Source organism: Nicotiana tomentosiformis, chromosome 5 (genome assembly GCF_000390325.3).
Source record: "Nicotiana tomentosiformis chromosome 5, ASM39032v3, whole genome shotgun sequence".
In the NCBI taxonomy this organism is placed as follows: Eukaryota; Viridiplantae; Streptophyta; class Magnoliopsida; order Solanales; family Solanaceae; genus Nicotiana; species Nicotiana tomentosiformis.
In genome coordinates, this window is record NC_090816.1 from 45,477,184 (window position 1) to 45,549,272 (window position 72,089).

The 72,089-nt window shown below is 40.3% G+C and overlaps 2 protein-coding genes across 13 annotated transcripts; both read left to right on the plus strand.

The window, feature by feature from the left end:
• The first annotated feature begins 19,219 nt into the window (after positions 1-19,219).
• LOC104093844 (uncharacterized) lies at positions 19,220-33,115 on the plus strand. Of its 7 annotated transcripts, none has more exons than XM_033655532.2 (17): positions 19,220-19,371; positions 19,585-19,660; positions 20,285-20,375; positions 20,441-20,985; positions 21,083-21,362; positions 22,085-22,377; positions 23,867-24,043; positions 24,230-24,964; positions 25,066-25,160; positions 25,234-25,293; positions 25,435-25,523; positions 28,351-28,947; positions 29,052-29,126; positions 30,666-30,736; positions 30,829-30,886; positions 31,737-32,007; positions 32,126-33,115. In XM_033655532.2, exons 4-17 carry the CDS (start codon positions 20,570-20,572, stop codon positions 32,761-32,763), a joined length of 3,855 nt encoding a protein of 1,284 aa, XP_033511423.1. In that variant the 5' UTR covers positions 19,220-19,371; positions 19,585-19,660; positions 20,285-20,375; positions 20,441-20,569; the 3' UTR covers positions 32,764-33,115. The 7 variants fall into 7 exon arrangements, with proteins under 7 accessions (XP_033511423.1, XP_018625512.1, XP_033511416.1 ...); XM_018769996.3 differs by having other exon boundaries at positions 20,285-20,371; XM_018769998.3 differs by lacking the exon at positions 19,220-19,371 and adding an exon at positions 19,388-19,455.
• Positions 33,116-33,252: 137 nt separating this feature from the next.
• On the plus strand, positions 33,253-38,184 carry LOC138891510 (uncharacterized). Of its 6 annotated transcripts, XM_070174850.1 has the most exons (6): positions 33,253-33,532; positions 33,601-33,680; positions 33,823-33,934; positions 34,130-34,196; positions 34,265-34,344; positions 36,541-38,184. In XM_070174850.1, exons 2-6 carry the CDS (start codon positions 33,675-33,677, stop codon positions 36,666-36,668), a joined length of 393 nt encoding a protein of 130 aa, XP_070030951.1. In that variant the 5' UTR covers positions 33,253-33,532; positions 33,601-33,674; the 3' UTR covers positions 36,669-38,184. The 6 variants fall into 6 exon arrangements, with proteins under 6 accessions (XP_070030951.1, XP_070030952.1, XP_070030953.1 ...); XM_070174851.1 differs by having other exon boundaries at positions 33,253-33,680; positions 34,072-34,196; XM_070174852.1 differs by having other exon boundaries at positions 33,253-33,934; positions 34,072-34,196; positions 34,271-34,344.
• The last annotated feature ends 33,905 nt before the right edge of the window (positions 38,185-72,089 follow it).

The window sequence follows — 72,089 nt, forward strand, 5'->3', positions numbered from 1 at the left end:
TCAACTAAGGCCTTCCCTGTATCAAGGAAAGGTCTCCCTACAATGATTGACACCTCGTAGTCAACCTCACAGTCAAGTACCACAAAATATGTGGGAAGGATGAACTTGTCGACCCTAACTAACACATCATCAATTTTCCCCAATGGCCTTTTCATTGTCCGATCCGCCATTTGCAACCTCATGGATGTGGGTCTTGGTTTCCCAATCCCCAACGTTTTGAACACAAAATAGGGCATCAAGTTAATGTTTGCCCCCAAATCACATAAAGCTTTGGCGAAATCAGCACTCCCAAGAGTGCACGGGATTGTGAAAGCACTGAGGTCTTCCAACTTTAGAGCCATGAAGTGCACCATATCACTCACTTGATGTGTCATTTTGATCGTTTCACAATTCATTGATCTCTTCTTTGTTACCAAATCCTTCATGAACTTGGCATATCCCGGCATTTGTTCTAAGGCTTCAACCAACGGCACATTTATGGACAAACTTTTCATCATATCAATGAATTTCTTGAATTGATTCTCATTGTTTTGCTTTGCAAGTCTTTGAGGGTATGGAGGAGGAGGCCCTGGCATTGGTACCTTAGTTGGCACTACCGGTTCCGGCATGTCAGTCATGTGCTCCCTAGACGGGTTCACTTCTTCTTGCATCTTCTCCACATTTTCATCAATATCAATCCTTGCTTCTTCATTAGCCTGAACAACATTGCTTGGCTCATCATCATCTTGCACCAACACATCATCACCCACATGTCTTCTTTGGTTTGAGGTACTAGCAACTCCACCTCTCCCACTTCTTGTTGTCACGGCCATTGCATTCCCCGTATTCTCACCTTTCGGGTTCACCACCGTATCACTAGGTAGTGCCCTCTTTGGGCGAGTATTTAAAGCTTGAGAAATTTGGCCAAGTTGAACCTCCAAGTTGCGGATAGAAGTGTTGTGGGAGGCTAACTGGGCATCAAAGTCGACGTTTTTCTCCATCATTTGCTTAAACATGTTTTCAATCCGTCCCATTTCACTATTGGAAGAACTAGGACCTTGCGACGGATATGGAGGCGAGTTGTTTGGTTGTTGATACATCGGGGGCCTCTGAAAGCCCGACCCCCGATTTCCTTGATTGCTATTGTTCCAACCCCCTTGATTATTGTTGTTCCCCTAATTGCTTTGATTGTTGCCACCCCAATTAGCTTGATTATTTCCTCCCCAATTGACTTGATTACCTTGATTACCCCCAATTGCTTTGATTATTGTTGTTGCTACCACTCCAATTTCCTTAGTGGTCTTGGTTGTTCCAGTTTCCTTGTAATCTCCATTGTTATTGATTTGGAGCATTGCTTCTTTGACCTTGATAATTGTTGACATATTGAACCTCTTCATCTTGCTCATCATATGAATCATCTTGATTATACCCACTATTACTTTGCTCAAATTGTTCCGGATGGTTTTGTACTTGTTGACCTCGTTGATGTCTCTTGTTTACCATCATGTTTACCCCTTCCATAACATTCACCTGTTTCGACCCTTGAACCTGTTGAAGCTGAGCCTTGGCCAATTGGTTCGTGGTGGTTGTCAATGCCGCAATAGCTTGCCCATGATCATGTAGCTCCTTGTGTAGGTGAATAACATTTGGGCCACCCTGAGGAACATTGGCTCTACTTTGCCACGCCGAAGAGGTGTTCGCCATCTCTTCCAAGATTTCACAAGCTTCAGAATAAGGTGTGTTCATGAAGTTACCCCCAGCGAGTTGATTTACCACACACTGATTTCTTGTGTTGATCCCCCTGTAGAAGGTTTGTTGGATCATGGCCTCGGTCATATCATTGTTCAGGCATTCTTTGACCATGGTGCGATATCTTTCCCAAATCTCGTGCAATGGCTCATTGGCTCTTGTTTGAAAGATAAAATTTCATCCCTTAGTGTAGCCATGTGCCCCGGAGAGAAGAATTTGGCAATGAACTTCTCGGCCAACTCATCCCAAGTGTGGATGGAATGATTGGGCAATCTCTATAACCAGTCCAAAGCCTTTCCCCATAAAGAAAAGGGAAACAACCTTAACCGCAGTGCATCCTTGGTGATATTTGTTTGCTTGCTCCCCCAATAATCATCGACAAAACCCTTGAGATGCTTGTAGGCATTTTGGTATAGAGCTCCGGTGAAGAAACCTCGCTACTCAAGCAGTGTAAGCATCACGTTAGTAATTTGGAAGTTGCCCACCTTAATCCGGGGGGGGGGCTATTGCACTTGCATAGCCCTTATTCGGCAACACTCGGTGCGCTGCTCTAAGTGGAGGCGGTCGACCTCGCTTGTTTACTTGAGGCTCAGGATGAACCTCATCCACTTGATCGTCATCTACCTCCTACCCCAATGGTAAATTTCTGAGGGGCTCGTTGTTAAGGGCAATTTTGCACCTAAAAGCAATTCACAAACAAAATTAATGACTCGGAAGGAAAGAAAGACAAAATATACAAATACATAGATATATAGATAAATCCATTTCACTCCCCGGCAACGGCTCCAAAAATTGATTGGGTACAAGCCTACACTACTATTGAGTAGCGAGGGTGGTCGATGCAGTTTTAACCTAACTAGGTCGGGATCGAATCCACAGGGAGTTAATGTTTGGGATTAGGTTTATATCTAAGCTAGATGCGGGTTTTGAATCTAATTACGCTTTCACACGTTTGGGTTTGATTTCTACTTCTAACTTTACTCTAAAGATTGCAATAATTAAAACTAAGGACAATATTTTTGTTGTTGTTTTTCAAATGTTTAACGAGACTAGGGTAGTGACTTCTACCTAGGTGGATATCTAACGGGTAGCAAAATCTAGGGCAAGCTTGATTAGTTGGGATTATAATATAGCTATCACACCCGGGTACTTACTCTATACCTCTCGGTAGTTTGAATGATTTTGCCCAATTTGGCTTTCTCAAGTCCAAATAGGTATTCATGCAAATCAAGTGATATTAGCTCAAATTGGGTATTACTATCTCTAGGTTTAACCCTTTAATTGGGGCTATCAATTTCTTGAGTTCGTCCCAATTCCTTGTTAACCTAGATTTTCTAGACTTAGTCCATCTTTCTCAAGTAGAGACTAAGTCATAAAGCATGAATCAATGTTTGCAACCATTAACTCTTGAGTTCTAGCAAGAGCTAGGCTAAATATCACTAACCCATTCACATTCAAGCCCTAAAATCAAATACCCATTAAATACCTACACTAGGGTTAGGTCACAACCCTAGCTATAGGTTTAGCTACTCATGAAAATAACAGAAATTAAAGATGAAATAAAGATAAAATCCATAATATTAATTTATGGAATGAAAATCTAATGTTAAGAAGTGAATCTAGTACAAAATTTTTGAAAACAGAAAAGTCAGCCGTCTCAGGTGCTCATACCAAAAATAACATCCCCTAAAAATGACAAAAAGTTCTATTTATACTAAGCTAAAAATATATGATAAAAATATCCCTGCGGAGGTTGTGCGGCCGCGTAATTCTGAGTACGGCCGCACTATTGCTTTCGCGGCCGCATAATTCTGATGCGGTCTGTGTTCTTCTCTTTTGGATTTGGGTTGAGCTAAACTTTCACGGACCGCATAATTCTAAGTGCGGCCGCGCTCCAAATTATGCAGCCGCATAAAAGTGATGTTGTCCGCACTTGCTTGAGTTTGGCTTGAAATCAACTCTCTGATTCTTCATCTTGCAGACCACATAATTTTGATCGTGACCGCACAAGGAACTTCCACGACCGCACAATTATGGTGCGGTCTGCACTTCTCTCTTTTGCTCAAGTTGTCAGCTCTCTGAATCTGAGTCATCGCGGTCCATGTAATTTCTATTGCGGGCGCACAACGACTTTTGCGACCTCACATTTTTGGTGCGGTCCGCGCTCATTATTTAGCCCAAAATCACACTCTCTGAATCTCCCTCTTGCGGACCGCATCATGGCTTTTGCGACTGCATAATATTTATGCAGTCCGCACTTCAAACCCCATTGCTCAGTCTTGGTTTTTATTCAACGTTTGACTCCTTTGTGAATTGATTTTGATTCCTTTGGCTCATTTTGAACAATTACTGCAAGCAAGCATATTTCATTAGTTTTTGGGAATACCTTCAAGCATTTTTGGCCTAAAACACAAGTAAAAGAAAGCAAATAATAGGTTAAAATCCCTACTTATCATCCACCCACAGAATTGAAGTTCTACGCGTCTAGTATCCAATGAATTGAACCGTTTGTCAATACGACAATAGAATAGATAGATATTTACATCTTCACTCTCTCCATACCTTGGACACCTACAAACCTTCTCCCAAAGTTCTCTCATGATTCAAGACCCAAATAAAGGACAAATAACACAAATCAATTGTCGGGAATTCGTGGTGCTAATGAGTTTCTTGTTCTTCTTGTGGTTGCTAATTTTGTGGTGGTACCACCTCGTATGGGGGAGGTTTTTTTTAAGTGGTTTAAGTTCTGTAAAATACTCTCCTAGGGGTTTCATATCAACCCTAATTGATTTAAAGTACTTTAAAGTGATTCTAGTGCCAAGAAACCAGAAGTGCTTGCTAGTTTCTCTTTCTTGTTCTTGTGGTTGCATTAGAAGGATACTTCGTGGTGAAGTAATCACAAATTGAAATTGTTATATCTATTTTGTCATGCCCGGAACCTGGGCTTGGATGTAACATGGCACTCGGTTCCTGACTTCAAGTGACCGAGCGAACCAACTGGCTGACTGAATCAACATGTGATATCATAACATACTAAATACGGAAGATAAACTAACACATATTGGTATACTGAAAGTCTGAATGATATAAATCAAAGTGCAAAAATACTAACATAAGTATGAAACTATAATGACCCGACCAAGTGTTTTATGTATTTGTGCCTTGTTTTCCCTTTTTATACTTCACACATGTGTAATTTTGGTTTTATAACTTACGGGGTTGATTGGTTTCGTTCCGGGGAAGTTTTGGGTTGATATGGCCCCTTTGGTTCTTGTATTAGAAGCCTAAGTTAGAAATATTGATCAAGCTTTGACTTTTGTAAAAATGACCCCAGAATGGTATTTTGATGGCCATGATAGCTTCGTATTGTGATTTTGGATTAGGGCATATGCACAGAATCAAATTTGGAGGTCCGTGGTTGATTTGTTTTGTTTTGCTAGAAATTGGCAATTTGAAGTTTAGAAGTTTGACCGCAGGTTGACCTTTGGCTATCGGGTTAGGAATTTAGTTTTGGGACTTGGAATAGGTCAGTTATGCTATTTAGAACTTGTCTACAAATATTTAGTGTCATTTGGAGTTGATTTTAAAGGATTTGGACGCTTGGTTGCAATTCTAGAAGTTCTTGAACTTTTCTTTGAAATTCATGCGTTTTGATGTTCGATTTGTAGTTTTAGATGTTTTTTTGTGTTTTGATTGTGCAAGCGAGTTCATATGATATTTTTAGACTTGTATGAATGTTTGGTTTGGAGTCCTGAGGTTTTAGATGAGTTTCAGACGTGATTCAGAATAGTTTGAACTGGAAATAGGTTCCTGGTGCTGCAGTTATCGCAATTGCAAGCACCAGCATCGCAATTGCGAACATGACAGGGTAGGCTCAGGTATCGCAATTGCGATACCTAGTTCGCATTTGCGAAGTTAGGCAAAGTGGGGTAGTTTCGCAATTGCGATAATTATTGTCACATTTGCGAATGGGACATGGTTCTCAATTGCGAACCCATTGTCGCATTTGCAAAGTCACCTTAGGCTGTCAGTGGCCACAATTGCGAGCCTTACTTTGCAATTGGGAGAGTTAGAAATTGCAGACCCATAGTCGCAAATGCGACATCTGCAGCTAAACAAAAGGGCTAGGAGTCGGTATTTTTTATTATATTCTCTCATTTTAGAATCCTAGACTCGGTAGGAGGCGATTTGGAGAGAGAATTTTCACGTACAAACATTGGATAAGTGGTTCTAATCAATTTTCAACTATATTTCATGATTATATCTTAGATTTAACATCAGATTTATGAGAATCAAAGAGCAAAATTGAAAACAATTGTCAATGTTTTGAAAAATGAAGATTTGAGTTTTGGGAGTAGATTTGGACTCGGATTTGAAAATAAAATACATATATGGACTCGTGGGGTTATGGGTAGTCAGAATCTACCCTTGGACACGGATTGCGATCGGGCGAGCCCAAGGTTAATTTTTGTTGACTTTTTGATAAATACATAAAGATCATAGTTTTATCTATTGTAATTAGTTTCTACTGCATTGTTTGATATTATTAAGTCATTTTTTATTAGATTTGAGCCGTGTGGAGGCAAATTTTAGGGAGAAAACTATATTCGAGAGTTAATTTGGCCCAGTTGAGGTAAGTATCTTACCTAACTTTGTGGGGGGGGGGGGGAGGCTACCCCTTAGGATTTGGGTTGATTGTGCTATTTGCGTTATGTGGAAGACGTGTACGCGAGGTGATGAGTACGTACACGAGCTATATGTGGTATTTAACCAGTTTAGGTTATTTAGACTCTTTCCATACCTTTAATTAAATTGTCATAACATGTTATATCTTTCATTTTTAATCTACTCTTGCATGCTTTATTGACATTGTTAGCACTTGCTCTACCTTTTACTTGTTATATTTGCTCTCATATGCTCTAGTTGAAGTTGTTAGCTTCCTTATTGTCTTATTACCTCTTTATTGTTGCATTACTCTTACTTGAAGTTGTTATCTCGTGGGAATTACTTTCTTGCTGGGTTATTGATGCTGAAATGGTAAAAACTATTATCACATTGAGGTTGAAATTGTTGATTTTTGAGATATCTTTCCTTGTTGAGTATTTCTCATTCATTATGTCATTGTTGGGATTCGTGTATACATTGTGGTTGCGCCATGTGCTATTTGTTATGGAAATATTGGTATTGTTGATTTTGGCAAGTTGTGGCATGTGGGCACTTTTGGTGCGAGTTGTTATTGTTTTGTGATATTAATACACATACGGTGGTATAACGATAAGGGTTGATACGCATGCGGTGAGACAAGGTGGGCTTAATACACGTGTTGCTAGTAAGGGAATTACTTGACGCCACTTGGTAAGATAAGGTGGGCTAAAACACGTGTAGCTATTTCGGAAAAATAATTTTTAAACTAAATGTAAGGCTCACGCGGTGATATATGGAAAGATTGTGATTGAAATCGTGAAATATGAATACGAGGCGGTACCTAGGATATGATTCTTGTTGTACATTCCATGTTGAAAAGGGCATATTGGTTGAACAGTTCTTATTGTTTCTTCAATGTTTTACTTGTAATTATCCGTATTTGCCTCCTTGTTGTTTCATCGTGCGTTTACTCCTAGTTGCCTTTATTTCTTAAATCTCCGTTGTTAACTTACATTATTGAAGTGTGTACTTGTCATTCACTTCCTCGATTCCCATATTTAGATTATGATATACTCTGTTTAGTTTCTTTTCTCTTAGTAGGTGTCTTGATCTGGCCTCGCCACTACCCTACCGAGGTTAGGCTTGATAGTTATTGGGTACCATTGTGGTGTACTCATACTACGCTTCTGCATATTTTTTTTGTGCAGATCTAGGTACATTTGTCCGTGCTGGATGCCAGTGATTGATTAGCTACTTTCGGAGACTTCAAGGTATACCTGCCTGACGTTCGTAGGCCTCGAAGTCACCTTCTGCTTTTTAGATATCCTACTGTTTATTTCTTGTTTCAAAACAATATTATATTCCGATACTATTAGAACATTCTTGTAGAGCTTATGACTTTGTTCCACCAGGTTTTGGGAAGTTGTTGACGGCTGTACAGTTGAGTTTTATTGTGATAGTTTAATGGTTAAATTGAGGTTTTATTATTATTTATGTTATTTCTCAATGTATGTTAGGCTTACCTAGTCTTAAAGACTAGGTGTCATCACAACATCCTAAGGTGGGAGATTGGGGTTGTGACAGAAACACATCTGTAGCCAACATTGCTTAACACAAAAAGCCTACGACTCTGTCTAACTATTACTCTAGTCTATAAAGCCTATAATGAAGTACTGAAAACACTGATTGTTTTTAAATACTGAAAGACTATAAAGTAATGATAATGCCCGAAAGAACTAGGGTTCACCAAATAGCAGGTACGAGAATCCTAGCGCTTTGAATCGTCAACCTATAAATCATTACATGCATCGTGAGATGTAGGCCCCGGGCAAAATGGACATCAGTATATTTGAATTGCACTGGTATGTAAAGAAACTGAAAGAAAGAACTGTAAATACTGAAACTGAAACTAAATTGATAACTTATAACTAATAACTGAATTGACAACTGATGACTGATAACCGAACTGATAACTAATAACTAATAACTAAACTGAATAAAGGAAGTAACGATATGAATACTTGCTCTTCTGAATGATGAACCACCTATTTATCCGAATAAATAAATTGCAGCCTATGGCCCAATATATATGTTCACAAGTTGCGGCCTTGGACCCAAGTATACTTATACATAATTGCGGCCTCAGACCCAAAGATGCATAAAGCATAAATTGCAGCCTCAGGCCCAAAGATGCATAAAGCATAAACTACAACATCAGGTCCAAAGATGCATAAAGCATAAATTGCGACCTCGGGCCCAAATACATGTGTTCAACATGTAGGGATTTGAAATCAGGAGCTGAGAATCATACGGTAATACATGATATTGAAATATTGAACCATACTGAGTTACATGATGCTCGAATGTTGAATAGAACTAGACTGAGACATGTATTCATAATAAACTGATTTGTCATAACTCATACTCATAGGATATTGAACGAAGTATGAAACTATGTCATCTAGAGAATAGAAGTTCTATAACTATTCATGGAATTGAGGCATAACTACTTTCTGAGGCAATTCGTAATAGTCATAAAGAATGAGACGTAGGGAGAATCATAAACATTCCCAAACGTAAAGAGAGTTAGCCTCACATACCTTGACTCTGGCCTTTTTAAGCGTATCACAATATTCGTCTCCTCTTTCAACGATAATCTATGTCAATATATATCAAGAGGAACCAATATTTTAACACCAATGCTCATGTTTTAGTCACTGGGGAATTGTATCAAACACCTTATGGCGTAAAGCCTCAACACCCTTATTAATGGTATTTTCTTCACCTAATTCTCATTCTACTACTTCTAGTTGATTCTACAATCCCAAATATATGTAACTACTACCATCTCTCATCACCCGAATGTTTACAACAATCTTAAGTCAACAACGCAAAACCCTAGCATAGTTCATATTATTCTCGTTATCAAACCCATTAACTATTCTCCCAAGAATTCATCAATTCACAACTATAAATGATTGGGGGGGGGGGGGTTAGAAACATTGCCTTTTTCAAGTTCAATCCGCTTGAATTCGAGTTCTAAGATTTTTTTCTCAACAATAATGTCTCGATTGAATATCTAATGATTTGAAGGGTTTACCCATGTTAATAAGGAGTTGGAGAACTAAAATTAATTTATAATCATCATTAGAACTTACCTTGGATGATGGAGGGACCTTGGAGGAAGTTGGGTTCTTGAGAGCTCCCCTTTCTAGAATAAATCTACATGTTTGGGGTTGTAGGGAACGGGGTAGGGTTTAAATAAGTGTACACGTACCAAAATTGAGGAGGAAATAAAAGTGGCTCGAATAAACATCGTCATCGTGGGACATTATCAGAGGCGCCAAAAATAACAGTGCAAGGCGCCACCAGAGGCGCCACAACTACATGGCCTTGTATCGTCAGGGGCGCTAAAGTTAATGCTCTGGATAGTGTCTTGCACTATCTAAGGCTTTGAGTTTTCATGGCCTTGCACTGTCTAAGGCTGTGAGTTTTCATGGCCTTGCACTGTCTAAGGTTGTGAGTTTTTATGGCCTTGTACTATTTAAGACTAGAAGACAAACCTTTCATAAACTTAGTCGATTCTATCGAATCTTATGCACCTCACTCTCCGTCTTGACTCTAAAACAACTATTTCCACCCATATTCATCCCGATAGGACTTCAGATGCCTAAAATGTCACATTAATACTCATTTAACACATCCACACCTAATCTAAATTTCCGGAGTGTTACATTATCTCCCCCTTGAGATCATTCATCCTCGATTGATTATCCTGATTGTAACTATGACAAACTCTAGACCTTAAACAAGACTGATGGAAACATGTGAACAATGAAATGTGATGAACACATGCATACTAAATTGAATGAATACATGATTTTTGAACTGCTGAGATATTGAACTGAATAGGTGCTGAACTGAATAAATACTGAACTGGTTGAATACTGAAAGACATGGAGATTATAATATAAGATCTGAATGAAAAGATTAGTTACCTTCAACATTTCTCCAAAACACCTGCCAGCTAACAAAGCATAACTCAAGCCTCACAGGGAATCATAATACGCATGACATGAAACATATACGTGAATATTTGTTATCATGGATACGTGAATACTGAACTAACATGGATATATGAATACTGAATTGGCACGAATATTTGAGTACTGAACTGACATGATATCTAAGCATTGAACTGACATCAATATTTGAGTACTAAGCTGGCAAGAATATCTGAGTAATGGACTAATATGAGTATCTGAGTACTAAATTGAAATGAATGTTATAACATGAGATCTGAATACTGAAAACATAAATATCGTGACATGAGATCTGAATACTAGAAATGTGAATATTATAACATGACACGTGAAATATTGGGTGTACAGCCGCCAATTCTTGTGGCAACTCTAACTCATAAGCTATTTGCTCAATCCTTCATATGAACCTATACGACCCGATGTATCTAGGACTGAGCTTTCCTTTCTTCCCAAATCTTATAACACCTTTCATAGGCGAAACTTCTAGAAATACCCAATCATCACGTTGAAAATATAGGCCTCAATACCGCCGTCTGAATAGGACTTTTGGCTACTCTGAGCCATCTTCAAACGCTCTTAAATCAACTTGACTTTCTCCATATCCTAATAGACCAAATTGGGTCCCAAAAACTCTGCTTCGCCAACTTCGAACCAACCAATTGCCGATCTACACCTTCACCCATACAGAGCTTCGTAGTAGATGTTATTATAAACAAACTCAATGAGAGGTATGTGATCATCTCGATTACCTTTAAAATCAAGGACATATCCTCAAATGTTTGAATAGTGTGCTCTGCCTGGCCATCTTTCTGAGGATAAAAAACGGTGCTGATGTTTACTCTTGTCTTAATCCTTTCTGAAAGGACTTCTAAATGTTCGTTGGAAACTGAGCACCACGATCTGAAATGATGGACAACAGAGTCCCATGCAATCAGACTATCTCCTGAATGTATAACTTAGCATAATCTTCTGCTGAATCTGTGGTCTTTACTGGCAAGAAGTGCGCTGACTTGGTAAGTCGATCTACAATCACCCAATCAAATCAGGATTTCAAAATAAGCAAGATAATCATGTTATAAAGTCCATATTTACCATCTCCACTAAAGAATATGTGTATTCTATGGTAAAACACTGGGCTTTCTGCTGCTCGATTTTCACTTGCTGACAATTTGGACACTTGGCCACAAAGTTTGCGACGTTCTTTTTCATGTCGTTCCACCAATAAATCTCCTTGAACATGATACATCTTTGGGTAACATAGGTGGATAGAATACCTAGAATTATGGGCTTCTAACATGATCCTTCCTCTCTAAGTCCATCTATGTCTGGAACACACAATCCGTCTTGGTACCTCAAAGTACCATCATATCCCCCTTATTCAAAAGCCATCGTTCTATGCTTGTGAATCCCCTCTTTTAGCTGCAACAAGTAGGGATCATCAAACTATTTCTCCTTCACTTCGGCTACTAATGAGGAACAAGTATTGTTCTGGACAACAACTCCACCATCTAGAAGTCAAACTCCTAGCTTGGCTAAGCAGTAAACTTCTTTCACCGTAGTTCTCTTGCCTGCCTCATTCATGAGCTATACTTCCCATACTTGTTTATCTTTTTAAGGTACTTCTTGAAAATACTTATAGCATTGATGAGAGCTAAGTCTTTAACTAGTACACCGAATATTAGAGTCTCGTGCAATGACACTACCCTCGTGATACATAACTAGGCATGATTTTGCAGGTTTTTTGTGATCGTTATATCAACAATAACTAAGCTCGACGATCATTCTACTCACTTCGTGTTTCTTACACACACTATGCACATTCTTTGTGGTAATTATATCATTTTTCCCTCATTACTAAATTGAGTTTTTTTTTAATCTCATGCTAACTTTTCGGATTTCAAATCTCCAGCTGGACGTACTGACGACTTTCATATCTCCCCCTTAGACCAAAGGTTAATGTTTTATACTTGCAGATCCTTCTATTTTGTTGGGATCCGAATAACTTTCCTTATTTTCTGTAATTATTTGCACTTTATGTCAATAATGACTCATCTTGCGACTTACTTCCAAGCAATCTTTCTTACTAGAAAAAACTAAATTACTTACATAAACAGAAAGCTAATGTATTGACAACTATCATACACAATCTTAATGATTTAACTCTGCTTACACTGTCAATCTTGGAGAAATCCCTATTCGATAACTCTTAAATGTTGTTCTTCTATAGTTTGCTCTATTACTGTCTAGTTGATCTTTTTTCCTTCCACCGTCACTGTACTTCGGGTTTAACTTAAACTTTGTGGGTTCTAATACGCATTCGATATTTCCAACTGTTACCCACTCACTAGTATTAACATGGCTATGTAAATCAAATTGTACCTCTACTAGCTATGCTGAAATTGCTAATTCATTGTAAACTACTCGAAACTTACTTACTATTCTTTTACTAATCACCTGCTAGCATCATGTTTTCTTGTTCTTCTTTGAATAACTAAAGGGAAGCATAAGATTATTCCTAACTTCCCTCACCATCCGACCCTATTATACGGCCACATACTATTTTTTTAAATTATGTACATGGATCACACTTAGGGAAATCTCATCTGTCTTAAACGAAATTGGAATATCTAACCCCAGACTTTCTATACACTTCAAAATTATATCAGCCTATAAATATCCAGGGTAAACACTAAATCACATACCTAAGGGGGAACTGTCATATCTTTTATCTCACAATAATAGCTGCTTCTTATAGTAACTTACTAACGTAGTACTTTTTAGTACTGATTTGGAAAAGTTTAAACTTAAAATCATTCCCTGAAATTCAATATTGGTTGCTATTGGTTCTCATTTCGTACATCATATCTTCTTAGTCATATGCATGAGTTGTACGAAAAATACATCTTTGGTAATATCAAATGTTTCTGACTCCTAGGTATTTTGCCCTTAGGCTCTTTTATGTCCAAAACTACAGTGATAAATTCTATACCTATTGCGATTAACTTCTTAACCAGTTACACTGTGGGGTCTGACATCTAAACTATCATCATTCAACCTGTGGCTCTATTTCCAGGAAGTAAATGAAATTGTTCTTAAACCTTCTACCTTGTTAGTTATTGAAATCTATGTTCTCCTACCTTATTTGCCATTGTTACTTTTGTGCCTCTAACCTTGTCTGTTACATTATCCATATGATTCTGCCTTCTTTATTACTGTTATCTGTGTACATTCTATTTCATTATTAGTGTTATTGGTATTCTGTCTACCTGGTTGGTATTGTTATACATATGCTTGGTGAGGATGAGATAAATGTATGAAGGGTATTGCCGTGCAATTTGATTTGACATACATGCATACAGTTTGTGAGGACGAGATAAATGCACGAAGTGTGTTACCGTGCCATTTGATTTGATGTCCTGAACATATTCCTCTTATTGTGAATTTTTGGATTAACTATGTTGTTATTGGTTATTGCCTTAACCCCCTCGACTTGAATTGTTAAGAAAATGGTTGGTTGTGATATTGAGGAACCTGATCATTATTCTTGCTATCTATATTGTTATTTTCAATTGTTCTCTCTACTTAAATTTAACTGCACGTGTTATATTAATGAGTATCTTTTGACTTAAAAACCTCATCACTACTTCACCGAGGTTAGTCAAGATACTTACTGAGTACATGGGTTCAGTTGTACTCATACTACACTTCTGCACCCTGTGTGCAGATATTCAGCGATGAGCGACTGAGGAGTACGTGACCCTTAAGATGTACCAGTTCTCCAGATACAAGCTACCATTTGTTCGTAGTAGTTTAGAATTTATATTTCTGTTTATGTAGATTTCAAATGGATGATGTATCTTTCCTTAATCTTTAGTTGTACTCTTGTTCTTAGTAGCCTGTGACTTGTACTATCAGTCTGTGAGATGGTTGAATTAAACTTTTTTAGCTATTTCGTTCATCATTTCTGTTGGTTTCTATTTATAGAAGTGACGTATACTGTTGGGCTTACCTAACATGTTGAGTTTGGTGTCATTATGACTGAGTGTGATATTGGGTCGTAACATAAAAGTTCGTTCGAAAATAAAAAAGCTTAAATTAATCAAAATGCAACGTTCTTCTTTTGCAATAGAGATTTATTTTAGTTTAATCTATTTGAAACATTCCCATACTATTTATCATTGATCCAGAAAATAGAATAATGTCACGACCTAAAATCCCACCTTAAGGATCGTGATGGCACCTAGTCCCTAGGACTAGGTAAGCCTAACCCATGCTGAGAATTAATAGAATTAACCAACTTAACTGCAAATTATTAAATGATAATTTAAATGACATAGCTGAACCAAACATCAGTCATACAACCCCAAAACCAGTAGTACAGAGTCATAAGCTCTACCGAGTATACTAAAATCTCTAAATACAATACTTTTCTGGAATGCAAATAAACAATAGTAATTAAAGACAACAGAAGGTAACTCTGAAGCCTGCGAACGCAATGGCAAGTATACCTTGAAGTCTCCGCAAGAAATCACAAGCAGCTAACTAACATCCGGCATGCTCCGAGGTACCTGAATCTGCACAAAAATATGCAGAAGCGTTGTATGACTATACCAAAATGGTACCCAGTAAGTATCAAGACTAACCTCGGTGGAGTAGTGATGAGATTCAAGTCAAGACACATACTAGACAAATAAACCTGTGCAGAATATCAATATAAAGCTAACAAGCGGAAAAACAAAGTAATAAATGGCAAAGAAGGGTAATCATGTGACAAAATAATCAAAACACATATAATACACAAGTGAAAGCAATTAAGAAAAAATAATGACAGTTCTAATCATCAAACTGTTCCGCCAGAGGAATCACAACAAGAATCACCCCGAGGTACCACACCTCAACTATCACAAATCACGAGTTCCAAATCACAAATCATATACATATGGCATCTTGTGTCCATATTATCGATCACAATAGCACGGATAACTCACGTGCCAATAACATTAGTATCGCATATCCGCACGGATAATTTACGTGCCTTTAGTAACAATATCTCATATCCGCACGAACAACTCATGTGTTACCAGTCTAATCCACACACAGAAGGCAGATATACAAGAATACATGCACATGATCAATGAACATCAAGATTTATACTCCTGGACTATTATAGATGACATGTTACAGTGTATGCATGTGCAAGTGTATGATCACAATTACGAATTTATGCATAAGAATAACTCAACAATGGAAGAGATAACATGTAATAATAACTACAATTAAAGGCATAAGAGTAAACTCAACAATGAAAGATATTCCATGTGATAACAATTTCAATTGAATGCATATAAGAATAAACTCTATAATGGAGGATATAACATATAATAATAACTTCAATTAAATTCATATAAGAATAAACTCGACAATGAAAGATATAACATGCAATAACAACTTCAATTAAATGCATATAAGTAATCTAAGAGTCATAATCGGTCAATTTTCATATATAAACCTGTGTACACACTCATCACATTATGTACACGTCTTCCATATAATCCAAATAATGCAACTAAACCAAATCCTACGGGGTAATTTCCTCCATACAAAGCTAGGCAATACTTACCTCAACTAGGCCAAATCAACACATAAAAATAGATTTTCCTTTAAAATTCACCTCCATGCGACTCAAATCTAACCCCAAAGTGTCTTAATATCATCAAGTAATGCGAGAGAAACTAATTTTGATTAACAAAGTTAAGATCATTACACAATTCCCCAATAGCCAACCCCAAGCCCGCCCAGTCAAAACCCGAGTTCAAAGGTAGATCTCGACTACCCATAACCCCACGAATTCATATATGTATTTTATTTTTTAATCCGAATCCAAATCGACGCTCAAATCTTAAATTTTTATTTTTTAAACAAAGTAAAAAATCCCCAAAAATCCCCTTCAAATCTCATAATTTGGATGTTAAATCTCATAAACAATCATGTATTACAATTGAAATTGGATATAAATCATTTATCCAATGGTTTGGTATGAAAATCTCAAAATCGTCTCCCACCGAATCTAGGGTTCTAAATTATGATAAATGAAGTTAAGTCCCGAAATTCAACCCTTATGTTCAACTATAGGAGTGGCAAATGCGATATGGGGTTCGCAAATGCGAAGAATGCATCGCAAAAGCGATGCCTGCTGAACTCAGGGGATGTCGCAAATGCGACACAAACTTCGCATTTGCGAAGTCCTCCCCTTCTGCAAAAACGATAAGTTGATCGCAAATGCGACCTTCCCTGCCCAGGAGTCCTAATCGCAAACGCGATCCCAAGTTCGCAAAAGTGAACTCTGCAATCCCTCAGCCCACCTCGCAAAAGCGAGGTTCGCAAATGCAGACAAGATCTCGCATTTGTGAGACCTGAAGCATTAGACCAAAAACCAACAAAATTGAAACTCATTCAAACATTCTAACACGCACCCGGAACTCATCCGAGCCCCCGGGGCTCCAAACCAAATATTCACACCAGTCCATAAATATCATATGAACTCGTTCACGCGATGAAAATACTAAAATAACATCCGAAATTACGAATCGAAGAAAATTACAATGAAACTCTACAAGTTCTAAAAAATAACCAAAAATCGAAATCCGAACTTGATAGCCATAAAGTCAAACCATGGTCACAAGCTTAAGAAATTTCTAAGCCTTCAAATTGCCAACTTTCGACAAAACAAGCCAAACCATCTTAGGGACCTCCGAATTCAATTCCGGGCATACGTCTAAGTCCAAGATCACCATCCGAACTTAACAGATCCATCAAAACTCCGATCCGAGACCAATTACATAAAAGTCAAACTTGATCAATTCTTCCAACTTAAAACTTCTAAAATGAGAATCATTCTTTCAAATCAACCCTGAATCCCTCGACAACCGAAAACGACCATACATGCAAGCCATAATACATGATATAAATCTACTCAAGACCTTAAACCACATAACGGAATGCTAAAGCTCAAAAACGACCGATCGAGTCGTTACAAATAATTTATATTTTGCTTGACAGGAAAAAAATAGATGTCTTAGGCCAGTTAGCGGATCATGTTTGTGTTTTCCGCAATTAACCTAAAACATTAGTTTTCTTATTCTTTTTAAAAAGAACTCTTACACATTCTTGTGAAAACTAAAAAGGAAGTAAGATATTTTGTGAAATTGAAGTAATGGGGTTATAAAAATGAAATAAATTTTGAGTCGAACATATTAATTGAGATGATTAAAGACTTCTATAGGCAGAGTTTCTTTATATGGTTAGTTAAATAAGATCAATAATCATCATTTTCAATAACTTATACTTTTACTTCAAACTTTATTTTATACTAACTCAAATACAAATTTTTGATATATTACTTATGCGTTCTTTTAAAAAATATTATCCTCATTGAGACGAGTTGCATATGTAGCGTGCCTATGGTGAGACTAGTTAAATATATACGACAACATAAAGTGTTTTTAATAATATCATATTTGAAAACAAGTTTTTAACTTCTTTTTTTTGTTTTTTTGTTTTTGAAGACATTCATATCCAACATAATTACAATAATCACTAATATTAGTGACAGAGTTAACGAATCAAATAATACAAGCAATAAAAACAGCTAAAGACAATTATTTCATGCAATTTTCTCTTTAGAAATAAAATGGAGCAATTTATGCAAAATACCCATTGAGCTTAAACTAATTACCCTTCTCTATTCATTTGAAAACTAGTTACAATATATACCTACCCAATTAAAACTAATTACCCAACCTAACATAACCTGATTTGACTTGGTTGGATTGAATTGATTTGGCTTGGCTTGACTTGATTTGGCGTGGCTTGGCTTAGCTTGGAGTGAATTGGCTTGGCTTGGCTTGATTTTAGTAGCTTACCTTGACTTTATTTGGTTGGAAGGGTTAGGTATTAAAAAAAAAAGGAATTTTCAGAAACCACTATTGTTTAGTGACTATTAACTTCATATATCTACCATATACATAATTACTTCATATAACTACTATTCAGTTGTTACGGTATTGTATTCACATGTATTCGCGCTGCTGTATTCATGAATACAACAGCAAAAAACGCCTAAAATTAGGGCAGTCCAGCTGTACGCGCATGTATTCACATGTATTCGCGTCATATATTCATGAATACAACGGCAAAAAATGCCTAAAATCAGGACAGTCCAGCTGTACGCGCATGTATTCAAATATATTCACGCTGTTGTATTCATGAATACAACAATAAAAAGTGCCTAAAATCAGGGCAGTCCAGCTGTACGCGCATGTATTCACATGTATTCGCGCCATGTATTCATGAATACAACAGCAAAAAGTGCCTAAAATCAGGGCAGTCCAGCTGTACGCGCATGTATTCACATGTATTCGCGTCGCTGTATTCATGAATACAATTGTACGCGCATGTATTCACATGTATTCGCGCCTTGTATTCATGAATACAGTAACGACAATCCCTTAAAAATAGGTATGTGCAGCTGTCTAAGAGAGAGGAAAAACATAAATAACGTATTTCATGCCTCAATGGCAGTATATACCATAAAATACTTATTTTGCTATAAAATATAAAAGTTAGCTATAGAAAATAATATTTTAAAATAATTTTGATTTATAATAAATAGGGTGTATACATTTGTTATAGGAGGTAAAATTATTTTTTAAAAAATGGGTAGGGAGAAAGATAGGGATAGCTAAATAGTTTGCTGATCCCCAATAAAATGGGCTAGTGGATTAAAATTCGAGGCCCAAAATGTAGGTGCAAAAGCCATTTGGTCCATTTGTCAGTTTCGGGCTTAAGAAAATCAAATTTCGGGCTAAAATCCGGCGAATGAACGAAAAAAAGATCCACGTTGTTGCTTGACCGACCTCCTTCCACCGATCAACGACTCTTTCGACCTTCCGCCAATGTAATAATTTTTTTTCTATATTTATTTCATGCGAATATATGATACACAAATTTATATCTGAATATTCATTTCGTTTTTGAATGTGTACGATATTCCTTTTCTATTTTTACTTTCCTTTTGAGCTAATTATTATGTTTTTTTACAAAATCGAACTTGTCAAAACCCTAATTGAACCCCGAGCTACTTTAATTTTTTTAAAATTATTTGTTTCAGAATTTTCGTATCCAAGGCTGTACAGATCACGTCGTTGTTTGAGATTTTAGTGTATTTATACAGTTTAAGCTGCCAGGTAAAGTATATTATATTTACTTTTGTTGCTTTTTTGTTAAATTTGTCGAATTTTGTTTATATTTTTATCTTTTTGGCATTTTGTCCAGAATTGTGGCTGTCAAATCTGAGTCTTTGATCACAGTAGAATTATTATTTGCTGAGCTGTTTTTGTTTTATTTATTTTGATATTAATAGCATATTTTCAAAATAGAAAGTAGATTTAAGGTTGAATTTGATAAGATTCTTAAAATTGTCTGCCACTTGATGAATGTTATGGTTGAACTTGGGAAGTGCAACAAAAGAAAAACTGCAGGCTATTAAAAAAATTATAGTAAATGTAGCAGAAGAAGTATCAGTGGACCTTGTTCAGCAACATTGCCCTGAATTCAAAATTTATTAGTATTATTTAATAATCGGATATGAGTCTCACCGCTTGTTTTGTCCACTGCTGAGTGCTGGCAGTATTCAGCTTTTTGTTGGTTGAGTACTTTAAAAAGTGAATAGTAGTTTGTGTATAGCAGCTCTTGGAATGCAAGAATATTTCACGTCGACAACAAGTTTGTCGAGTTATTCATTTATTGAGTTTCTAATTAGTGGTTTCGACATTTATGTGCATCCTTATGGCGTTTGTTATTGTCGGCAGATTTTGGTTTTCTTGCTGAGCTTATATATATACACGTGTAAACACACACAACAGACATACTTTATTGCTCCGGACTTAGAGCCGTTAGTAGGTTAGTCAGCTTTTCGTTAGTCTTGGACTTGTGGGTTTCATGTTCTCATGATGGTATCCTTGCAGGAGTACTGCATTCAGAACACATTTATTAGGACATTGAGCTGGTTTTCATGCATTGTTGTTGAAGAGCAGTGCCATGCACAGCTGTGTTCACTGGGTGGGTTACACAAAGAGTGTCAGAAAATTGATGCAATGTCAGCATCTAGTAAATTTGATCTATCTTCCAGTAGTCCAGATAGGCCACTGTATGCCTCTGGGCAGCGTGGATCCTATGCACCTGCTTCACTGGATAGGTCGGGTAGCTTCCGTGAGAACATGGAGAATCCAATCTTATTTTCTCTTCCAAACATGACGAGAAGTACTTCAACAGTAACACGTACAGATGCCGTTAACTTTTTCCAGTGCTTACGTTTTGATCCAAAAGCTATGGTTACTGACCACAAACTTAATCGGAATATTGATTTCAAGCGGCTCACCAGTTTAGCTTTAGGTGTGCCAGTGGAGGATTCTCCATTGGTGTCTTCTAAAGGCAAACTGTTCCCTTCTCCCTCTGCGGAGGAGGCCAGACGGCTGAAGGCTGGTCTTCGTGAAAGCTGCACTAAAGCTAGGTAGTTGCTTGGATACTGTGTTCTTTTTGTATATGCTTTCCCTAGTCAACTAGTTTTTCTAGAGATATTGTACTCATATAAATCCATGACATACCAGGGAACGTGTGAAGATATTCACCGAATGTTTATCTGTGCTCAACAAATGCTTTCCAAGCATCCCATCAAGGAAGAGATCTCGGTCTGATTCCCTATCAAATGACCGACACGTTACATTATTCCCAAGTGATCGGTCAGTTTCAGGGACAAGCATTGGTAAAACGGGTACGCAGAGTCATTGTACTGCCAGTAGTTATGAGTTGGAGCAACAAAAGTCTGAAGAAAGAGTTAAAACTGCTGCTCCAAATAAACGCACTCGAACTTCTATGGCGGATGTTAGGGTTTGTATCATTATTTTGTAATTTATTTGTATCTTTTTTACCTTGATTTAACTTCACTCTTCTGAGGTATTTTGTCTATATTGCTGGCCTTTTGATTGATTCCGCTTTGCAATCTTCTATGTATCTCCTGTTCCTGCAATAATATTGCTGAATAAGCTAGAGGAGTGTCTCATTTAGGAGAGAGTCTTCCTTTACTTTGCTCTTTATTACTAGGTAAGATCAGCTAAATGTGGGTAAACACAGTAACTACCTAATGAAGCTCAATAATTTTGGGTGTTGAAGTTGGATCTACCATTTCTTGCTAAAATGCTGGTTAATATTAATAAATGAACTAATGGAGTTGGATACTTGTCTCAAAAAAATAAAAATTTAAAAAGTTGGATATTATTAGCATTCAGATAGGGTCTTTCTTCCTATGCTAAAACTTCATTTGTTTGTTTGTGGAGTGAGATGCCAAGGTAGAGTTTATCGGGAGGTGTTTTTAATACTTGCCTTTTTGTTCAAACTTATAAGCAACTGGACAGATACTTGCTTTTGAAGTATCCTCTAAAGATATCTTTTTCCTGTAATAGACACGGTATATTTCGCTTTCCTTCTACTTGATGCTAATCTTTGGCTAGGCTGCGTGCTTCCTCACCTCAATTCATATCTTTCATCCGACTGTATGCTTGGAACCAGCTCGACATCCTCAACATTAAAAGATTTTTTGTTTTTGATTGTAGCCTGATGTACGGGCAAACACTCCCACAAGGCCGGCTGGGAACATGGATAGAGATAGGGAGATACTGAGGCTTCCAAATGGTAGCACAATTCAGGGAGAAGATCGTACGTCATCCATTGCTGCAGAGGGTTGGGAGAAGTCGAGGATGAAAAAGAAGCGTTCTGGAATAAAATCAGATGCTACTGGCTCCATAACGACAAAACCTATTGATGGCCACAGGGAACCGAAGCAAGGAGTGCAGCCGCGGCTTCCTAGTGATAGCCGATCAAGATTTACTGATACCCATGGCTTCAGGTAGTGCTTCAACTGTCAATGTTTAATTTAAAATCAGAGTGACACATGTGTTCAGGTTTTTTCTGTCATATCGTCTAAATGTTTTTCTGCAGGATCATATACACGTCCTTAAAGTAGTATTTGTTATTTTTTCGTAGACTACCTTTCTGAGATTAGTTGAGAAGTGCTTTCTCTCTCAGCAACAATGTCACTGTAACTAAATTGTCCCAATTGCTTAAGTCCAGAAAAGTAGTGGTCCTTTGCCACTTTTGGTAAAGTAAAAATTTGAAGTCTTTTTGTCATATGTAAACTGAAGCTTCTTACCCTTCTTATCTTTTGTGTTTGGAGAAAAGGTAGGGGTTGATTTGATATAATATCTTATGGTTATTTCAGTTGCTTTATTGAGTCGTTTTTTGTTCCTCTTTTATAATTAGGCACTTAAGAAGTCTTAAGGTGTGCTTGTGGGGCCATATGAAGTAGAGAGAAGTGAGGACGGCTATAGGAGTAGGAGAGAATTTTTTAATACCCTAATGTTGTTACTTACTTGTTAGTGAACTTCTTTTTGTGTCCAGTAAGCTGGCATGAGGACTCTCATGAAAAGCTGGGTGTTACTCAATGTCTGTTACGGATTTATGCATCTGTTGTCATGACATCTTGAATTGTTACCTTATGTTAAAATTTCAGTTTATCCTTTTTTTGATCAAGTAAGAAATATATTCAGTAATAATCGCAAAAGCTTATGTATACAAGAGGTATACCAAAAGATAGAGAACTTACATTTTTTTGGGGTGCTAATTATCGACATTTCAGGCATAATTGCTGACATTTTAGGTAGTTATTGGAAGTTTGTGCTCTAAAGAAATGGCACAGTACTTATTAACCCATACATGGAACTGCTAAATTTTATGGTAGTGGCATAACTATATTTGACCCTCAAAATTTCCTTTGACAAGCCATGACAAGTAACTTCCTATTTCTGGCATGATTGTGTTTCATCTTGCATCGTATTCTATATGGGATTGATGTGAAGTTGAAGAAATTGGTGAGCTTTAGCCTTCAGTTAATCGTTCGTGCTAGAAATAAGATGGTGAATTTTGAATACTGGACATGCTGTTTAGTTTCCATCATAGTATTAGCCCTCAAGGTCAAGAGATATATACTTCTTTTGAAAGTCAATTTGGTTATCTTACATTCTTACTGGGAGGTAGTCAATTCGGTCAAACAGGGTTTTGGTGAGTTTATAGAAGAAAGTATCTTCTTCCATGTGTCATTGGAGATGTAATAGGAAAAGTTATTACTAACTTTTCAAAAAAGGAAGAGTTATAATTTGATGAGAGCAAATACCATGCTTCATGGATACGCATTATTCAATTGCTGCGCATTTAAATCTTTTTTCTCATGAAGGTTCAAGATCATTCTTGTGAAGGCATAAGTGGTAAAACTGTAATTTTTTGTTATATTCAGAAGCACTTCTTGTTATTTTGAACTGATCTTCTTTTGGTTCAATTAGACATGGGCTTGCTCCTGGTGCTGCTGGAAAAGCTGATGGTGCAACACAGCATGTTACCTTAGGCGTACGTTCTTCCCTGTCTAAGATTGACCAAGATAACCATCTTCATCTCCTAGATGGGAGAGATCGTCCTCTTGGCTCAGAGAAAGAAAGGGTGAATCTCAAAGCAGTCAGCAAGTATGAGAGACCCTTTTTCTGCACTTCCTTTTTCATTCATTTTGGTTGAATTTGTAGACTGGTCTTTGCAATTTCTTTTGCGAGCTTATGCTTTAAAAAACTGTTACGAGAGATTTCTTTCTCTAGGTATTCTTTTCCTCCTATTTTTACATTCCTTACACAGTTTTATCTGTTCTATTCATCCAGTACAATGAAAGCAGCTGCTCGTCAAGAATTCACATCCCCTAGCCCTACATCGAGCACGAAATTGAATTCTGCTACTAGGGCTCCACGATCAGGTTCAGGCGTTGCACCAAAGTTATCTCCTCCGGTTCAGCGCGCAGCTGCTGCAAATGATTGGGAAATCTCTCAATGCACAAACAAACTTCCATCTGCTGTTGGGGCAGGTAATCGCAAGCGCAACCCTTCTACAAGGTCCTCATCACCACCTGTTGCTCAATGGGCCAGCCAAAGGCCCCAGAAGATATCTCGACCCGCAAGAAGGAACAATTTTCCCATTGTTCCGAATAATGACGAAATATCTACCCTGGATACCACAAGCGATGTTCTACGTAATGAGAGACATTTGTCTAGCTCTTCCCCTCAACAGAAGTTAAAAAGTGATGTCTTCTCTCCAGCTGTATCTGAAACTGAGGAATTAGGAGCTGCTGAAGTCAAGTCTAAAGACAAGAGCAAGAGGTCTGACGAAGTGGATGAAAAAGCTGGGAATGTGCAAAAGATGTCAACACTGCTGCTACCGCCAAGGAAAAATAAGGTGGTTAGTGGACAAGACTTTGGAGATGGTATTCGCAGGCAAGGGCGGAGTGGCAGGGGGTTTACCTCCACTAGGTCCCTAATGCCATTGATGGCTGAAAAGCTTGGCAATGTTGGGACTGCAAAACAACTTAGAACCTCTAGACATGCTCTGGACAAGACAGAAAGGTTGAACATTCTCTCCTTTCCAATTGACAGTTGGTATGCTTTTTCTGCTACATTTTGGTGCAACAGAAAAACTTATGATTTTATGCAACTACTTGGTGCAGCAAAGGAGGCAGACCACCTACAAGAAAGCTCTCTGATCGTAAGGCTTATAAACGACAGAAGCTTGCCACGATGGATGCTGCAGCGGATTCTCTAGGTATTGTAGCCTCAATGTAGGTTTGATTACTATAGGTGCTGAATTATTGATTTTTATTGTTACTTCTCCTTAGTTGGTTCAGATGATGGCCATGAAGAGCTATTGGCTGCTGCAAGTGCTGTTACTAACACTGGTATACTATCAGTCACCTGCTTTTTCTAGATTTCTTTGGAAAAATCTATCTTTTTGGCACTGACTTAACGCGTTGCTATTTACTTATTTATTGATTTGTTGATTAAACAAAATCTTATTAATGATCCTATTTCTATTGCAGCTCAAGCCCTTTCGAGCTCATTCTGGAAGCAGATGGAGCCAATTTTTCGTTTTATATCTGAAATGGACACAGCCTTTCTGAGGCAACAGGTGGAAGGTCTTCTTTTTTAGACTTATGTATCTACTTATAAGCATATGAGCAACTTGTCTTCTTTTTTAGACTTGTGTATTAAATATGGATATTTGAGCAACTCATTTAGGTGTTATAATTGTGACGATAATGGCAAGATTGATCTCCTGCCATATCGATTGCTTATAACACATAGATATCAGCTTTTTTTTTGGGGTGCTGCCACGGGAACTGGAAATTGTCGGTATGACTATTTCCATGCATCACATTCTGTGGAGGAAAAAAAGAACTTTGGAAGTCTTTTATGTAATTCTTATCATGTATACATGTTAGTTGCTTATAGATATATGCTTTTTTCTTCCCCCACTCCGAATTACTTTTCATTATAGAGTCAAGTGGTGGCTGTCGTTGTTGCCATATCTTGTGACGATTATCCTTATATTACTATCTCTATTCATATTAAACATCTATAGTATAGTCTGTTTCGAAGGAGCTGAGAAGGGAAGGATTTGTGAACATCATCTTCCAATTGGTGTACCCTTTAATGCTCAAAATAAAATTGGAGGAGCAACAAAGTTCAGGTCTTCGAACATTCTTTAATCATCAAATATAAAAGTATAAGAAGTTGAATAATAAAAGAGGCGGGGGGGGGGGGGGTTGTCAGGTGGAAGGTGAACTGTTGTTTCAGTTTTGCATCTTACTCATGGATTGTATATGGCATGCATCTCCCCATCTCCAGGGGAAATGGAAAAAAAAGGTGGCCTTGTTACTATCCAAAAAAAAAAAGAAAGAAAGAAAGAAAGAAAAGAAAGCTGAAAATTCAGTGTTACCCTCCTTTTGTTTCTTTATAGCTCTGTTCTCGCTCTCCTAAAAAAAGAGTGAAGTTCCGCCCCTGTTTGAAGGCTAGCTCCTGCTTTGGAGCTTCATCACCACATCGCACATATTGGAAACAGCAAACTGAAAAGGGGAACTCAGTGAATAGACAAAGGAAAAAATGGATATGTTACCCAAAAACCATCCAATGTTTGTCTTTCTAAGGATTGATTTCCCTTGTAGTTTCTATTCATATTTAAGTTGGAAAACTGGAAGGGAGAAAGGAAGGGGGATGGGGGGTGGGAGTGTAGACCACTAGCCACTCACAACTGGTCCTCGTCCTTTTGCTGCACTTGTTTTCTTTAACTATTTGTAATTTTGAATGATGTTGACTCAGCCTTGGGAAAATCCATAGGCAAGTGTAAGTTAATTGATATGAGTGGTCGAGGGAAGCTCCCTTTCTTCCATTTCTAGGATGCGAAGCTATTATTTTGATGAGCATACTTATATTTTTGATAAGTAAAGATTCAAGAACGTATTAGATATTTCCAACAATAATAGAGTGCAGAAGAGGAGTTACGTGTGGGTTTAGTTGCATTACAAGTTGGGTTACGAACTGAGTAAGTCTAGCATGACAATCTACATATCTACATCTGTCATGTTGCACCAAGAAGTGAGCAAAACAACAAATCTATGTTCGAGACTAATTACATTTTCCTTGTTGCCCTAAAGAATTCTAATCTTCCATTCCTCCAAACAGTGTTATTAAAAGTCATTGCTTTGTTGCTTAAAGCACTGAAGCAAGCAAAATGAGGAGTTATTGCTGCTTGGATGAAGCTGTGTGCTTCAAGTAATGATACATGAAGTGATCTCAATGAGATGTGGTTGGTTCTTAAATCTCACTTCAACGAAGCATGCGCTCACTTCTCGCTTTCCGCTTCAAGTCCCAGGACCTTGTTTCTTTTTCTTTTTGTGCTTTGCACTTTCAAAAACAACGTTCCAAATGACCCGCCAAATACCCACTGGACTGGAATTTCATTCACTTGTTAATCTTCTGCTCAGACCCGTCCTGTAACAGCACTGGAGCAGTTCCAAAGTTGTGCAAGGCATAGACCATTTTAATTTCAATAGGGCAAACATCAAGATCCGGATCTGGTATGTGATTCTGTAAAGCAAGAAAGGGTGTTTTGACATCTTCAGATTGTTCCCCACATAAAGGGCATCTACTTCAAGATAGAAAACCCCTCTTCTGTAGATTTTGCTGTGTCATAAGTGCCTCTGTTGTCACTAACCATGTGAAGTGCACCACCTTGTAAGAAGCTGTATTCTTCCAGATTTTCTCTAAAGCCAGTTGGGGGTGGGAGAGTTAGGCTTGCTAAGATCGAGTAGCATGATCTGGAATGTTCCATTGGGTTGTCCTTTCCATAGGAGACAGTGCGGTGTAGACTGGAGAAGGGAGGAGTTGCTCAGCAGCTGTAAGAGAGACATGCCCTCTTAAGATACCAATCACTGCAGTTCCTCCTGAATGTGATGTCCCAACCTTGTTAGATATGAAGTCTGAAATCACCGAATAGGATTGGTAGAAACATTGTAGAGTTCTGGAAATTGTTCCTCGAGGGGAGAGGGACCAAGTGAAGAGTCTTGCTAGAAGCTGGATTTTCTCCCATTACCTTTTGAAAGCTTGATGAGCATTATATATATATTCTTTAATGTGAAATCACATGTCTCCATTTTCTTGTGTTAGAGTGACGAGCATTTACACGAGAGCATGCAGTTTATTTTGTGGAACATGTGAATTGGTTCCTCTATATTGTTGCAGTTTTACATTGGTTATTAGTGTGTACTTGCGATCGACATATCTAAAGTAGCATAGCAGGTCTCATGAATTTTAGTTGATCAATAATAGTGTGTGATAATATGCAGACAATTCAATACTGTAAAATAATACCATAGTTGCTCGATATCGCTAATTAGACTTCCCTCTACTTATGACTTTCTGATATACACTAATCCGTATTGTTCTTCTGTTAACAGATAAATCATGAGACTAATCTGGCAGCAGCAGCCTCTGTGACTTTTGATACTGATGCTTCCAGTTTAATTAGTGGTTTTGGGTTGAATGAAGTCGGGGGACAGACAAATGAAACACAGAGTTCCGATCTTACCTCAGAACATGTAGTCTCTGGAAAAAGTAAACCCAAGGGTATTTCCTTGTACCAGAGGCTGTTGGCTGCTATAGTACCTGAAGAGCTTTATTGCAATGGAAAGGAAGACCTTAACTCCAATGTTTATCGATCTGGATTTGAAATCGAGATGGATTCAGAATCTCATACTTCCTGTGGGCAGATGTTATATAGCAGTGAAACATCCCGATACTGTGCTTCTAATGGATACAGCATAAATGCTAATGGGTGTTCCGTTGATAATTTGGACTACATTAAGGCCGATAATGTTACATCCGCGTTCGAAATGGGGAATTTTTCAAGCTATGATCAGTCAAAAAATGGTCTACTTTCAGAACAACAAACAATGCCTGGCTTTGTTTGTTCCGAGTATCAGTATAATGAGATGTCAATTAATGAGCGGCTTCTCATGGAGATTCGCTGTATCGGAATATATCCGGACCTGGAGGTAGGTTGTTGGAATTTCAGCATGTTGCATAGTATTGTACTTTGAGCTATATCTTCTCAGAGTTTACTAATCCTTGTTTTGCTGATTGCTTATTCTGCATGTAGTCTGATTTTGCTGAGACTGGAAATGAAGAGATCAGTGCAGAAATTAGTAAATTACATGAGAAACACCATGAAATGGTAAGTTTTATCCTTTTTCTGAAGTCATACATCTTAGAAGAATCTCCTTTCCTCTGCCCGTCCTTGTTTACCCGACATTTCCTGTTACTCCCTTTAATTCGAGTCAACTGGTGATGGTCTGAGAATGAGTCAGCTTTTCAAGTCCACACATTCTTCCATCCTTAATGAGAAGGGATTGGATGCTTCCTCTTATGAGGTCGGATGTTATAAGCGTGAAGTTCAATTAGATTTTTTATCCCTGGTTGTCCATATCTATATTTTTCACAACACATTTGGGTGTCTGCAGTTAAGCTTCACAGAATATCTGTGACTATCAGCATTCTGAAGTCTATCTCTACGCTGGTGCTATATCCTACTTGTTGGAATAAGATATAATGATATAGGCCTGTTTGTTTTCACTTAATGGAAGTCTGGACCCGAGTCATTCAGATCTTAACCCCATTAAGTGAATATTGTTTTTTTCTCCTTTTACAACCATTTATTGGCTCTTAATATGTCTGACTCATTCAAATCTATTATAGATGTTCAATTCAGGTGAAGGTTACTTTTTATCACTACGCTGCCCACTACCATCCACCACCAATTTCTACTGCCCAACACCATTGCCAGCCACCATCATCACCTGCCGCCACTGCATAACTACCACTGTCAACCACCTCTACAGTGAGCCACCACCATGAAGCAACCACCGTCTCCGCCACCAACCACCTCCACACCAACTATCTCTACTGCTAGCCACCACCACCACCACCTACCTTCATTCCCAGCCATCACAACCAACACTTCTACTGCCAGCCGCCACCAACCACCACCACAACCAACCACCTTCGCCGCCATCCACCACCACCTCCACCACTAACCAACACCACCACCAACCAACTCCACCAACAACCAGCCGCACCACCAACCACCCCCTCCACTGACATTGCTGGGGCCGACCACCTCACCACCAACCTCAACCGCGCCACCACCATCGCGAACACCACCTTCGCCATCATCGACCACCACCTCCACCACTGACCAACACCACCAACCAATGCCACCAACCACCAACAACCAGCCACACCACCAACCAACCCCTCCACTGACACTGCTGGGCTGACCACCTCACCAACCAACCTCAACCGCGCCACCACCACCAACTACCTCTACCCCAGTTACCACCGCACAACCATCACCTCTAGCCACGAACGCACAACCACCACTAGCTGCCACTGCCACTCGCTGGTAGAGTGTGCTTCATTAAACAAACAGTTTTTGCAACACCTTGTAAATTAAAATTCTTCAATATCTTATGGATGTAATATTTAATTATTACTTTATTTAGATTTTAGATTTACTAGTCTTTAGAAAAGATAAACTTTGCCCATTCAAATACTGATCTAGAGACAACATCCTAATAGTAAGACATGTGTTCAGAATCAAACATCTTAATCTTAATAAAGACAAACAGGGGCTTAGTCTCCTTTATTGTTCTGAAACTTCCAAGCAATTGGTTTCTGTATTGGGAGCCTTACTCATGGATTGCCTATTCTGTAGGTTTCTAAGAAGAAGAGGATGCTTGGGAAACTGCTGAATTCAGCTACACAGATGAGAGAGTTACAGGAGAAGTACATAATTTTATGCTTCTTTCAGATGCCTAACCTTGATCTTTGCTTAGTACTATTCATTTTGGTAACAACTCAAATTATTTATCATACAGGGAGTTTGAACAGCGTGCTCTTGATGAACTGGTTGCAATGGCATACGAAAAATATATGGTAATTTGAAGCTTTTAAGCACTTTCTGTTCTTAAATTTAGATTTACATCCCTGGAAAAAAGGGATCAAGTGTAGTTAACTGCTTCTCTACTCGAGGGACTGGATTTCAGAGATAATGCACTATGTTTATGGTGAGAACTTCTGTTTCGTATTACAATGATGAATCAAGACTTCTTCATGTGAATATGGTCAAATTAATATGACCAAGATACATTTTCTGTTTCCATCTTTGGTGGATTTTTTTCTTTTTCTTGTTTTTCCGGGTAAAGGAGCTTGAAGCTAAGTAATGGTTGGTTCAGTAATTTATTTATACAGCTTGAGTTTTATGCGAACTTGTATCAGTTGCAAATTTTTACTTTGCTTTAGAAGTAAATTTTGTTCCTTACTGTTTCATGCAGGACTTCTATTAAACTTGCCTCTTTACTTTTCAAATTCTGCTTAAACAAAAACTGATGCCATGTTGTTCATCTGGTTTTGATCCCCAAAACCAAAACAGGAAGTTTAAGTTATAGTTTTAATTCTTGTATGTTACTTCCTGTGCTCCACATGTATTATTATTGTGACACAAGGTGATATTCTGCTGATGTACTTTGTCTGTGTCTTTGCGTAAGAAGAACCCACCACAGTTTTCATTGCCTTTCTGTGTACACTTTGTATTTCCTTCTTTCTTGTTCTTCAAATAGTTATGTATACATCAACTAACTTTGCCGCTAGTAGTATCATAGAAATATCTATTATAGTTTATATTGCTGTAATGCACTTCAGAACTGTGTGAAACATGAAATTGTCTTCTTAAATCTTGTAATTTGAATCTTGAAGTTGTTGAATTGAAATGATTTTGCCTCGACAGAGTTGTTGGGGCCCAAATGCTCATGGGATGAAGAGTGCTAGCGGGAAAATGGCCAAGCAAGCTGCCTTAGCTTTTGTCAAGCGAACTTTGGATCGATGCCAAGAATTTGAGCAGACAAGAAAGAGCTGCTTCAGTGAGCCTTTGTATAATGATTTGTTTCTTTCTGGGATATCCCGCCTTAGTGATGGACAAACAGATTCGAACACTGATGGCGAAGCTGGAAAATCTTATATCAGCACATCTGGCTGTTCAGGAGAAGCTAGAGTTTCAGGTATTCTTTTTTTCCTCTTCTATCTACGTGAATGTGGGGAACAAGTGTAGAATTATGAAGCATGGCATGTTAATTGAGTATAACACTCGCTTAAATTTTTATTATATCTCTTCTGCAGCTTTGGGCACACAGCAGAGCCCATCGCTAAACCAGGATATATCTTTTGAAGCCAATTTACCTTCTGAAGCCAGTAGGGTCAAGCGGAGGGAGTTGGAAGATGTTCTTGGTACTACCATTGGTGCTTCTTCAGGCATAGGTGGTTCACTTTTAAGCAGTGCAAAAGGGAAGAGAAGTGAGAGAGACCGAGAAGGAAAAGGAAATGGCCGAGAGGCATTATCCCGCAATGGAACAACCAAAATTGGTCGACCTGCCTCTTCCAATGTTAAAGGAGAAAGAAAGCCTAAGACAAAACCTAAGCAGAAAACTACTCAGTTATCCACCTCTGTCAATGGCCTTTTTGGCAAGATATCGGAGCAACCTAAATTGCTAGGATCTTCAATAGCAAGGTCAAGTGGTATAAGTGCCACTGGAAATGATAAGACTGGCTGTAACTTGGATGAACTAGAAGATCCCATTGACTTATCCGGCCTGCAACTCCCAGAAATGGATGTTTTAGGTGTCCCTGACGATCTTGGTGGTCAGGGACAGGACATAGGCTCATGGTTGAACATCGATGATGATGGATTACAAGATGATGACTTCATGGGCCTTGAGATTCCCATGGATGATCTGTCAGACTTGAATATGATGGTTTGAAGCTTCTTTTGCTGTATATTCCTGTTCATTACCATTCACTGGAGAAACCTTGTTGTCCAGATACGACCACCAATTACATGTGGGTTGTGTGACTGTGCAGTCCTTAAGTAGGGCTGCATATTCTTTGGGATACCTGTGTACCGCTACATTTTTGAGTGAACCCTTCGAGGAAGGAAGGGTTTTGTACCTATAAGTTGATGACTTTGACTGTAAAGATCTTTTTGTACAATGGTCAAGCCAGTACCGTAGTCGTAGTATGTAGAAACACTGTATTTGGTTTAGCAATACAGGTCAGGGAACGTCTTTTGTACATAGATTTTGATTTATCAATAAGATCACTTTTTACAAGTCATCCCATCCTCTACTCCAGTTATAATAATGCGTAAATTAATGTTTGCGTGCTCTGTTTTTTGTGTTTTTTGGCAAAACGTTCAAATTTCTATCATTATATGTAACTGATATCATGGTGACTATATTGGTCTTTGTATGATGCAGGAATCTGTTATAGTTCAGGTTTGTTATGTGCTGGTATGGTTAGCCCTTACAGGGGAGGGATGAACTATTTTTGGGGAATGCTATATGGTGACTTTTTTCCTGCATTTCATTAGTCTAAAGTGCTGAGCTTATTATCATTTTGTAGAATGTACCTCCCAATTCTATGCGTGTCTGTTGCGTATGACTGTAGCATATTATTCTTCTCAGATATTGCCAACGTTAAAGCAACCTTAATCTCCGCAAAGTATCATGGCAATGGGATGCTGCTCTTCATGTTAGTATAACATCATAGTCGCTGGACCTTTTGGTTTCTTTTAGTTGTGACTTGAAATATAATGACAGATTTAGTCTGCATTTATTCACTTTGATGGAAGACTACCTGATAACTCAAACCAGGATTCAGAATACATCAGCCAATGGAGGTATGGTTTTAGTTATTCTTTCTGTCTGTCTAGCGATTTTGGGGGTGTTCTGTTTTGAATGAACCATAGTAATGCATTTAAAAGAGACAAAAAAAAAAGAATTCTGTTTTGCATCCTCCTGTACACTCTGCCTTATTTGCAGTTGTTTGTGCACAAGAATGTTTCCATATTGGTTCAGCTGCTAAGTGCCATTGGATTGAGGAACTGCAAAGTATATCTTCTTTTTGTGACCACAGGAATCTGTTATAATGCAGGTTTGTTATGTGCTGTTATGGTAGCCCTTACAGGGGAGGGTAAGGGCAGGGATGAACTATTTTTTGGGAATGCTATATGGTGACCTTTTTCCTGTTCATTAGTCTAAAGTGCTGAGCTTATATTTACCATTTTGTAGGATATACCTCCCAATTCTATGCGTGTGTTGTGTATGACTGGCATATTCTTCTTCTCAGATATTGCCAACGTTAAAGCAACCTTAATCTCCGCAAAGTATCATGGCAATGGGATGCTGCTCTTCATGTTAGTATAACATCATAGTCGCTGGACCTTTTAGTTTATTTTAGTTGTGACTTGAAATATAATGACAGATTTAGTCTGCATTTGTTCACTTTGATGGAAGACTACCTGATAACTCAAACCAGGATTCAGAATACATCAGCCGATGGAGGTACGGTTTTAGTCTATAGCTATTCTTTCTGCAGTCTAGCGATTTTGGGATGTTCTGTTCTGAATGAACCATAGTAATGCATTTAAAAAAGTTTTTAAATTTCAATTTTTAATATACTCCTGCCTAACTGCAAAATATTTGCAGTAAATTACTTTGTATGATTTATTAAATGTGCGACATCTGTGTGATAACCGTTGCTCTAGTTCTATGGGAATAAACTCGTATGACTTAAGATACGTCATTGTTTTTGGATAAGGTAAAAGTTTATTAAAAAGGTATCAAGATGGTACAAAAAGATACAAAAAACATCCCAAACAACATTATCCACCTTCTATCCTATCCCCCCTGGCATGTCCAGAAGTTCCATATACTGATCCAGATTTCCTAAGGGGCTGCATTTACACCAATAATACAGATTATGAAGATTTTTATTCTTAATTCTAATAATGTGATTTCGATGCCCTTCAAAACAAACTTTGTTCCTCTCCAGCCATAATGTCCATATGATGCACAATGGAATGGTTCTCCAGATCTGCTTAGTCTTCTAGGTATTTTCTGAGATTGCCAATTTTCTAGTAAACCCCTTACAGTTTGAGGCATCACCCAAGAAACGCCACAAATGCTTAAGAATATATCCCAAGTTCCCAACACTGTCTAGATACTCTGGAGGAGAAGATGGTTCACTGTTTCCTGTTCCTCTTCACACAGATAACATCTATTACATAGACTGAAGCCTCTTTTCTGCAAGTTGTCTTGAGTCAAACAAACCTCCCACGTTGCTGACCATCCAAAGCATGCTACCTTCACTGGTGCTCTGGTCTTCCAAATCATTTTCCAAGGCCAATTGGTAACCCTATATCTTGACTTCTCTATCATCATTTTGTAACAACTTTTTACTGAAAAAGTTTTACCCTCACTAGCAGCAGCCCAGATCAATGAATCCACCTTGCTTTGATCAATAAAAACAACTTCTAGTTGTTGGAGCAAGTGACAGAAATCTTCAACTTCCCAATCATCCAAATTAATTCTGAATACTACCTGCCGCCCTGTATCCGAGTAAAAATCAGCAATGTTTCCAGCCTTGTTAACAGAGTAATTGAAAAGACTAGGATATTTAGCTTTCAGACATTCATCTCCTATCCATAAATCTGTCCAGAATTTAATTCTGTCCATTCCCCACTTCCAGTTTAGTGTAACCTAGGAATTCTTCCCTTAGTCTGCTAATGCATTTCCAAATACCCCCCTCTTGCATTTGTATGCAAAGAGGAAGGTCTCCACTCTCTCTTTGGTGTCATAAATAGCATTTATCAAATTTTCCCAGACTTCCTCCTTCCAGCATGTATCTCCATAGCCATTTGAAGAGCATGCACTTTTTATGCAATTTCAAGTTTCTTACACCAAGGTCTCCACCTTTCTTATCATTCATTACCACCTGCCATTTAATTAAATGTATTCTCCTCTTAGTGGCATTTCCATCCCATAAGAATTGATTCCTCATGGAATTCATTCTTTTCTCCACTGTTGCAGGCATTGGGAATAAAGACATCAAATAAGTTGGCATTCCATCTAACACACTATTTATTAGTGTTAGTGTACCCCCAAAAGATAAGTATTATTTCTTCAATGGAATCAACTTTTTAGCACACCTGTCCAGCACCCCTTGCCAAATAGTATGATCATACCTCTTCGCTCCCAAGGGAAACCCTAAATAAACTGTTGGGAACTTCTCCACTTTACAACCCAGATACGTCATTTTAGCTTGCCAGCTATCTGTTCTCCATTCTCTTGTCAGTCTCTAGCTTTCCTCAGGACATTTTGTACCATGTGAGTTGACCCATTCTTGTCTGACCTCAGAAGCCATACCCCTACATTATAACTTGTTCTGGCTTCTCAACAGCTGAATCTTCTTTCTCCTTTTCCACTCTTTCATGCGAAAAACGTTTTTTGTTGGGTCTCACTTGCACATTTCTGGGTTTGACCTTTCGTCCCTTATTCTCACTATGTTCGACTAAGCCACTTCGTCCCTAGAACCAACTCTTATTTTGTATGAGATCGCCTGGCTATTTGTGTATGATTGAATCTTCTCAAATTTATTCCCCACTTGTATAACCAAAAAGTTAAATTGTGCTTGACATGTGTGGCCAAGAAAGTTGGTTTAAGTCCCAGCCATTAACACCACAATTTTCTCTTCAAAAGCTGGCAAGGTTTTGATTGAGGAGTTTCTGATTTCTCATTGCTGGAAGCCTGAGGATCACTTTAGGACTGATCGTCACCGCTTTCTCTCAAAAGGCTGGAACTTTCCCGTAATAACAATTCAAGATTAGAAGAACGAAAGACATCAGACCCAGCATAGCTGCACCAGGCTGACAAAGAGGCGAGGCACCGGGGATTGCCTAGGATTTCTGTATGACTGGTGAAGGTGAAAATGTAGCCTTTACGGTTGGTTTGCTGGTTCAGTTTTCGTCACAGTGGCAGTGAAGGTACTTCTTTTCCCCATGTTCTCATTTTGCTCGTAGTGTGTTAGTTTGGTTTACTTTTCACTCTGTTTGTGCTTTATGAAGAAGGAAATTTGAAGAGAAAGGTGCAATTCTTATGTAACCTAGGACCGTTCAGCTTGTCAGTGCAGAGGACAGCATTCTTAGTCGCAGTGACACTAGCTCACTACCACCCAAAGCCCATTGTTGACGATTCACACACGCCTCCTCTCCCTTGTCATCGCCGTGCCATGTGTTGATGTGTGACGTCATCTCTGATGATCTCTTCTCGTCGACATATACTTCTTCAAGATTAACTGAACTTCCTGAACCATCCTTAGCTTATTCCTTGCTCTCAGATCTCAAGAGTTTCTGGCGTCCTTGGTATTGGTTTTGACCCCCTACGTTCTCTCACTCTCTTATTATTTTTCTGTCAATTCCTGCAGTTTCATTTTGATTTTTGTTGTTCTCAATTATACTTTTGATTGCTTTAGAGTCTTCTCTGAAGAGCGCAAGTTGTAAGTCCTAGAAAAAAGTTATCTGCTTTCTTTTCGGTCCAGAAAAAAGTTATCTGCTTTCTTTTTGGTTTCTTTTGTATGCTTTCTTATCATTAACAAAAGAGAAAAGAATGAGAAAGGAAAAAGGTAGGAAAATTCAATTTTTGGAGCACCTCTTTTCCCTCAATTCCCTTGTCCAGTATTTACTAATGTTAACTTCCAGGTAGCGAGAATCATGTCTCTTGGGCGGTATCAGTGCAATTATGGTTCGTGGAATAAGTATACTAGGACCATCAAGTCAAAAGTTCTCAGATATCTGATTGAGGAGCATGGATTAAAGAAGATGCACAACTGTGCATTCTTCTATGGAATTTCCTTGACCTTGAGCTGATCAACCTTTTCCCGATCCTGCAGAACCGGTTGCAAAGTCTGGGCCAAAGCTAGTGCATTATACAACAGGGACATCCAACGGATTTTGTGCAAGTAACTAGCGTGGTTCTCTTTTGAGTGCCCAACAACAGAGGGACAATTTTTATTATTATAATGGCGTTGGCTGAATTACAATTGGATCTTAGTTTGTTTCCAAAATTATTACACACAAAAGGACCTATTAGGAAAGACATCTCCATCATGATTATAATGACTCTCTTTGGTATTAAACAAGGCAATAGTCATCATCCTTATCTGTTGCTAGCATCGTCTACCATGTAATGTTCGCTTGTCTAACGCAATCTTAATCTTTTGGACTATGGATCACTTAGATTATCAATCCTTGACTTTGGTGCCTCGGATCGTATCCTGGTAATGATGTTGGCCATAATTTCATGTTTTGATATTATTTATTCTGTATTTTTATCACTTTTTGATTGTATTTTATATTGTATATGCCCAACTTAGCTTGAGTATTGAGCTTTCTACTTATTTGGATGTTAAATTGATAATGTAGATATATTGGAGAGTAAAAGATGAAATTTTGGAGAAAAAAGAATAAATTTTCAATTATTACATAATGATTACTTGGTGAGTAATCATTACATAATGATTGATTGGTTAATAAAGTATAATGCAATTGAAAGTTAGGAGCAAGGAATTGGAATTTAGGAGCAAGGAATTGGAATTGGAGGTGCAAAACGTACTGCTTCAAGTGGTCGCGCTGGCCCGGACCCTCCGTTGCCGGGATTTTTTTTCATTTTGTCTGGGACAAGATTATTTCGGCCTTACTCGGTCTCAACTCGTATAAAAGGAGTTCTAAACCTAATTTGAGAGGAGAACACGCCCCTTTGGAGGAGAGAACGTAGACCACGTTTGGAGGAGGCTTCCAACTAGTTTTTTTTCCTCTCCTCTTCCTTTAATCTCATAGTTTATTAGTTCTAGAGTTGTGGATGCTACGTGAATGTTGTAGTTTGAAGCTTGAATTGTTCTTATTATTTTACCATATTAGTTTATTTATTCAGTCTTGCGCTTAACTATTTGATTGCTTGATTACCAATTAAATACTATTTACGAATCAAGGATTGAACTCGGAAGATAAAATTTTAGATTGCAAATAGGATTGAGTATAGCAAGATCTTGAACCTGGCATCAGAGAATGGATTCGCGGTTAGGGTAAGGATATACCGAATCGCCTTGCTTGGTTACTATATGGTACTTATTAACGCGTTATTGTTGATTCTAATTTCATAGGAATATAGGCCTTAGATTAACTTGAACATGCAAGTAGTACTTTGGTTGAATGCTACGAGTTATATTAACCTGTCAATCAATTAACCATATAAATTAATTAGACAATTTAAGTGGAAGACTCAACGGGATTGTTAGCTGACCCATAGTTCTGGAATATTTTCTCCCATTGAATTCGTCTCTAAGCTTGCAGACTTACTTTCTTAGTTTACTACTCTAGATTAGCTATAGTTGAATAGTCGCACTTTAGAAAATCGTTTGAATAAATTAATTGTTTGAGTTTAATTTAGTTATTAGTTAATTACAAGTCCTCGTGAGAACGATAATCTACTTATCAATTTATTACTTGTCGACCACGTATACTTGCGTGTGCGTTTTGGAGCAACAAATTTTTGGAGCCATTGCCGGGGACTTAAAAATTCATTGTTCTTCTCGATTAGATTTTTACTTTTTGTCTATTCAAGTTTTTAGTTTTAGTTTCGTTTAATATTGTTTTTATTACATGGCATCTTGAAACAAGAATTGGTCGAATATTGGTTATTGTTATTTTGGTGATCCTTATCCATATTGTGGAGGGCCACATTTGTGGCAAAATTGTGAATCTCAATCCTTTGAGTGGAATATTTGTAATACCTGTGGTGGTAAAGGTGGCCATTGGGATGACTGTCCTAATTTTTTTTATCCTTCTCCGAGCTCTTATTATAAATTTTTCTAATAATGTTTGTGAGTTTGATATGAGGAATGAAATGGAGGATATGGAACGTGTTGCTCATATTATAGACATGGTGAGGCAAGTAGCCGAGCAACAAGATGAAATAGAAAAGCAATAAGGAGAATTAGTACATCAATCACGAGAATGAAATCCAGGAAGGAAGAATTGACTGAAGAGAGCGAGTTCCCACAAGAAGATAACTTTGAAGAAGCAGATATAGTGAGCCAATTTTGGTTAGAGGAGCAAGCTCAACTAATAGAATTTTATGAATTTCTCCGTAATGGCCTTTCAAATATGGAAAAACAGTTGATAGAAGGAAGAACTGAGCTCATGCAAGAGATAGATCAATTTGGCTCAGATATCTATGACATGCAGGTTCAATTGAACAAAAAGGTCGCGCCGTCTGATGCCCAACAACTAATTATTATAGATACTGGCCAGCTTGTGGAGCATAAAGAGAAGTTCCAACCATTCGACCAAAATATTGTTGATGATGCCAAGGTAGACGAAGTGTGCAAAAGCGAGGATGTCAAAAGTGAAGAGAATTTAGAGTTAGAACGTATTGGACCTCATTCTAACCACTTTTTAACATTTTGTTTGGTTGATAATACGAGAATTGATCCATCCGAGCCTATGGAGGAGTCTAGGGATGGGTCATGGTTTTCTTTCGATCACCACTAACGAAATACAGTTTGAATGGTTCTCAATGCTTGACACAACTTCTTGACTGTTTTCTATATCTTCCTATCTTTTGTGACACTACTAAACTCAAGAATACAATTATCTTTCTTCAGTTCTTCATATAGCTAGGTCTTGAGTTATTCTTGTCATCAGAGTCGTTGCAAGTTTTGAGCAGACTGTCCATTGATTGAGGCAAAGAATATTCAAAGAGATTTGACCCAAGGGTTGCCTCTGAATCCAATCCATAAAAGAAGGCTGGATTCAATTCTTAGCTATGCTCTTCTTTCCTTGTATTTTCCTAACTTTCAGGAGCAATCATTGGCATGTAGTTGATTGATCGTCAATCACTCCATCTTCCATTTTGCTTGTTGTCTAAATATGAACTCTGCCAATCACGATCTCTGACAAATTTTCCTTTATTCTCGAACTTGATTGCTCTTCCTTTTGTGTTGATTGATTGGCTCCAGACTTTGCTAAATTCGGCACTGGCTTGGTTGCTTTTCATTTTGTCAATTTCAGCACTTGCATTTCTTTCCTTCCAAGTTCCTGCATAAATTAGAATTAGTTAGGTATTTGCTATCGTTATCATTAAAACTTAAACTGTAGCACTTTTTCCATAAACAAATTATCACTATCTATAGTAATAATAGTGGAGAGTTTATCTGTCTCAAATTTAATGGATATTTTATTTTTTGACCTCACCATATACATTGGAATACAATGCACCTGCCGAGCAGTAACATAGACATATTGTGGAAACTGGTCTTACCCTCTTACATTCAGGGACGGATCTACCTTAGCTCAAGCGGTGTCATATGACACTGCTTGTTCGAAAAATTTCATTTAATTAAAATCCAATAGGAAAATGGCTAAATATAATAAAGTGACATCACTTGACATGAATAGTTGTGTAGCTCAATTGGTTAGTCACTACAATTTTTTTGAGGCTGTCACTAGTTCGAACCACTGTAGCTTCAATTTTGTTTTAAATTCTTTATGCCTCATCTAGAAATAAAAAATATGTTGATGATTGAAGCATTGACCTTTTAAGCATTAACGTTACACTAAACCAATGGATCAAGAGTAATATTTTCACATTTTATGCCACAATAAATTATCTGATTTGCATTTTAATTTTTTACCTTCCATCTTCTTTTTAAGCATTGAAATGAAATTGATTAAGAGCAATTTACATAATCGAATGTATGGTGAGTTTTTGTGTGATTACTTGGTGTTCTATATATAAAAAAATATTTAATATTATTTTTAATGATGTTATGTTGAATACATTTCAAAAAATAAAAATTCATATCTAGTAATATACTTGAGTTGTGTTTTATAAAAAATATTTGAATTAAATTTTTTTAATATGTTGTTATAGTGAATTATTGTTTTATTTGCTATTTAAAATCATGACACTGCTTATGAAAAATCATGCGTATGTCACTGCCTACATTTAGTCAATCTTCATGTTTTCATCTGGTCATATGCCTTCAACACCTGTTTACTTGATAAATTGGATGCCAACACTAATTAGAGTTAGTTTGAAAAGGAGTAGCTATAATTTGGTTGATTGAAAGGGTTACGATACTAGTGTTATTGCGTTATAACGTAAAATTGCTCTTTAAAATTAGTGAAGTTTTGAAGCAAATCGTACAAGGGTAAGTCGTGATTTTTACTTCCTTGAATATAAAAATTTTTCACGTAAAATTATTGTGTTGTTTAATTTTCGCACTTCACTTTGTATTTGTTTCTAAATCACTTAAGTTAAAGAACCAAGTTCTTTAACAAGCGAAAAATTGGACATCACACAATTCATTACCCCTTTCTTTCTTGTGTCTAGGCGCATCCTATATAGCAGGTCTCCCTTAGGTCCTTGAAATATTCTGTTAGTTTGATCTTCTCGAATCTTCCAGGACAGCAGAATTTTAAAATAATTTTTAATATTTAGTGAGAGTCTACAAACTTGAATATAATGCTTTCAAATTCAAATTAATTTTACGCCTAGGTACAACTTGGGAAATGCATTAGCAATAATAAAATCCCTTTAAATGGACTTAAACCCGAGACCTCACACTATAGGAGGCTCCATCCGCAATAAGCTAGCACACAAACAACTTTTATAAGATAATATATGATAAGTTTACAGGTAAACAATCTATGTTTACATAAATTATGCAAACTTACTTGATAAGGAATCATTTATAATACATGCATCTGTTGAATATTTAGGACACCATGTGTAACACGATTTTTTAATACGTTTTCTATGTAACAAATAGTTTACAAATATTGTTGAATGTACACTACTTATGTACATCATTAAAGTTTTAAAAAAGAAGACGCAACCTAATCACAAATCTATTGACAAATCTCTCATTTCAATCTCTCAATAGTCTAATACAATAAACTATGTTCACTTAATAAAAGCTTATAAACAAATAAACACAAGGTATAAACAATAATTCCCTGCTTGGCTGCTTAATCAAATGATCCTAATCTTGATGGTAGATTAGATAAGGATGAGTAGTATAATCAGATACTTTGTTATAAAATAGATTAATACTAACTATTATTGGAGTATATATAATTAATAATACAAGAAAATGATTGAAATGAACCCACAAAGTGATACTATAGGATATATGAGATTTTTTCATTTTTGGTCGAGGTTGCTGGTTCGAGTCTTAAAAATGGATAAACTATTTGGTAAAGAGTCTTTCCCTTTTATTAGTCTTGCTTTGTCGTGTCATTGGTCCCGAACACTAGGTGGATAAACCAAAAAAAAGAAGAAGAAGATTAAAATGGAAGCTAGGTGTTTGAGAAACTTATAGATGACACTTTAATTTGGTTTTGGTGTACGTAACGAAGGCAAAAGCAAAGAAGATGAAAATGAAATGCACCTATAATTGTCATTTTCACAAGCTATCTGATCTCTTCCCTCTATCCCTCCACATTATGTTTAAACTTTAAAAAAAGAATACACGACGACCCTACCTCAATTTTTTGCAATAAATACAATTCTAAGCTTTGCTTTCGCGTGTCCCAATCACATAATTTGGAAAGCTGTCAAATTACATTTGGAATCCTGATAATAAATCTATACGAATATAAAGTAAAATAGCTATACAGAGAAGATCCTTATACAAAACCTTTTTCTTTCGTAGTTGTTTACTTAGAGTAAATTTGGAACCACCCTACCTTCTTTATGTTTTCTTTTATTTTTGAGTTTTGTTGCTGTTTACCTCAAAAAATGAGTAACAATTAAATTTGTACGCGGTTTAAAGGTTACGTGGTTTAATTCAATACAAATAATTAAGAATAACAGATAGATGAATTAAGGACAAAATAAACAATCAAACCAATCACAATGTAATGACCAAGCCTGATCTTAGATTGAACAGTAGAGCTCGTCCTCGATTGGACCCTCGGTACAAGCTCAGTCGCGCGTGCATAAAAGAACAAGTGAGTAATGCCCTGAACAATAGCTAGAAGACAAAAGTAAACTTTTATTGGATTGAATTGCATGTTACCCTGTATCAGACTAAAGAAAAACTTCCTCTTTATATAGTAGGAGAATTTCAGTCCTAATACAAGTCTAAAAACGGTAAAAATCTTATTTTTTCGGTAATTATTGATCTATAATTGATACCGAACGGGATTCGCGCCGTAAAATCCGGCCGAGGGCGAATATTATGGCCCCTATCCATCATGCATAACCGTTCACCGCGTCTCCCGAGGTTCAGAAGCCCTACTCGGTCCGGGATACGTCACTTTGCCGTGTCCATCTCAGATACGCCGTTCATCCTTCTTGGGTCTCGATTCGAGGGGTTCCTGGCCTTGATTTTAATCACGTCGATCCGTGCTTCCCCTTCGTTCTCGCATCGAAAAATTAGGAAAAACTTTACCCCCGATTCTACCCGTACACAGATAGTCCCCTCATTTTTTGGAGAGTAGATTTATTGAAGCGACGAAAAGCGATAAATTAATCCGGGTTCCTTCTTCTGTACGTTACAACCGAGCTGACGGGTCAGCAGAATATCCCATCAGTCGCGTCGTTCTGACTTCGGACACGTGTCAACCGCCGGTTGACTGTCCTCGAATGCAAAATGTCACGCATTTATTATCCTTCCTTTATAAAAGCTCCAACCCCTTTTTCACTTTTTTAATTTTTGATTCGAGAGTTCTTTGATTTACCCTCGAATTCTGCACTTAACTCTAACTCCTTCAAATCTTCATACATTGCTTTCCAAATTTTCGCATCTTCATCTCCAAATCTTCAAACCAGACCTTCATATCTTCATCTTTATCTTCAAATCTTCATCCTCATCTTCAAACCTTCATATTTTTCTTCAAACCATCATATTTTTCTTCAAACTTTTATATTTTTCAGAATTCGATGGCAAAAACTTCCAAATTCGTGCCTTAACAAACCACCCCTTCAACTTCCAACCCGACCACGGATGTCGAGGTGGCCATTCCCGAGGTGGTCTCAGAGCCTCCTTTGAAGAGTTTCGTTCCCATGGTGAGTTTTCTGCCCGAATAATTACATTTACATAACTTTTACATTTGCTAAGTCTTTTTTTCCCTTACACAGGTTTGCCCAAGACCACCGAGATTCGACCATTGGATGAGGACGAGGCCCCGTCCTCGCTTATTGAACCCTCAGCTTCGGGACAGCCCAGAGCTACCGCAAAGGAGGAGAAAAAGAAGAGAAAGAAGAAATCCTCTGGCTCCCCGAACACCGAGGTGAAGAAGAAAGGGTTGCAGTCCGGGTCCGGAAAAGCAACAAAAAGAACACCAAAGCCAGGGTACCCAGATTCTCTCTTCTGGCTCAGAGATTACCCTGAGGATTGGGATCGTGATTTCATTGCTCACGGGTCGACCATCGACGAGGTAGAGCATGCGAAAATCGGGGAAGGTGGCCGAGAGGTCGATCCCCCTCTAGCTCGGGAACCAGAAGGATAATCAGAGGCCATGACCTCCCGAGAAGCTGCTCCTGCCCCGAAGGAAGTAGCTGGTATCATGGACATCGCAAAAACGCTATCCCATACAGAGTCCATGCTTTAAGAGGCTCAAGTCGATAAATAAAAATCAAATGAAACGTCACGGGGCGTAGATGATGCCCTCAACATGTTCTTCGATGACATGTACATGAGCGCGTTGGAGGACTATTCCGGGCTTGGTCAACTGGAGGTCCCAAAAAAGGACGTGCAATCGGGGGCGGGCGAGCCGAGCTCGAGCCCGAAGTTAGTGAGGTAGTTCTCTGCCCCGAGTATGGATCCCGATTGTAAAAGAGCAGACATTCTTACTATCCCGGCGGAATGCTCGGGCACTGTCTGCCCTGGTGGGTGTGTCCAGCTATCTTCGTTGCCTGCTGAACGAGGAGGACCAGATGAAGGTGAATAAAGTAGGCACATCGAGCCTCTTCAACGAGGCACAACATGTACTGAACTGGGTAAGGTCTCTACTTCTTGTATCCTTTGTGAATTTTACTTAGTTTCAGCATGTACTAACGACCTTATTGTTTCTCAGGTTTCGGTGCTCCACCATGAAAGTTTCCTTCGATCCTGAATGGAAATCAGCTAGCTCGAGTTTGAGCTCAAATAGCAGGTCCGGAAGAAGTACATGTACATGGCTCTCAGCGAACAACAAGACGAGGCTCTAAAGGACCTCCCAATCCTCCGAGCCAAGCCAGAAAAGGCACAGAAGGAGGTTTTGTCCGTGAAACGAGAGCATGCCGATCTGGTCGAGAAGGTAAGGATTTTTAGGCTAAAAACAAGAAGCTACTCATGATGGCTAGTGACGCAACCTCGCAGGTCCAAGAAAAGATAGACTTGATTGACCAGTTTCGGGCTGAGATGGATGTGATCAAGACCACGATCGAGGCGCTAAAAGGTAGGATGGATCTGCTTGGTTCGAAAAAGGAGGCCACAAAAGAGGAGCTGACATCGGTCAAGGACCAGCTCCGGGTGGCAAAAGACAAAGCCGACTAGTGGTCACGACTAAATGACGAACTCCGGGCACAACTAGCTTCATTTGCCTCGGAACGGTATGGCCTTGGCCAGGAATATACTGCGCTAAAGTCCAAATTAGAGGCAACTTTGATTGATTCCTCCGAAGTCGAGGAAATGCTAGCCCAATATAAGGCTGATGTGGAGATAGACGAGGCCCGCTTAAAGACGAAGACTGAGTATGTAAAATGGCTATCCCGGAGGGAGACCCTCGAGGAGATTCACGCCCGAAGTTTTGACCTGTCGGCCGAGATCGAAGAAGACAAGAGGCTCTAGGCCGAGTCAAGGGAACTCTATGAGCTCTAAGGTCCCGAAGGCTCCGAAGGTTCTGAAGGTTCCGATGCTGAGTCGAGCTCCGGTGAAGATCATGCGTAGATGCCTTGGTTTTTTTGTTTCACTTTTTATACATTTTACTTTCTTGTTTATTTTGAGGCCGTTTTATCGTGCCTTTGTAAATGTTTTTTGAGACATGTATATAAAATTTTCCCTTTGGCAACATCATGTTTTTACTTTTTAGTATGTGTTTGCCATTTTATATCGTCTCTAATGCCTTAGCATAGAATCAAACGTAATATAGAGCATCCATTCCTTGGAGGTCTGAATGGGGCCCGATTTCGATGGCTACTCCAGATTACTTGTGACTTCGAAATTTCGATAAAATCGAAGGCCTTTAAGATGTTTAAGTGTGTTAGTCATATATGGCGATGTTTTTGCCGAGGGTAACCCTTTAATAGGTTTCGATTATACGTAAGGGCCTTACTTTCTGAGTACGAACTTCGGATGTCTCCGAGCCGTTTACGTTGGACGTAGCCTTTCATATTCGGGCACTACCTAATAGGCTTGGTGCCTCCGGGATTCGATAGGCCGGGACATCCATTTTTTTATTGGACAACAGTTCCCGAGTCGGGGTAGCCTATGGGATTTAGGATCTAGGATCCGTTGTGAAGCATCGACGAAGCGAAATGCATAATAATAAAGTATGAAGGAAGCAAAGATTTCTTTCATTGTTTTATATGTAGAGTACATAATCGAAGGCGCATAAGCCTAGTTCCATGGCTAAAACGGGCTATATGGGCACGATTCGTTTGACCGTTTGACCCTGCCAATAAATCCTAACCACCAAGCCTTGTATTTTGACATATAAAATTTGCCCTTTCTAAAGATCTTAATCTAGGGGAAATGGCCCCCAGTGTTTGAGGCCGAACTCGTGAGGGATCAGATACTGTTGGTTTGGTGCAAACGATCAACAATTCCAGTTTAAGACCGGTCTTCGAAACTAAGGTTGCACGTTTTACTGTTGCCTCATTAAAAATCTTGCCAAAAATCCACTTCGGGACAAAATTGGTTCAAGGGAAAAAGAGTACAACACGTGCTTTTATACCTAATGGTCACATTTGGCCTTGGCTGAGTACCTGCATAAGTTAGTCCGTAATATAACGAAATTAAAAAGGGAATTTATTTCATACCTTAGAAGTAGTACCGCTTTTAGTGTGCCACATTCCAGTTGTTTGGTAGTTGTACACCGTTTCTCGATTCGAGTTTATACGAACCCTTGCCGGTTATTCCGACAACTCTATACGATCCTTCCCAATTCGGGCCCAGTTTCCCGTCATTTGGGTTCCTGGTGTGTAGCATTAGTTTTCTTAATACCAAGTCCCCGACTTGAAAATATCGAAGGTTGGCTCTTCGGTTGTAGTACCTCCCTACTCGCTGCTTCTGTGCGGCCAATTGGACCATGGCGGCTTCCCGCCTTTCATCCAATAATTCCAAGCTCGTGGCCATGGCCTCGCCATTTGATATTTCGGTAGCATACTGGAACCTGATGCTTGGTTCCCCTACCTTGACTGGTATCAAGGCTTCTGCTCCGTAGACTAGAGTGAATAGGGTCATCCCAATACTCGACTTCGAAGTCGTACGGTATGCCCACAAGACTTCGGGCGAGATTTCCTTCCACTTTCCCTTTGAATCGCTCAATTTCTTTTTCAGGTTTTGGAGTATAGTTTTGTTCGTCGATTCCGCTTGACCATTGCCACTAGGGTGGTAGGGGGTTGATAATATCTTCTTAATCTTATGGTCTTTGAAAAACTTACTTACCTTGCTGCCGACGAATTATTTTTTGTTGTCGCAAATAATCTCGGCTGGTTTCCTAAATGGACATATTATGTGATCCCAGATGAGGTTGATGAATTCCTTCTCCCAGACCTTCTCGAATGCCTGAGCCTCGACTCATTTGAAAAAATAATCGGTCATGAGTAGTATGTATTGGGTCTTGCCGAGCGCCCATGGCAAAGGACCGATGATATCCATTCCCCACTTCATAAACAGCCATGGCGACAGGACCGGGTGAAGCATCTCTCCCGGTTGATGAATCATCCGGGCCTGTCTTTGGCATTTGTTGCATCTTCATACGAAGCCTTTTGCATCATTCTCCGTTTCATTCTAGTAGTAGTCGGCTCTGATCAGCTTTCGAACTAAGGATTCTGCCCCCGAATGGTTCCTACAAGTGCCCTAGTGTACTTCCCTCATGGCGTATTCGGTCTCTCCTGGACCTAAGAATCTAGCCAGTAGGCCGAAGAAGGACCTTCTGAACAATTTCCCTTAGACTAAACTAAACCTGGCAGCTTTGGTGTGCAGGGCCTTCGATTTCTTGGGATCCGATGGTAATTTTCCTGTCTTCAGGTAGTCTATGTATTTGTTGCTCCAATCCCAAGTTAACCTTGTTGAGTTTACTTCAGCATGACCTTTTTCTACCATCGAGTTCATCAGCTGCACCACTGCCCTCGAGTTGGATTCATCGTAGTTGACAAACGATCCCAAGTTGGCCAGTGCATCGGCCTCGCTATTTTGATCTCGAGGTACATGTTGTAGAATCCATTCCTTGAATTGGTGTAGGGTTAACTCTAATATTTCCAAGTACCTCCGCATCTGTTCATCTTTTACTTTGAACGTTCCGTTGACTTGATTTACGACGAGGAGGGAGTCACATTTGGCTTCGAACACTTCGGCCCCGAGGATCTTAGCCAGTTCTAGACCTCCAATCATAGCTTCATACTCGGCTTCATTGTTAGTCAATTTTACACTTACAGTTCTAATAGACTGTCTAATTACACTACCCACGAGCGATTTTAACACGATACTGAGCCCGGACCCCTTTCGTTGGAGGCACCATCCGTGAATAGGGTCTAGATCCTTGAATTAGCCCCCGAAGTGAGAAACAATTCCTTTTAGACTTCGGGTATCAAGGCCGGCATAAATTCGGCCACAAAGTCCGCCAAAATCTGAGATTTTATGGCAGTTCGGAGTTTGTACTCGATATTGTACCTGCTGATCTCTACGACCCATTTGGCCTGAGAGATCGGGCCTATGCATGACATTCCTCAGCGGGTAAGAGATCACAACACATATGGGGTGGCATTTAAAGTACGGTTTTAGTTTCCTGGAAGCGCTTAGTAAGGCGAACGCCAACTTTTCTAGGTGAAGGTACCTTGTTTCGGCATCGCCTAGGGCTCTACTAACATAATAAATAGGAAATTGTACACCTTCTTCCTTCCAGACTAGGACACCACTTACCGCCACCTCAAAAACCTCCAAGTAAAGGTACAACTGTTCGTCTGCCTTTGGATTGTATAGCAAAGGGGGGCTCGACAAGTATCGCTTGAGTTCTTCCAAAGCTTGCTGGCATTCCGGAGTCCAAGATAAATTGTTCTTCTTTTTCAATAGTGAGAAGAACCGATGGCTCTTATCTGACGATCTCGATATAAACCGGCCCCATACGGCTATCCGCCCAGTCAGTCTGTGAACCGCCTTGACATTGTCGACTATGGTGATGTCCTCTATGGCCTTTATTTTCTCGTGGTTGATCTCTATCCCTCGATTAGATATCATGAACCCGAGAAACTTGCCCGAACCGACCCTAAATGCGCACTTCTCCGGGTTTAGCTTCATGTTGTACTTCCTTAATACATCGAATGTTTCCTGCAAATATTTCAAATGGTCCTCTTCTCGTAGGGACTTGACCAACATAACGTCAATATAAACTTCTATTGATTTTCCTATTTGTTCTTCGAACATCCGTTTTACTAGGACTTGGTAGGTGGCACTGACGTTCTTTAATTCGAACGACATTACGTTATAGCAGTAGGTGCCGAACTTTGTTATGAAATAAGTCTTTTCTTGATCGTCCGGGTCCATCCAAATTTGGTTGTTCGCGGAGTAGGCATCGAGAAAGCTGAGTATCTCGTGCCCGGCCGTTGCATCGATCATTCGCTCGATGTTAGGCAAAGGGAAAGAATTCTTTGGACATGCTTTATTTAGGTACTTATAATCTTCACACATTCTTAGTTTATTTCCTTTTTTAGGTACTACCACTACGTTAGCTAACCAATCTGGGTATTTAACTTCCCGGATGGAACATATTTTTAGAAGTTTGGATACCTCATCCTTGATGAATGCGTGTTTGATCTCGGGCTATGGCCTTCTCTTCTACTTGACCGGATGGAACTTCGGATCCAAACTCAGCTTGTGAGTGGTTACCTCCTGTGGGATCCCTGTTATGTCTTGATGGGACCAAGAAAAACAATCAGTGTTAGCTTTAAGAAAATTAATAAGTTTTTTCCTAAGCTCGGGGGTTAACCCCGTGCCCAGGTATACCTTTCGATCCGGTAGGTGCTCGATTAATATAACTTGCTCCAACTCCTCGACTGTTGATCTGGTGGTGTCGGTGTCATCGTGATCTATAAATGATCTCGAGACACCATCGTCCTCATTGTCTTCTCCTTGTTCTTCATGTCTCTCCAGTTCGGCTGAGGCCGGTATCATTGATTGCTATTTAGTCTCTTCTTTGTTGGTTAGTTCCTCGCTTCTCAATGTTGAGACCACGAGCATCGGGATCACTTCATCGACAACACATATTTCCCTTGCGGCCGACTTTTCTCCATAGACCATTTTGACTCCCTCCGACATCGGAAATTTCAGCTTCTGGTGTAAGGTTGAAGGTACCTCCCTCATGTTGTGGACCCATGGACTTTCGAATAAAGCATTGTACCTCATATTCCCTTCGATCACGTAGAACTTCATTTCTTGGTTGTCCCGATAATGTTTATCGACAAAGTTATTTCTCTTTTCATGGTCTCACATGCCATATTGAACCCATTTAATACCCGGACAGCCAGTACAATTTGATCCTGTAACCCCAGTTGCTCTACGACCCTTGATCTGATGATGTTGGCCGAGTTACCTGGATCAATCAACACATGTTTAACCCGAGATTTATTGATAAGTACATATATTACCAGTGCATCATTGTGAGGCTGTACGATGCCCTCGGCATCTTCGTCGTTGAACAAGATAGCTCCCTAATCCCAAGTGCATTTTTCCCTCGTAAGAGACACTTTAGTGCCTTTTATCATTGGCCCTTGGGGGACTTCGACTCCCCCAATGATTATGTTGATCACGTGCTGAGGCTCCTCTTGTTCGACCTGTTTGTTGGCGTCCCTGTTTCTGAAGTGGTTTTTGGCTCGCTCGCTTAGGAATTCTTGGAGGTGCCCATTGTTGAGAAATCGAGCAGCTTCTTCTCTTAACTGTCGGCAATCTTCGATCCAATGACCGTGAGTGACGTATTACTTACATATCAAATTAGGATCTCTTTGGGCAGGGTCGAACTGCAATGGTCGGGGCCACTTGGTCTCTTTGATGTCCCTATGGCCGACATGATGTTTGCAGCGTCCACATTAAAATTGTATTCCGATAATCTTGGTGCTTCCCTACTCCCGAGCGATCTGCCAAAACCGCTCTTGCTCATTAGGCCTCGGTCGCTCAGCCCTCGATCACTTCTCTTCTCGTTCCTAGTTAGGTGATGCCCGGATCCGTTTCCCTTCTGATACGCGCTGTATGGCTGATATTGATCTCGGACCGGCCTTGGATCTTGATCAATGACTCTAATCTTCCAAGTCGTTCCCCTTGATTGTGCATGTATGTGAGGTTACATGCTCATTTGGATCATTGGTCCCGTTATACTTTTAAATGTCGGGCATTCAACCTTTTAGGGATCGGCTTCGGTGCCGCGCTCAAGGGGAAGGGTTTCTGGATAAACTTTTTGAAATTCGGTCCCTTCAATATCAGAGGTGCCCCCGGAATCTGATCGTCCCTGGAGTTGTATGTTTCCACTTTCTTATCATTGGTCTCAATCCTTTTCTCGCCTGACTCTACCCATTTTGTTAATGCTTCGAGCATCTTTATTACCTCTGAAGTTTCTCCTGGCTCGACTTTACCCGGTGTCACGATAACTTGTTCGTTTCTCCGAGTATTTTCTCGGGATTGTTTGGGCTCAACCCTATTAGGGACGTGGCTTTAGTTCTGCAGTTGTGCTATTGCCGCTTGTTGAGCTTGCAACATTTCGAAAATCAATCGTAGGCTCACTCCATCAATTTCATCCTCGGGCGCTTCTCGGATGATTGGTCGGGGTCCCCCGCGAATACTGTTTTCGGGATCAGTTGGCAAATTGATGTTGATGGCCACCTGCGAGTTAGCATCGACCGGGTCGGCGGCTGAGACACCATTGGGATTGGCTGGAAGCATATCATTATTGGGCACCACATTGTTATTTTCGCCGTGATGGCCTGACTCTGCGTCAACGTTCAAGTGAGCAGACTGAGAGTTTGACATTCTTAGGTTGATCTGGAATTTAAGATTTCAAAGAACAAGCGTAAAATAGGGTGTGTTATGGAGATTCATATCAAATCACCACTATTATCCTTAGCCCCACAGTGGGCGCTAAATTGTTTACTCTAAAAAATGAGTAACAATTAAATTGTACGCGGTTTAAAGGATACGTAGTTTAATTCAATATGAATAATTAAGAATAGATAGATGAATTAAAGACAAAATAAACGATCAAACCAATCACAATGTAATGACCAAGCCTGATCTTAGATTGAACAATAGAGTTTGTCCTCGATTGGACTCTTGGTATAAGCTTGGTCGCGCGTGCAGAAAAGAACAAGTGAGTAATCCTTGAACAATAGCTAGAGGACAAAACTAAACTTTTATTGGATTGAATTGCGTGTTACCCTGTGTCAGACTAAAGAAAAACTTCCCCTTTATATAGTAGGAGAGTTTCAGTCCTAATACAAGTTTGAAAAAGGTAAAAATCTTATTTTTTCGATAATTGTTGATCTATAATTGATACCGAACGGGATTCGTGCCGTAAAATCCGACTGAGGGCGAAAATTACGGCCCCATATCCATCATGCATGTCCGTTCACCGCGTTTTCCGAGGTTCAGAAGCCCTACTCGATCCGGGATACGTCGCTTTGCCGTGTCCGATCTCAGATACGTCGTTCATCCTTCTTGGTCTCGATTCGAGGGGTTCCTGAACTTGATTTTAATCACATCGAACCGTGCTTCCCCTTCGTTCTCTCATCGGGAAATCGAGGAAAACTCTACCCCGATTTTACCCATACACAGTTGCAAGAAAGGAGATGAACTTCTTTATCAATGCTTACATTTCTCCATTTCAATAAGTTCCCCCTTCATTACAAAACTAATTCGTGCAATTTGCTTAGGCTCTATCATGTATTTTACTCATACATATTCGTTTCTTCTTTTCCTTTCAAATATTAAAGTTGTCGAAACACTGGGCTTGCAAATTGCAACAATAAATGTACTCCTAGCTTTGAGATTTTGTGTAATAATGTTTTTAAGTAAAGAGTAACCTGAAGATGTTTTAACAAATATGAAAAACTGAAGCACGTAGGGTTCTTTCTTTTCTTCTTCTTTTTTCCTTACATGAGCTTCTGAATTTTTTTTAATTTTCCTTTTGTTAATATTTCTATCTACAAAAGCAAAAAAGTATAAATCTCTCAAGAAAATAAAAGGAAGTTGGCTTGATTAGTTGCATTCTCTATACATCACTGAAAGCTACAAAATATGGTGACTTTTTATAATGCATTTAATCTTCAAATTGCGACGTTGCGTCACAAGTCTCGGCCCATCGTAAAAGATTTTTGTCTCTCTGTCAATAATAAGAGCAACTTATTATAAGATATTATTTAAAAGAAAAGCAAGACATTACTTTATTGGACACAACTTTTAAAAAATAATTAATTTTAAAACATGTAATTTTAAATATTGCTTAACTTAAAAATGGGTTGTTAGATTAACCAACTAAATTTTTAGAAGTGAGGCTACACGTAATGTTTCGTCCAATTTCAGTGAACAAAAGATAAATAAGTTTAATAATAAACTTGAACGATGAAGCAATAGTCAAAACAATGGAAAGAGTATTATTATTGATGAGCTCTTCAGATATCTTAATAGGCAACTGAAATGCACGATATTAACTTAGTCGCCAATTTGGTATAGTGACACAAAAAAGTGTGTAATTTTCCATGGGGATACAAATTGGGAGAATGGTAATTTTTATAGTATGGACTAATGTAATCGTCCCAATAATTTGCGCCTATCTGTATACGGTCGAGATCGAGTTAGCCTATGATATGAAAGGACAGGCTCAGAACATGACAATACAAGACTGAAGATCGGTCCCGAGTCACACCGGGCTAAAACCCGGGGTCAGGACACCTGCCTTCGAGAACATTGAGTCCAAGACCCCGGAGTCAACTCTAGCCCCGAACGAGCTTTAAGAAACATTGTTAACGTAACCAACAGAGGACCGAAATATCCATAACCGGACAAATATTGCGGCGAAAATCTTGGCGCGTATCAGTAAGGAACCGATAATCAGCTTATCAAGGAATTTTTACCTTTTATAGAATTGTACCTAAAGTAGGACTCCTCTACTATATAAAGGGGGGTCTAATAATTCATTGAAGACATTGTAACACACATTCCAAAGCAATACATCATTATTATTTCTCTTTAAGATCTTGTTCTTCTGTGTCCTGACACCGATCGAAGTGTACCTGGCTCGAGGGTGATTAACTTTCCAAGGCTAAGACTGTTCAATTCGTGTGATTTGCATTTACTTTACCATTATTTATTTCAATTGCAATCTAATTTATCATTTTGTGTCAAGTTAGTCTACATATCCTTAAAACCATTTACAAATTCAGTTGTTATCCGATTTTGAGAGTAAACAGTTTGGCGTCCACCGTGGGGCTAAGGATAATAGTGATTATTTGATACAAATCTCCATAACACACACTACTTTACACTTGTTCTTTGAAGTACCTCTAATTGCAGGTTAAAACTCAAAATGTCGAACTCTCAATCAGCACCCCTACATGTTGACAATGGGTTCGGTCATCACGGTAAAAATAACAACATAGCGCCAGGTGACGAGGTACCGCCCGTTGATCCCATCGAAATTCCGGCCGCGAACCCGATTGACGCTAATTCACATGTGGCTATCGACACAAACCTGCCTATGACCCCGAGAATAGCGTCCGTGGTGGAGCCCGATCGGCAGCTCAAAATACAGAAAATATTGGAGGAGACGGGATTAGTTTACGAGTGATCTTCGAAATGCTGCAGGCTCAACATGCGGTGATAGCTCAGTTACAGAACCAAAGCCGTGCACCGAGCAGAGTTGAACCCGATCCGCCCCGGGAAGTCACCCGCAGGGAGGAACCGGTCGCAGAAAGGTCAAACTAAAACAAATCGGAGGCTAACCCCGAGATCATAAAGATGCTCAAAGAACTGACAAAACGGGTAGAATCAGGGGAGTAGAAAATTAAAGCTAATGACAAAAAGGTGGAAACCTATAATTCTAGGGTAGACCAAATCCCAGGAGCACCGCCGATATTGAAAGGCCTAGATTCCAATAAGTTCGTACAAAAACCTTTTTCTCCGAGCGCGGCTCCAAAGCTGATCCCTAAGAAATTTCGCATGCCCGAGATTTCTAAGTATAACGGAACGACCGACCCAAATAAGCATGTTACCTCTTACACATGTGCCATCAAAAGGAACGACTCAGAGGATAATGAGATCGAGTCTGTCCAGTTGAAGAAGTTCGGAAAGACCCTGTCAAAAGGAGCTATGGTATAGTATCACAACTTACCTCCTAATTCTATTGACTCATTTGATATGCTTGCGGATTCTTTCGTGAAAGCACACGGCAGGGCCATCAAGGTCGAGACCAGGAAATCAGACCTTTCTTTAAGTAAAACAGAAGGATAACGAGATGCTCAGAGAGTTTGTATCCCGATTTCAAATGGAACGAATAGACCTTCCATCGATCGCTGATGATTGGGTTGTTTAGGCTTTCACCCAAGGGCTCAATGTTCGAAGCTCGGTGGCTTCACAGCAGTTGAAACAAAACCTGATAGAATATCCGGCCATTACTTGGGCTGAGGTGCATAACCAATATCAATCGAAAATCAGAGTCGAAGATGATCAACTCTGGGCCCCTTCGGGGTTATCCTGTCAGAATCATCGATAGAGACATCGATTGTGAATCGAGATCAAACAGGGATCGATATCAGCCATATAATGGAGACCGAAGAAGCAGTGGGTCTGTGCGGAACTCTATGAGAAATGAAAGAAGAAGTGATCGAGGTCAGAGCAACCAAGGACTCATAAGCAAAAACAGCTTTGACAGGCCCATCGGGCCTAAAGAAGCACTAAGGTTATCGGAATACAACTTTAATGTCGATGCTGCCGCCATTGTATCAGCTATCAGACGCATCAAAGAAACCAAATGGCCTTAACCTCTACAATTCGATCTAACCTAAATGGATCCTAACCAGATGTGTAAATATCACGGCACTCACGGCCACATAATGGAGGATTGCTGATAGTTAAGAGAGGAAGTAGCCCGACTATTCAACAACGGGCATCTTCAAGAATTCCTGAGCAACCGAGCCAAGAATCATTTCAGGAATATGGATTCTAACAAACAGACCGAACAAGAAGAACCTCAACACGTCATTAACATGATCATCAGTGGGGTCGATGTTACTCAGGGGCCGATGTTGAAGCACACCAAAGTGTCCATCACGAGGGAAAAATGGACTCGAGATAACATACCGGAAGGAACCTTGTCTTTCAACGATGAGGACGCGGAAGGGATCGTGCAGCCCCACAATGATGCACTGGTAATATCTATACTCGAAAATAAATTTTGAGTTAAGCGTGTGTTAATTGATCCAGGTAGCTCGGCCGACATCATCCGATCGAGGGTCGTGGATCAGCTCGATCTACAAAATCAAATCGTGCGTGCAATCCGAGTACAAAAAAAATTCAACATGGCATGTGAAACCACTAAGGGGGAGATAACTGTAACGACTCAGCCGGTCGTTTCGGGAGTTATAGCCCCGTTTTCCCCATTTTTAACTTCTTTTTGTGTTATTCAGATATATTATATTATATCGGGTTAGTTGGTTCGGGTCCGGGAGGAACTCGGAGTGAAATGAGACACTCAGTCTCATAATTGAAAAAATTGAGTTAGAAAAGTGGACCGGATATGGACCTATGTATAAACGATCTCGTATTCGAATTCTGATAATTCCAATAGCTCCGTATGGTGATTTTGGGCTTAGGAGCGTGTCCGAAATATTATTTGGAGGTCCGTAGAGGAATTATGCTTGAAATGCCTAAAGTTTAATTTTTGAGAAGTTTGACCGTGGGATTGACTTTTTGATATCGGGGTCGGAATCCAATTCTGAAAATTGGAATACCTCTGTTATGTCATTTATGACTTGTGTGCAAAACTTGAGGTCAATCGAACGTGATTTGATAGGTTCCGGAGTTGTTTGTAGAAATTAGAAATTTCTAAGTTCATTAGGCTTGAATTGGGGTGTAATTCATGGTTTTAGTGTTGTTTGAGGTGATTTGAGGGTTTGACTAAGTCCATATGATGTTTTAGGACTATTTGGTATATTTGGTTGAGGTCCCGAGGGGCTCGGGTGAGTTTCGGATAGTTAACGGGTTGGATTTTGGACTTGGAACTCTGCTAGAATTTTTCTGATGCACCATCTGGTTTCATTCATCGCGTTCGCGAAGAGGAACTGAGAGGATGGCATATTTGCTCTTCGTGTTCGCGAAGAGAAGCACGCGTTTGCGAAGGGTGGACTGGGTGTGCATCACGAACGCGAGAGGTGTTACGTATTTGCGATGAAGAGAGGAAGCAGTCGAAGACCCCAGGCAATTGGTCTACCTATTCGCGTAGGGGGGTGTCGCGTTCGCGTAGTGAAAGGGAACGAAGCATCGCGTTCGCGATGGGTTGAATGCGTTCGCATAGAAGGCATTGAGGCAGAGGCATTTTTTTGTGCTTCGCGAACGCGAGGGAGATGTCGCGTTCGCGAAGGAGGAATTCGGAAGGGAGCTAGTTTGTGCTTTGCGAACGCGAGGCACTGACCGCATTCGCGAAGAAGAAAAGTATGGGCAGTGAGTTTAAGTTCTAAAAATTGGACTTCATCCCATTTTCAGTTTTTGGCGATTTGGAGCTCGGAAGTGAGGCAAATTTGGGTGATTTTCAGAGGAAACAATGAGGTAAGTGTTCTTAACTCAATATTGGTTAAATTACCCGAATCCATGGTTGTTTTTATCATTTAATTGGTGAATTGAGTTGGGAAAATTTGAAAACACTCATGGTTTAAATCAAAGATTTGAGGGTCGAGTTGGGTCGGATTTTTGTAAAATTGGTATGGTTAGACTCGTTTGGAGACCAATTCACGAGGAAAGGACATTGCAGAATAAGAATTTCGCGGTTTGAGGTAAGTAACGATTGTAAATCTGGTCCTGAGAGTATGAAACCCCGGATTTCGTATCATTCTACTATTTTGAAGTGACGCACATGCTAGGTGACGGGCGTGTGGGCGTGCACTGTTGGGGAATTGTGACTTAGTCCGCCCCGTAGCAACTGTAAAGTTGCATACTTTGTTGAAACCATTTGATACTTATATGTTTTAGAAAGAAAATTTGTAAATTGGGCTGAATGCAATGTTTGGGCCTTGCGCCAATGCTATTTGGACCCTTAGGGGTTGTTTCTTACCATCCTCTCACTGTTTTCGATTGAAAATCTATACTCAGTCATGTTTATACTTGTTTACCGCATAACTCAGTTTTATGACTCTATTTTGATGCATATAAATGTTGTTTTGGGCCGAATGCCCTGTTTTACTAAAAAGCCCGAGTGGCTCGAGAGGTTTATGACTAAGTGAGGCCGAGGGCCTGATTTGTGAGGATGAGTGAGGATCGGGGCTGACCGCCTGCAGCATATTTATGACTGAGTGAGGCCGAGGGCCTGATTTGTGAGGATGAGTGTGGATCGGGGCTGCCCGCCTGCAACAAACTTTATTATTATAGCACGTGAGTTGTCCGTGCATATTATAGCGCTTGGGCTGAAGGAGCCCCTCTGGAGTTTGTACACACCCCTAGTGAGCGCAAGTACCTATTGAGTGCGAGTGCTGAGTGCCAAGTGCTGAGTGACTGGGAGGCATGAGTGATTGTGAGGTATGCCCGAGTGGCAAGAGTGATTGTGAGGTATGCCCGAGTGGCACGAGTGACTGTGAGGTTTGCCCGAGGGGCTGTTTATGATTTCATCATTTCTTTTGATCACCTTTGCATTGAGCCTTGGTTTGAAAAACTGTTGGAAAAATATCTTTAAATGATTTTTACTGGAACCGGGTTTATACGAGATGATTCGATTCAAACACTGATTTTTAAAGCATGTTGTACTTTAGTGAGATTTCATGATATGAACGTTATATGTTTTATTGCTTGTCACTACTGATCAGTCTTTATTTATTGTTGTTACTTACTGAGTTGGCGTACTCACGTTATTCCATGCACCTTGTGTGCAGATTCATGTGTAGCCGGACACGGTAGCAATTATTGAGTGTTCTGGTTATAGATTTTTCTTGGAGTTAGTAAGGTAGCTGTTTGGCAATCACATCCCCTGCTCTTCTCCCTCTTATCTTCCTCTAGTTGTATTTAGCTATTTTCTAGGCTGAGTTAGCCTTGATATTGTTAGACAAATTGTAGTAGATGCTCATGACTAGTGACACCCTGATGTCGGGATTTTCTTTTCCGCACTTTTATTTTTCTTTGATTTGAACTCTTTAAATGGAGGTTTTATGTTAAATAACCTTGAAATTTTCTTTGAAATAAAAATATCGGTTTGTTTCGGAAATGAGTCGGCTTGCCTAGTTTCACGATAGGCGCCTTCATGACAGATGTTAGTTTTGGGTCGTGACAGATTGGTATCAGAGCCTAGGTTACATAGGTGTCACGAGTCATGAGCGGGTTTAGTAGAGTCTTGCGGATCGGTACGGAGACGTCTGTACTTATCTTCAGGAGGCTGCAGAACCTTTAAGAAACTCCACATTCTTGAATTCTTGTCGTGCGAATCTGTTGATTCTAGTAACTAAACATCTGTTGTTTCATTCTCTCACAGATAGTGAGGACTCGTACTACCGGTCAGGAGGGCCAGCTACCAGTACCACCAGCCAGGGCCGCGAGAGGCCGAGGCCGCAGTAGAGGCCGTGGTAGGGGCAGAGGTGCAACCCGTATAGCAGTTGGGGCAGTATCTGCAGATCCACCGGTTGTCCCAGATCAGGACCAGGTTCCAGTTGTTGATGTATAGTTCAGGCACCACCTGTGCCTATTGTGATTCTAGGCCTTCAGGAGGCCCTAGCTCAGATTCTGACAGCGTGTACTGGCCTTGCTCAGGCGGTCTCTATTTCGACGGCCGCAACCACTTCTTAGGCCAGGGGAGGCACTCAGACTCCCGTCGCTCGCACACCCGAGCAGGTTATTCAGGGACTTCAAACACCGGAGGCACCACCAGCCTAGCTGGTTGCTGTTGCTCAGGATTATATGGTTCCTGCTATGCCTGAGGATGATCAACGTAGGTTGGAGAGGTTTGGGAGACTTCAGCCACCACCTTTCAGTGGCACAGAGAGAGAGGATGCTCAAGACTTTTTGGACAGGTGTCAGAGGATACTCCGTACTGCTGGTATTTTGGAGACTTGTGAGGTCTCATTCACTACCTTTCAGTTTTCTAGGGCTGCACTCATATGGTGGGAGACTTACGAGAGGCGTAGGCCTGTTGGCGCAGGACCCCTTACTTGGCAGCAGTTTTTCGTGTTTTTTTTGGAGAAGTTCGTGCCTCGATCTCGCAGAGAGTAGCTGCGCAGATAGTTTGAGTGGCTTCGCCAGGGTGATATGTCTGTGACATAGTATGAGATGCAGTTCTCTGAGTTGGACCGTCATGCTATCTGGTTGGTTCCCACGGACAGAGAGAGGATCATGAGGTTTATTGATGGCCTCACTTATCAGCTACAGTTGCTCATGACCAGGGAGCGGGTTTCGGGTGCTACCTTTGATGAGGTTGTCGACATTGCTCGGCAAATTGAGATGGTTCGCGGTCAGGAGAGGGTTGAGCGGGAGGCCAAGAGGCCTCGTGGTCAGGGTGGATTCAGCGGTGCTCCTTTTGGGGGTTAGTTCCAGCATGGTAGAGGTCGTCATTTCAGATAGGTTCAGTCAGCTCGGCCATTTCATCGGGGTGCATCATCTGGCCATGGTTCTCACAGTTCTCATCAGGGCCACTCATCACCTAGTGACCTTCCAGCTCAGAGTTCGTCCCGTGCTCCACCTGTTCAGGGCTCTTCCATGCCAGGTTCTTCTACCAGTCATCCCGGTGCTAGGGGTTCCCTTCAGTTTCCGCCGCCAGCACAAGGGAGTTGTTTTGAGTCTGGGGAGCTTGGGAATATGTGGAGGCAGTGTCCTCATCTTCATGGAGGTCTATCTCAGTAGAGGAGTCAGCCTCCGACTACAACACCAGCTACCTCACCACCTGCCCAGTCAGCTCGGGGTAGAGGTCAGTCAGCTAGGGGTCGCCCTAGAGGTGGAGGCAGATCAGGGGGTGGTCAGGACTATTTTTATGCTCTCCCTGCCAGACCAGATTCTATTATTTCGGATGCTGTGATTACAGGTATTGTCTCAGTTTGCCATAGAGATGCCTTAGTATTATTTGACCCTGGTTCCACGTATTCATATGTTTCCTCGTATTTTGCCCATTTTCTGGATATGCCCCGTGAGTCCTTAGTTTTATCTGTACATGTATCTACTCTTGTGGGCGATACTATTATTGTGGACTACATATATCGGTCATGTGTGGTGACTATTGGGGGTCTGGAGACCCAAGTGGAACTTTTGCTGCTCAGTATGGTCGACTTTGATGTGATATTGGGTATGGATTAGTTATCTCCATGTCATTTTGTTCTAGATTGTCACGCTAAGACGGTGACATTGGCTATGCCGGGAATTTTGAGGGTTGAGTGGAGCGGTTCTGTAGATTATGTACCAAGTAGGGTGATTTCATATTTGAAGGCTCCGCGCATGGTTGAGAAGGGTTGCCTATCTTATTTGGCTTTTGTGAGGGATGTTAGTGCAGAGACTCCTGTCATTGATTCTGTTCTGGTGGTACGTGATTTTCTGGATGTGTTTCCTGCAGACCTGCCAGACATGCCGCCTGACAGGGATATTGACTTTGGTATTGATCTGGTGCCGGGCACTCAGCCCATTTCTATTCCACCATATCGTATGGCACCGGCAGAGTTGAAGGAATTGAAAGAACAGCTTCAGGAACTCCTTGATAAGGGGTGTATTCAGCCTAGTGTGTCACCTTGGGGTGCACCGGTTCTATTTGTGAAGAAGAAGGATGGTTCCATGAGAATGTGTATTGATTACAAGCAGTTGAACAAGGCCACTGTCAAGAACAAGTATCCTTTGCCTCGTATTGATGATTTATTCGACCAACTTCAGGGAGCGAGGGTGTTCTCCAAGATTGATTTGAGGTCGGGTTATCACCAGCTGAATATTCGGGATTCAGATATTCTCAATACAGCTTTCAGGACCCGATATAGCCATTATGAGTTCTTGGTGATGTCTTTTGGGCTGATCAATTCCCCAGCAGCATTCATGCATTTGATGAATAGTGTATTCTAGCCCTATTTGGACTCATTCATCGTTGTATTCATTGACGACATCCTGGTGTACTCTCGTAGCCAGGAGGAGTACGCTCAGCATTTGAGGGTTGTATTGCAGAGATTGAGGGAGGAGAAGCTTTATGCAAAGTTCTCCAAATGTGAGTTTTGGCTTAGTTTAGTAGCATTCTTGGGGCATGTGGTGTCCAGCGAGGGTATTCAGGTGGATCCAAAGAAGATAGAGGCGGTGCAGAGTTGGCCTAGACCGTCCTCAGCCACGGAGATTAGGAGCTTTCTTTGTTTGGCGGGTTACTACCGTCGCTTTGTGGAGGGATTTTTATCTATTACCTCGCCCTTGACCAAATTGACCCAAAAGGGTGCTCCATTCAGGTGGTCGGATGAGTGTGAGGAGAGCTTTTAGAAGCTCAAGACTGCTTTGACCACAGCTCCAGTGTTAGTTCTGCCATCAGCTTCAGGTTCTTACACCGTGTATTGTGATGCCTCGAGGATAAGCATTGGTTGTGTTTTGATGCAGGAGGGTAGGGTGATCGCCTATGCCTCGCGCTAGTTAAAGACCCATGAGAAGAACTATCCTGTCTATGATCTTGAGTTAGCAGCCATTGTTCACGCCTTGAAGATTTGGCGTCATTATTTGTATGGGGTTCATTATGAGATCTATACTGATCACCGGAGCCTGCAGTATCTGTTAAAGCAGAAGGATCTTAATTTGCATCAATAGAGATGGTTGGAGCTTCTTAAGGACTATGATATCACTAATTTATACCATCCGGGGAAGGCCAATGTGGTGGCCGATTCTTTGAGTCGCCGGGCAGAGAGTTTGGGGAGTTTAGCATATCTTCCAGCAGCAGAGAGACCTTTGGAATTAGATGTTCAGGCCTTAGCGGGCCAACTTGTCAGATTGGATATTTCGGAGGCTAGTCAGGTATTGGCTTGTGTGGTCTCCAGGTCTTCTCTTTATGAACGTATCAGGGAGCATCCGTATGATGACCCCTACTTGCTCGTTCTTCAGGACAGGGTTCGGAGAGGTGATGCTAGGGATGTGACTATTGGTGATGACGGTGTGCTGAGAATGCAGGGCCGGATATGTGTGCCTAATGTAGATGGGCTTTGAGAGTTGATTCTTGAGGAGGCCCACAGCTTGCGGTATTCCATCCATCCGGGTGCCGCGAAGATGTACTAGGATTTGAGGCAGCACTATTGGTGGAGGCGGATAAAGAAGGATATAGTTGGGTTTGTGGCTCGGTGTCTAAACTATCAGCAGGTTAAGTATGAGCATCAAAGACCGGGTGGCTTGCTTCAGAGGTTAGAGATCCTAGAGTGGAAGTGGGAGCGGATCACCATGGACTTTGTAGTTGGGCTCCCATGGACTTCGAGGAATTTCGACGCTATTTGGGTTATTATGGATCGGCTGACCAAGTCCGCGCACTTCATTCCAGTTGGTACTACTTTCTCTTCAGAGCGGTTGGCTGAGATTTTCATCCGAGAGATTGTTCGCCTGCATGGTGTCCCAGTTTCCATCATTTCAGATAGGGGTACTCAGTTCACATCGCAGTTTTGGAGGGCCGTGCAGCGAGAGTTGGGTACTCAGGTTGAGTTAAGCATAACTTTTCACCCTTAGACGGACGGGCAGTCCGAGCGAACTATTTAGATATTGGAGGGCATGTTGTGTGCTTGTGTCATTGACTTTGGGGGTTCATGGGACCAGTTTCTGCCACTCGCGGAGTTTGCATACAACAACAGTTTTCAGTTGAGTATTCAGATGGCTCCGTACGAGGCTTTATATGGGAGGAGGTGTGGATCTCCAGTTGGATGGTTTGAGCCGGGTGAGGCTAGGCTCTTAGGTACAGACTTAGTCCAGGACGCATTAGATAAGGTGAAATTGATTCAGGAGCAGCTTCGCACGGCGCAGTCCAGGTAGATGAGCTACGTGGATAGGAAGGTCCGTGATGTGTCTTTTATGGTTGGGGAGAAGGTTTTGCTGAAGGTATCACCCATGAAGGGTGTTATGAGGTTTGGGAAGAGGGGCAAGTTGAGCCCCCGGTTTATTGGGCCTTTTGAGATGCTTCAGAGAATAGGGGAGGTGGCTTATAAGCTTGCCTTGCCACCCAACTTGTCGAGTGTGCATCTAGTGTTTCATGTTTCCATGCTCCGGAAGTAAATTGGAGATCCGTCCCATGTTTTGGATTTTAGCACGGTTCAGTTGGAGGGTGATATGACTTATGACGTGGAACCGGTGGCTATTTTGGATTGCCAGGTTCGAAGGTTGAGGTCAAAGGATATAGCTTCAGTGAAGGAGCAATGGAGAGGTCAGCCTGTGGAGCAGCCCACCTGGGAGACCGAGCGGGAGATTCAGAGCAGATATTCACGCCTATTCGAGACTCCAGGTATGTTTCTAGACCCGTTCGAGGACGAACGAATGTTTAAGATGGGGAGGATGTAACGACCCGACCGGTCGTTTCGGGAGTTATAGCCCCGTTTTCCCCATTTCTACTTCTTTTTGTGTTATTCAGCTATATTATGTTATATTGGGTTAGTTGGTTCGGGTCCGGGAGGAACTCAGAGTGAAATGAGACACTTAGTATTATAATTGAAAAATTGAGTTAGAAAAGTGGACCGGATATGGACCTATGTGTAAACGATCTTGTATTCAAATTTTGATAATTCCAATAGCTCCGTATGCTGATTTTGGGCTTAGGAGCGTGCCCGGAATATTATTTGGAGGCCCGTAGAGGAATTAGGCTTGAAATGCCGAAAGTTTAATTTTTGAGAAGTTTGACCGGGGGTTGACTTTTTGGTATCGGGGTCGGAATCCGATTCTGAAAATTGGAATATCTCTGTTATGTCATTTATGACGTGTGTGCAAAATTTGAGGTCAATCGGACGTGATTTGATAGGTTCCGAAGTTGTTTGTAGAAATTAGAAATTTCAAAGTTCATTAGGCTTGAATTGGGGTGTAATTTGAGGTCTGATGCACCATCTAGTTTCCTTCATCGCGTTCGCGAAGAGGAACTGAGAGGCTGGCATATTTGCTCTTCGCGTTCGCGAAGAGAAGCACGCGTTCACGAAGGGTGGACTGGGTGTGTATCGCGAACGCGAGAGGTGTTACGCGTTCGCGAAGAAGAGAGGAAGCAGCGGAAGACCCCAGGCAATTGGTCTACGCCTTTGTGTAGGGAGGTGTCGCGTTCGCATAGTGAGAGGGAATGAAGCATCACATTCGCGATGGGTTGAACGCGTTCGCGTAGAAGGCATTGAGGCAAAGACATTTTTTTGTGCTTCGCAAACGCGAGGGAGATGTCACGTTCGCGAAGGAGGAATTTGGACGGGAGCTATTTTGTGCTTCGTGAACGCGAGGCACTGACCGCATTCGCGAAGAAGAAAAGTCTGGGCAGTGAGTTTAAGTTCTGAAAATGGGACTGTGTCCCATTTTCAGTTTTTGGCGATTTGGAACTTGGAAGTGAGGCGATTTTGGGTGATTTTCAGAGGAAACAACGGGGTAAGTGTTTTTATCTCAATATTGGTTAAATTACCCGAATACATGATTGTTTTTATCATTTAATTGGTGAATTGAGTTGGGAAAATTTGAAAACCATCTTGGTTTAAATCGAAGTTTTGAGGGTCGAGTTGGGGTCGGATTTTTGTAAAATTGATATGGTTAGACTCGTGGTTGAATGAGTTTCCGGATTTTGTAACTTTTGTTGAGTTCCGAGACGTGGGCCCCACGGGCAATTTTTGAGCTAATTTTTGGAATTTTATGGAAAATCATTTTTATCTTGTGGAATTAATTCTAATGAATTTTATTGACTGAAACGAATTATTTATGACCAGATTCGAGGCGTTTGGAGACCAATTCACGAGGAAAGGACATTGCAGAATAAGAATTTCGCGGTTTGAGGTAAGTAACGATTGTAAATCTGGTCCTGAGGGTATGAAACCTCGGATTTCGTATCATTCTACTATTTTGAAGTGACACACATGCTAGGTGACGGGTGTGTGGGTGTGCACTGTTGGGGAATTGTGACTTGGTCCGCCCCGTAGCAACTGTAAAGTTGCATACTTTGTTGAAACCATTTGATACTTATATGTTTTAGAAAGAATTTTTGTAAATTGGGCTGAATGCCATGTTTGGGCCTTGCGCCAATGCTATTTTGACCCTTAGGGGTTGTTTCTTACCATCCTCTCACTGTTTCGATTGAAAATCTATACTCAGTCATGTTTATATTTGTTTACCGCATAACTCAGTTTTATGACTATATTTTGATGCATATAAATGTTCTTTTGGGCCGAATGCCCTGTTTTACTGAAATTCCCGAGTGGATTGAGAGGTTTATGACTGAGTGAGGCCGAGAGCCTGATTTGTGAGGATGAGTGAGGATCGGGGCTGCCCGCCTATAATATACTTTATTATTATAGCACGTGAGTTGTCCGTGCAGATTATAGCGCTTGGGCTGAAGGAGCCCCTCTGGAGTCTGTACATACCCCAGTGAGCGCAAGTACCTACTGAGTGCGAGTGCCGAGTGCCGAGTGACTGGGAGGCATGAGTGATTGTGAGGTATGCCCGAGTGGCAAGAGTGATTGTGAGGTATGCCCGAGTGGCACGAGTGACTGTGAGGTTTGCCCGAGGGGCTGTTTATGAGTGATGTTTTGCCCGAGGGGCTGTTTATGATTTCATTATTTCTTTTTCTCGCCTTTGCATTGAGCCTTGGTTTGAAAAACTGTTGGAGAAATATCTTTAAATGATTTTTACGTGAACCGGGTTTAAACGAGATGATTCGATTCAAACACTGATTTTTAAAGCATGTTGTACTTTACTGAGATTTCATGATATGAACGTTATATGCTTTATTGCTCGTCACTACTGCTTAGTCTTTATTTATTATTGTTACTTACTGAGTTGGCGTACTCACGTTACTCCATGCACCTTGTGTGCAGATTTAGGTGTAGCTGGACACGGTAGTAGTTATTGAGTGTTCTGGTTGCAGATATTTCTTGGAGATAGTAAGGTAGCTGTTTGGCGATCACAACCCCTGCTCTTCTCCCTCTTATCTTCCTCTAGTTGTATTTAGCTATTTTCCAGGCTGAGTTAGCCTTGATATTGTTAGACAGATTGTAGTAGATGCTCATGACTAGTGACACCCCGATGTCGGGCTTTTCTTTTCCGCACTTCTGTTTTTCTTTGATTTGAACTCTTTAAATAGATGTTTTATGTTAAATAACCTTGAAATTTTCTTTGAAATGAAAATATCGGTTTGTTTTGGAAATGAGTCGGCTTACCTAGTTCCACGATTGGCGCCATCACGATAGAGGTTAGTTTTGGGTCGTGACAATAACATTACCGGTGAACGCCGCCGGGACCATCCAGGAAGCTAAGTTTTACGTGATCGAAGGAGACATGAGGTACAATGCTTAGTTCGGGAGGCCATGGATCCACAACATGAGGGCAATGTCCTCGACTCTGCACCAAGTGTTAAAATTCCCAACACCAGGTGGGATTAAAACAATTTACGGAGAACAACCAGCCACAAAGGAGATGTTTGTGGTCGAAGAGGCGATTCCGATATCCGCACTTGCAACGACAAAGGGGTCGGGTTCGGTCGCAAAGTAAGAAGCTAAATAGCAATTACTGACACCAGCCCCGACTCAACCGGAGAAATAGGGGACTGATGAAGACGATGATTACGGGGTAACCAAATCTTTCATAGCCCCCGATGACTCCGACGCTACAAAATCAACGGTCGAGGAAATGGAACAAGTCGCATTTAGTGAACATTTTCCCGATTGAAAGGTATACCTGGGCACGAGGTTAATCCCCGAGCTCAGAAAAAACCTCATTCAATTTCTTAGAGCTAATGAAGATTGTTTCGCTTGGTCCCACCTTGATATGACATGTATCCCGCCGGAGATAACCACTCACAAACTGAGCATGGACCCGAAGTTCCATCCGGTCAAGCAGAAGATGAGACCCCAGTCCGAGGTCAAACATGCTTTCATCAAGGACGAAGTATCTAAACTCCTTAAAATAGGGTCCATTCGAGAGGTCAAATACCCGGATTGATTAGCAAATGTAGTGGTAGTCCCTAAAAAATGGAATAAATTAAGAATGTGTGTAGACTATAAGGATTTGGATAAGGTATGTCCCAAGGACTCCTTCCCTTTGCCCAACATCGATTGCATGATCGATGCCACAGCCGGCCACGAGATCCTCAGTTTTCTCGATGCCTACTCCGGGTACAACCAAATACGGATGATCCCGGATGATCAGGAAAAAAACCTCCTTCATCACTAAGTACGACACATACTGCTATAACGTGATGCCATTCGGATTAAAAAATGCCGGTGCCACTTACCAACGCCTAGTAAACCGGATGTTTGAGGAACAAATAGGAAAATCAATGGAGGTTTATATTGACAATATGTCGGTTAAGTCCCTGTGAGCAGATGACCATTTAAAATATTTGCAGGAAACCTTCAGCATATTAAAGAAATACAATATGAATCTGAACCCGGAGAAATGTGCATTTGGAGTTGGATCAGGTAAATTCCTCGGGTTCATGGTATCCAATCGAGGAATCGAGATCAATCCCGACAAGATCAAAGCCATGGTAGATATCATGGTTGTGGACAACGTGAAGGCCGTGCAAAGATTAACCGGGAGCATAGACGCCATGGGACGATTTATTTCGAGGTTCTCCGACAAAAGCCACCGGTTTTTCACACTATTGAAGAAACACAATAACTTTTTATGGACCCCAGAGTACCGATGGGCCTTGGAGGGGATCAAGCGGTATCTATCGAGCCCACCGCTGCTTTACACGCTGAATACAGATGGACAAATATACTTGTACTTGGCAGTATTGGAGATAGCGATAAGTGGAGCCCTAGTCCAGGAAGAGCAAGGTATGCAATTTCCAATTTACTATGTTAACAGGAATGTTATGCATAAGCCCGAGCTCTCGGGCCGATTGGCCAAATGGGCCGTGGAAATCAGTGGGTCGATATTCGGACTGCCATTAAATTTCAAATTTTGGCAGACTTTATGACCGACTTTACACCGACCCTAATACCCGAGGTCGAAAGAGAGTTATTAATTAACCCAGGGACCTCCTCGGGGATCTGAACCCTCTTTACGGATGGCGCCTCGAACGAAAAGGGGTCCGGACTTGGCATCGTATTGAAGCCACCAATAGGCAATGTAGTTAGACAATCTATTAGAACTTTGAAATTGACTAACAACGAGGCCAAATATGAGGCCATGATTGCACGTCTCGAACTAGCCAAAAGCTTAGGGGCAGAGGTGATTGAAGCCAAGTGCGACTCCCTTCTCGTGGTAAACCAAGTTAATGGGACGTTCGAGGTCAGAGAAGAATGAATGCAAAGGTACCTGGATAAGTTGTAGGTAACATTACATCGGTTTAAAGAATGGACTTTGCAAAACGTACCTCGGGATCAAACCAGTGAGGCCGATGCCCTTGCTAACTTAGGATCATCGGTCGAGGACGATGAGTAGAACTCGGGGACAGTCATACAACTTATGAGATCGGTAGTGGAAGAGGGACATGCCGAGATTAACTCAACAAGCCTAACTTGGGACTGGAGAAATAAATATATAGAATATCTGAAGACCGGAAAACTACCCTCGGATACAAAAGAATCGAGGGCCCTGCGTACAAAGGCAGCCCGGTTTGGCCTGTCTGAAGATGGAACCCTGTTCAGAAGAACATTCGATGGCCCACTCACGATATGTCTAGGACCAGGGGATACCGAGTACGCTTTGAGGGAAATCCACGAAGGCACCTATGGAAATCATTCAGGCGCGGAATCGTTGGTTCAAAAACTAATCAGAGCCGGCTACTATTGGAAAAAGGACGCGAAGGAGTTCATACGAAAATGTGATGAGTGTCAAAGACACGCTCCGATGATTCATCAGCCTGGGGAGCTGCTGCACTCGATTTTGTCACCATGGCCGTTCATGAAGTGGTAATGGATATCGTTGGCCCCCTTCCGTGGGCACCCGGTAAGGCTCAATTTATATTGTTTATGACTGACTATTTTTCTAAGTGGGTGGAATCCCAAGCATACGAAAAGGTCAGGGAGAAAGAAGTCATCGATTTCATTTGGGACCACATCGTATGCCGGTTCGGGATGCCGATCGGGATCGTATACGACAACGGGAAACAATTCATCTGCAACAAAGTAAGCAAGTTTCTCGAAGACCATAAGATCAAAAGGATCCTATTGACACCCTACTACCCTAGTGGGAACAGACAAGCAGAATCGACCAACAAATCCATACTCCAAAACCTCAAAAATTGTTGACCGACGCCAAAGGAAAACGGAAGGAAATCCTGCCCGAAGTCTTATAGGCATACAGTACGACATCGAAGTCTAGTACCGGGGCCACCCCATTTTCATTGGTTTACGACGTCGAAGCTCTAATACCGGTAGAAGTCAGAGAACCAAGTCTCAGGTTCCGATATGCAACCAAGGAATCAAACGACGAGGGTATGAATACAAGCCTAGATCTATTAGAGAAAAGGCACGAAGCAACCCTTGTCCGGTTGGCCGCCCAAAAATAGTAGATCGAAAGATATTACAATCGAAGGGCCAACCTTTGACATTTCAATATCGGGGACTTGGTGTTAAGGAAGGTCATGCTACCAGAACCAGAACGAAGGGAAGTTGGGACCAAACTGGGAAGGACCTTATCAAATTATCGAGATCACCGTTAAAGGATCGTACAAACTCGGAACAATGAACGGTGAGCAACTACTGAACAACTG

Excerpts from the sequence above, each read along its gene's own strand:
- LOC138891510 (XM_070174847.1), top strand. The coding sequence starts at position 33,739 with ATGAACCATAGTAATGCATTTAAAAGAGACAAAAAAAAAAGAATTCTG. Across the intron at positions 34,197-34,264 it reads AATGGGATGCTGCTCTTCAT|ATTTAGTCTGCATTTGTTCA; the intron begins GTTAGTATAACA and ends ATATAATGACAG. Across the intron at positions 34,345-36,540 it reads GAATACATCAGCCGATGGAG|CTGGCAAGGTTTTGATTGAG; the intron begins GTACGGTTTTAG and ends TCTCTTCAAAAG.
- LOC104093844 (XM_033655532.2), top strand. The coding sequence starts at position 20,570 with ATGTCAGCATCTAGTAAATTTGATCTATCTTCCAGTAGTCCAGATAGG. Across the intron at positions 20,986-21,082 it reads GAAAGCTGCACTAAAGCTAG|GGAACGTGTGAAGATATTCA; the intron begins GTAGTTGCTTGG and ends ATGACATACCAG. Across the intron at positions 21,363-22,084 it reads CTTCTATGGCGGATGTTAGG|CCTGATGTACGGGCAAACAC; the intron begins GTTTGTATCATT and ends TTTTGATTGTAG.